This window comes from Triturus cristatus, chromosome 1_2, assembly GCF_964204655.1.
Source record: "Triturus cristatus chromosome 1_2, aTriCri1.1, whole genome shotgun sequence".
NCBI lineage: Eukaryota > Metazoa > Chordata > Amphibia > Caudata > Salamandridae > Triturus > Triturus cristatus.
In genome coordinates this window covers 1,074,028,774-1,074,100,862 of record NC_140580.1, presented here as the reverse complement: position 1 = coordinate 1,074,100,862, position 72,089 = coordinate 1,074,028,774, and the positions used below count along the sequence as shown (strand labels likewise).

The 72,089-nt window shown below is 48.5% G+C and overlaps 1 long non-coding RNA gene and 4 other non-coding genes across 5 annotated transcripts; all 5 read right to left on the bottom strand.

Annotated features, from left to right (window-relative positions):
• Positions 1-35,072: 35,072 nt before the first annotated feature.
• Positions 35,073-71,244, bottom strand: LOC146868678 (uncharacterized). The gene is made up of 12 exons (XR_014963197.1): positions 71,179-71,244; positions 65,235-65,285; positions 63,212-63,260; positions 61,304-61,388; positions 53,999-54,047; positions 51,966-52,114; positions 50,805-50,866; positions 41,773-41,821; positions 39,338-39,384; positions 37,656-37,737; positions 36,944-36,992; positions 35,073-35,194 (listed from the first exon to the last, which is right to left on the bottom strand). It is a non-coding gene; the product is annotated as an uncharacterized LOC146868678 (long non-coding RNA).
• On the bottom strand, positions 36,785-36,916 carry LOC146868682 (small nucleolar RNA SNORA17). Its single transcript, XR_014968932.1, has one exon. It is a non-coding gene; the product is annotated as a small nucleolar RNA SNORA17 (small nucleolar RNA).
• LOC146868681 (small nucleolar RNA SNORA17) lies at positions 41,614-41,745 on the bottom strand. The gene has a single exon (XR_014968930.1). It is a non-coding gene; the product is annotated as a small nucleolar RNA SNORA17 (small nucleolar RNA).
• LOC146868680 (small nucleolar RNA SNORA17) lies at positions 53,841-53,971 on the bottom strand. Its single transcript, XR_014968934.1, has one exon. It is a non-coding gene; the product is annotated as a small nucleolar RNA SNORA17 (small nucleolar RNA).
• LOC146868679 (small nucleolar RNA SNORA17) lies at positions 68,294-68,423 on the bottom strand. The gene has a single exon (XR_014968937.1). It is a non-coding gene; the product is annotated as a small nucleolar RNA SNORA17 (small nucleolar RNA).
• Positions 71,245-72,089: the final 845 nt, after the last annotated feature.

The following is a 72,089-nucleotide window of genomic DNA, read 5'->3' as shown; positions in this document are numbered from 1 at the left end:
TAATTTATCAATTATATGTTGTTCTATCAGGATTATGTTTTCTAATATAAATTACATCGCTCTTTGTGTTATGTCTGCTGCCTTTGTAAGTTTTATGGCATGCAATCCATTACATACATTACTGTTGTATCTAGTAACCGTTTCTGTAAATATGTGTAAAAACATTATTATAACCACTGCAATTTGTTTCTAAAGCGCATTTTAACGTGTTTTAATGTTTGACCTCCATTGCTAATTGGAATATATGCATCCATAAATTGTTTATGTTTTGCGTATTATGAGTATTATCCTTCAACCTTGGAATGCTTTGCTCTTTATAATACTGTCATACGTATGCCATTACGACCTGTTTCGATTTCTATCCTCCCTTGGAAATTTCCTTCACAATTCTACATTGTTTCGCACCGATACCGGGAGAGTCTTTCCTCTCTGGTACCTGACGTGCACCGGCCGCGTCAAGCTGACGCGTTCACCCGGTTTAATACGCCCACGCGCCTCCCGCCTCCCAGTATGCAGTCATACACGGCGGGAGACGGACGCGGGTTTAGAGCGCCATTCAGGTGATTTTTAACTCTTGGAGAATGTCGATGTTATGTTAGATGTCAAGCACGAATTATCTCCCTATTTTCTATATTAATTTAATTTTTTTATCTTTTCAGTTGGTATTGATTTCCAATCCTATGTGGACCTAATCTAACCTTGGAGTACTTTGACTCATAGACGTTACTGGACACTTAAATCAATTACAGCTAAGGTAAAGAGTTTTCACAATTGATCATCACCATTCAGTAAGGTTTATTACGGGGTTGTTTTACTGACTCTTATCTCAATTATAGCTCCCCTGTTTCAAGATTACTGTGTTCAAGCACATTCACCAGCGTCCTTTGCCACATTCACTAATGGGATTACGGACTTTTGCCCCTACTACTGATCAGTAGACTACAGTTAATGTTGGGTGAGCCTTTCTAACATATATATATTTTTAACTACGTTTTAATCTCGAGTGCAACGACCTGACCTCTGGCCCCATACCCTTATAGGTTGCCCCACCCTGTCCTGGTGAAGATCCGCATGGCCGAGGATCTAATCGCCCTCACGGCCACAAGACGGGTCGAAACGTCGACGCCCATTTAATCAAGCCAGGACCCTGAACTTTACCCCCTACGTGCCACTCTAGAATGGATTTCTGGTTTAAACTAAAATTGCAACAATTTTTTGATTGATCTGTGGCCAGGTTACCCAAGGACGGTGATCTATAACCAGTTCCTGTTTTTGTTTTGACATATCAAACTCTTCTATACCATCTTTTGGAATACCCTTTTTTCCTCACCACTTCAAACTTGAGCACTTCTTTTCTTATGCACGTTCCCTCTGGAGCAACCCTCTTTGAATTGATAACGCATTGAATATTAGTTGTTTCTTCACCATTTGACTAAAATAAAATATATGGTGACCCAGATTATGGTTTGTTGCACTTTTATGTTGTAAATATAATTGTACTAAGTCATTTGAGCCAATAGCTCATATAATCATTGGTTGATTTATAAATGACGGTTTAGGACCATTGTTTTTTGTATCGTAGTGCATGCAAACAGCTATATTAAAGGCGCTCGACTTTGATATTTGCAGCTGTGTGCGTGTTATGGCTAGAGCGTGGGCCGATCAACCTGAACTCAAAAACATTCATTGTTTGGTGGCTCAGACTGTTTCTGCACACAATGTTCAGACCAAGGTCGCAGTGCACGTCTAGAGATGTGAACAACAGACAGTTCTCATGTGAAGAAAAGGCAAGCAAGCATTTTTCAATTAATAACATCTATCTGTAGTGTCGTGCGCAAAAGTGGCAAGATGGAGTTAATAACATTTAAGACGCTTATGCTAACATAGCAATGTGTGTCATCTAAAACTCCGCCTCCACTACACCCTCCCTTGATCGGACCACAAACTATTAGGGATACAATCAAAGAACGCAGAGTTCAAGTTCGACAGTGCGGAACCAAGTGCATGTATTGGAAATCCATATAAAGAGGAGTGAATGTTCGAAGAAAAAAAGAATAACATTTTTTAAAAAACGCGTAAAAAACGAAGGAAATGGAGGAAAAAAAAAATGTGTAGTTCAAATAAGGAAAGTTGGATAACATCCAAGTTAATCCATCAACGTGTAAGCACAGTAAGTAGCGACAGCTTCCAAGAGAAAGTCATTAGAATGTTCTGCAAAAGTTTCCACCATCCAGTCCAATAAGGTAAACGAACATACATGTTCCTCGACAACTGGAGCCTCTAGCACGATCAGAGGACAACTGGCGTGTTCTTCAAGATAACTTCTCGCCAAGAAGTCATATGCTGCCGTACCGATGTCCCAATTCCCTAGGACTCCATGTGCCGCTCCACAGGCCATAATCCGGACACCAGAACAGTCCAACTCATGAGCCACTAAGGGACTCATCAGTCGATCATAATCCTGGGCAGGAGACACCGAGTTTGACAAGCACAAATCCAGAGCCCATTCGAAAGGACAATCTAGGCAGTGAAAAACAGGTTGTACGCAAGTAAAGTATGAAAACCGGAAGGACAATCCATAGGCTATGCTTAAGGTGGCCAGCGGCAATGTTCCATAATATTCAAGCATCCGGTTACGAAGATGGAGCAGCCGGGACAGGCTGTCGAGTGACACAAATTGTGCAGCCATTGCGCAGCCAGCAGACCAACAACAGCACACCAGCCATGAGGGCAAGAATCAACGGGAGCCCACCAAAGACGCTGGAAAAAATAGAATGAAAAAATGCCGGTATCACACCAAAGATAGTTTGGAAAGATGTCACGAGGCCGGAGCCCACAATTGAAAAAAAATGCGCTAAGCCAGATGTAGACGAGGCATTAAATATAGTTTGAATCAGGGCAACAAAATGAAGTGGGAGATCCGTATTTAAAAGCGCATGCACCTCGGTGCGGGTGTTTGCTACGTGAAGGACAAATGTTTCACGGGCCGAAGTCAGAGCGACTTCCTTTTGAGACAAAAGAGCCCTTATTCTGCTCATCTTGTTGAACTCTGCTTTCAAGGTTGGAATGGAAGGCCAGATGGCAACATCTAGCCGCCCATGCAGGGGTGGGAAAAGGACATTTTTACAGCAGACTACTCTTTGGGATATAGTCACAATGTAGGGAATTCCCACTAGCATCCCACAGCAAGCTTCGTTATTTAAAAGTAAATAACTACCGTTAGCTAACAATGTGAAAGAGGGCGCAATAGCTGGCACTGGAACCCCTTTCAGGACGCAAACTAAATTTGGTGCCTGAATGTTACATGCACCATGTAATTGGATGTGCCTACAGACTACCGAGTGATCAGGTGTGGCAGTGCATTCCTCACCTTTCAAATAAACTTCCTTTCCTTCTCTCATGCACCTGTATGTAAAAGGGAGTGACCAAACCTCATACAGGAAAGCAGTACCCAACGGTTCACATCTGCCTAGGGCATAATGTTTCATGCACGAACTGAACTTAAACAAGGGAAATGGTAACGTGATTAACCCATGGATAAGCCACACAGCGGAGTTCACTTCGGCCACTGAGTAAGGCAAAGGTTCTAACTTTTCAATATGTAGCAATTAATATGTTGCATCTTTCATGGACATGAATTGTTGTTTCGCAGTCAGATTAAACGGAAGGATTAACGACGATGTATTCATGTAGTCCCAGGGAACTTTCCCTGCTTTCAACATTTGCAAAGTCCATGCGAACTGCATTATAGAACGCAATTGATTTTGACCATGATATAAGACAGACATATCATCCTGCACAATATCAACAACAAATGAAACAATATTATCTAATGTGTAAATTAGAAAAGAAAGGGTGTTAATGCTATTATCGATAACAGCTAGTACTTTTTCCAAATTGGCTTGATCAATGGCCCTCAATCATGAAGCAGCCTCAATTTGGGATAATTTCCAAACTTCGTTATAAACAGCATACACCCATCTTTTGGACCTGCCAACTACAGGACCTTTAACAAAATCATTCAATTCCATTTTGTCATTCAATTTTGATAAATGAATTTTAACATGCCAAGGCGGAATTTTGCAGCCAGTTCTGACATAATTTCCCTACAGAGTAGGTAGTAACAATGTGAAGATTCAAAACGAGGGTCCACTCGATCCTGGGTATATCCAGGGTGTAGACCTAGAAAACGATGTTGACAGGAATCGGAGCTCCTCTGCCATAGTAACCATCCTTCATGATCAAATTCAGAAATGTTGAAGGATGTATTAGTAATGTAGGACTGCAACTCTGCAAGGGACAGATCTGTATGATTATTCCATTTAGGATAAGCACCCAGATCAGGAATAGAGGGGGAATTCAACTTTTTAGAAGTAGCCAATCCAAAGTAGGTGGTTTGAAAAATAGAAGAATTCAAAAACAACATGTGGTTTGGGATGAGGCAGGCACGATGCAAAGCTTCCGTCCCCCGTACCTGCCATGCTTTAGAACCCCAAACAGATTTAAGATCAACAGTAGCTTTCCACAGGTCATAACCCCAGATAGCCAAATCATCCATAAAGGATTTGGAATACAATAATTTAGTGTGTGTCAGCCGAACCTTAGAGGCAGACTCAGCTGCCAATTTAAAATAAAAGGCGGCAGGTTTTGAAACACTAAAATCAGTAAAATATGCAAATTTGTTCACCAATGTTTCGGAGCTGCCCAGTAGGGGCGTCGGACAATGTTCCCATTGTGTATAATTTACAAAATTTCGAAATGTATTGGCTTTATGTAGGAAATGATTGCCATAATGTTGATAGCAAAACAGTTCGCCATAATTAGCAGTGTCTAAATACAAATCTTCAGCATCAAAGGCAGCATAATATTTCAAATCAGAAAACAGTGCCTCTATGGCCTGAACGTCCCAATCATCAGAACGGATGTTTTGTTTCACAACATCGCCCATAGAAACACGAAGAACATTAATAACCTCAGTGGGTCCATGAATTTGAAATTTAACAGCATCCCACACAATCCCATCTAACACAGGCCAGGCAGTAATATTCACAAAAGTCTGGTCCCTCTTCATGATGTGCGACGAGGAGTGGGGGGCCAAAGTTCCATCAATTAGTCTAATTGTAGATCTTTCCTTCAGGTAGTGTCCATTTACAAGACGAAAAAATACTACCACAAAGCCAATGGACATAAATTTTTAAAAAAACACAATATGAGCACCAGCCAAATGTAAGTCCAAAGGGGAATTAAAAACGGTCTTTTAAACCAGACAGCAAAAATAGAAATCTTCGATGGAGCACTGAAAGTCATAGAATTAGTGTCAAAGGAGAAACGTGACTGGGCAACTGCTGTCGATTGTAAAACGGGCAATGACACATCTGTGGGATAAGTGTACTCAGTATTTTCAAGGGGACCACCAGCCGGTGGTGACAACAAAGGATCAGCAACTGTATGCATCTTGATGGCAATATCAGGCATGGTGGTAGATGCCAGAGCCAAAACAGAATTTCTCAGCATCGCAGGGCAAGAGACCGCTGGAGTCATACTAAGAAGAATTGGCCATTCGCTGTAGTTTGACATTGTCAATGGAGATGTACCCGTTATCCTTGCGACCAGGAAGTGGAGGTAAAATGACTGTTCTTGTACCCTGCACGCCAAGCACTGGAACCAGTGCACGATAAGAGGGGCCGAACTCCTCCTTGTTCTCCACCTTCTCACGGACCAGATCAACTCAAGTTAGCCAGCAGACTACCAGAATCTGAAGTGCAGCATCAGATGTGGAGGGCATGTGTTCTTTTGCAAGACTGTCTCTGGTCGTTCGTAGATTCTGTAATACAGCACAGAGACATTGCACTCCTGAGGCGGAAGCCGGGAGTTGCTGAAAAGCGCGATTTTTAAAAACTGCTTTTATTACTTGTGTGTTCACTGTTAAAGCTTACCTCTTCTCCCGAGCACTTCCCACCCTTGTCACCGATCTCCTCAGTCCCGAGCAGCCGATCTGAACGCTGCCACGGGGTGGAGATAGAACGACCGCCATTGCGCCGAAAGCCCGCAGGCCACGCCCCCCTGCACCGCTACATAGCCCCAGCTGACGCCAGACATCATCATTAAGAGACATTGCACTCCTGAGGCGGAAGCCGGGAGTTGCTGAAAAGGGCGATTTTTAAAAACTGCTTTTATTACTTGTGTGTTCACTGTTAAAGCTTACCTCTTCTCCCGAGCACTTCCCACCCTTGTCACCGATCTCCTCAGTCCCGAGCAGCCGAGCTGAACGCTGCCACGGGGTGGAGATAGAACGACCGCCATTGCGCCGAAAGCCCGCAGGCCACGCCCACAAACGTGAGGCCACGCCCCCCTACGCCGCATTAAAATGTGCCTCCCCAGGACGCGCAGCGGACGCGCGCAGTGGGCGCGCCGCCAGCGCGCCGAAGGTGCGCTAAAGGCAAGCCCGTCTGCGCCCATCCGCGACCGACAGGGACCAAGGGCCATCCCCCCTGGTATTTCCACCAGAACCCAATATAGCTTTACTGACCTCCACAAACTCAAACCTCCCAAGGAAGCCCGCTGTCACCACCTTCACCACCCTCTGTCCCTTCCTACCTCCTGCCCTCATTGTAACTCTAGTCTCAATTCGTACCGATACATCCCGGAGCAACAAAGTTTCACCAAACTACTCCTAAACTCCGATCACTGCCAAAACATAGCGCAGAAATCTTTTTACTAATTGACGAGAAATAACCCGACGCTGTCTTACTAACTGAGACCTGGTTAAATCCTGACTGCGACCCAGATGTAATTCAAGCACTCCCTCCCGGCTATCAGATCGCCCGCAGAGACCGCACCCGGCGACAAGGAGGAGGGATTGCGGTCATACACAAATCCGCAATTCAGTGTCACTATACACCAAATCCAATCCCGGATTGTGAAAGTATGTCCTTCTGCCTGAAATTCACTCCTAATGACAGCCTAACAGGTATACTCATATACCGCCCCCCTGGACCTCTAAACAACTTTCACTTGGCACTTCCTTCGCAAGCAGCAATTTCCGCCACGTCCTCCTCCAACTTCACCATACTTGGTGACCTTAATCTGCACTTTGACGACCGGTCTGACAACACTACTAATGAGCTAGTTTCAAGTCTAGCCGCCATCCAGCTGGAGCAACTAATTAAAAACCCCACCCACAACAGAGGTCATTCGCTAGACCCTGTTTTTAGTAACTGTCCTAATCTCTCAGTAGGGTCCATCACTCAGCTCCCGTGGACAGACCACTTTCTCATCCCACTCACCTGGTCCACCCATAAACATACCCCTAAAATCCCCACCTCACGCACAAAGAGGAACTGGTCAAAACTCCCTCTAGAGCAATGGGGCAACCAACTTATGGCCACGAAACCCTCTTTTACTCAGGATCCCCTACAGGATAGTGGGATCTTTAATGAGTGGATCAAGGATTCCCTTGACACCGTTCTTCCCATCAGGAAAACAGTACTAAAAAGAGTCCAGGAAACTGCTCCTTGGTACTCAGAAGAACTAAGGGAACTCAAACGTCAGTGTAGAAGGATGGAAAGGAAATGGCGCCTTGAATACACCACCACTGACAAAGCCAGATACAAGGAAACCATAAATGCATACAAACTTGGGATCACTAAAGCCCAATCCACCTACTACAATGGAAAAATTATTTCCGCTAGATCCAAACCCAAAGAAATCTACCAAATCGTCAAAACCCTCTCCAAAATCTCCCCCCCTTTAGTGTCAGCCGATAACCCTATCGTCTGAGGCAACAATCTAGCCGATTTCTTCCATAAAAAAATCAACAAAATATACTCCTCCTTCACCACCTCCGCATCCGACCCAATCATCAATAAGCCCCAGCTCTCAACAGATACTACCCCTCTGCGTTTAACCATGAGTGACATCCCACCACTAGACCTGGAATCTCTTCAAATAAAATCTGGCTCGCCCTCTGACCCAGCACCCCCCCCCCCTCACGATGACCATGGCTACCCAAACAATTTTCCCTACCCTTTTAGAGCTACTGAACTGCTCCTTAGAAAAGGGAATAGTCCCCCCCCCATATGGAAAAAAGGCCATGGTGAAAGCACTTTAAAAAAGTCCAATCTCAACATGAACGACTCCAACAACTATCGTCCTATTTCTCTGTTACCCTGGGCAAGTAAAATACTGGAAAAGTATTTTAATCACCACCTAACCAAACACCTTGAAGACAATCTCCTATTGGATGTCACCCAAACAGAATTTCGCCCAAAACATGGCACGGAAACAGCTCTCCTAGCCATGGTAGAAGAGTCAAGAAAGATCCTGGACCGAGGGGGATCAGTGGCAGTGGTCCTCCTCAACCTCAGCACCGCATTCGACACTGTATGCCACAAAACCCTATTGCACCAACTTTTCGATCTTGGAGTCTCTGGAAATGCTCTTACATGGTTAAGATCCTTCCTGAGTGGAAGAACCTTCCAGGTCTTCGATGGCGACTCCTGCTCCACCAGCAAACCTCTAAGCTGCGGGGTGCCACAGGGCTCCTCCCTGAGCCCCACGCTGTTTAATGTCTATATGAGACCGCTGGCTGGGATCGTTCGTCAATATGGTATCAAGATCATATCATATGCGGACGATACCCAGCTCGTGGTCTCCCTGGCACAGAAGAACAGCAGGCTCCCTCAAGTCAACATGGCATCTTGCATGGAAGAGATAAAAAGCTGGATGATGGCATCCTCTCTAAAACTAAATGAGGACAAAACCGAGATCCTGTTCCTCGGCCCCCCCTCTCCAACCACCATTACACAGCTATGGCCCCTCAGTCTGGGCCCACCCCCATCCCCAAAGGAGGACATCAAGAGCTTAGGAGTCTGGCTTGATAAATCCCTGACTCTTAATACCCAGGCAACCAAGACCTCAGCAATTTGCTTCGGATTGATCCGGATGCTGAAATAAATCCTCCCTATCCTACCCCTCGAAGCCAAACAAATCGTCATTCAGGGCCTCATTCAATCTCGGCTTGACTTTAACAATGCCCTCTACTTAGGAGCACCAGAATATGTATTAGAAAAACTTCAACAGACCCAGAATTGTGCAGCCAGGACACTACTACAGATACCCCGCAGAGAATCAGTCAAGGCAGGGATTCGATCTCTCCACTGGCTCCCTGTCAGGGAAAGAATAAAATTCAAGGCCCTCTGTATCTCCCACCAAGCCTTCTACAGAGCTGGCCCCCAGATCAACCATCCCCTTCTCACTCCATACCTCCCCGGCAAACAGCTCCGATCCTCTAACGCCTGCCTTGCCACAGTTCCCCGAATCAAAAGATCCAGGGCCGGAGGCAGGTCCTTCGAGCTCAATGCGTCCAGGCTATGGAACTCCCTTCCCCCCTCTTTAAGATCAAATCAGACCCTCTCCTCATTTCGCAAAGAACTAAAAACCTTCCTTTTTAGAGACTAAGCACCTCACCCCCTCCTCAGAGTGCTCTGGTCTCTACTCAGCGCTTGGACGCCCTCGGGCAGCAACCGCGCTATACAAATCTCCTTTTCATTTAAATTTCATCATCTACGTCAAAGGGCGCGGCTGACGCCGCCATGTCTAGACCATCAAGGTCCAGGACAAACATTCTTATGCTAAAGAGCATCATGTACGGGGTCCGCCCACCCAGAGACCTTCTAGGGCGATTATTAAGTGCACGTTGTACAGATGGGCTAACCAGTTCCGTCCAGTGCCTAAAACCCTAGCTGTCAGGGATTGTTTTAAATCACGGTTCATTCGCTCCACTACACGGTTACCCTCAGGCCGGTATGGAGCCGAAAATTTGACTTGGACCCCCAAAGATCTCATGGCTTCTTTGTATGCCTTCGAGGCAAACGCAGGGCCCTGGTCAGAATGAAAGGTACCACATGCAAAAATTCCCACAGAGACACGCAAACCCCTTATGACAGTACAAGCATCAGCACTCCTTTGTGGCCATACCCAAAGAAAACGTGTGCACGAATCCACTGCAACTAAGATATACTTGTACGCAGTATCGGAGGAGAAAGGACCGCAGTGATCTAAATAAACACACCCAAGTGGTTTATTAGATATGTACAACTGAGTTTGTGGTGGGCGCGCAGCAGTTGAAGGTTTAATCTGCTGGCAAATGTCACAATCAATAACATAAGTGCGAGTTTGTTTATACAACCCGCGCCACCAGTAACGCTGTTGTAACAGAGTAACAGCAGCTGAAACTCCGACATGGGCAGAGGCCATACCCTTCGTTAGCCGCTGTTATCAATGAAGGTTTGCAGTCCGCGTTGGGAATCAATCTGTCACCAACGTCGTTAATTCTCACATAGGGGACTTTATCAGGTCTTAAATGATAAGAGTACCAAGAAGGGAAACCTCTCGGGTAATTACTTCCCTTCTCTGTTGCAGCAATAGCTGCCAAGATGTCATCATAGATCTTACTCTTGGATCTTGTAACTGCTGCCCCTAGATATGTTGCCACTGCTGTTTTCGCTGCTTCGTCAACTAAGCTGTTGCCGACAGCGTGGACACCAAATCGTTGGAGACCAAGAGTGTGAATTACATTCACGAGAGGCAGATTGTTTAAGTTCTGCCACTCTAACCCAAAGCATTTTATGCTTAATTGTGCTACCTTTGGAATCACGATATTCATTCGGAGACCACAAAAAGAGATGATCGTTAAAAGACTGAACACAGTAAAACGAGTCACTCACTATAAGAGTAGTACTCTAGGATCAGCAAACTCCAGTGCAAGTACCAGAGCACGAAGCGCTGCAAATTGTGCGGTACAATCACCCAATGACTGCGTATGCACAACATCGGACTTGAATTCTCCATTCATGAAAGTACCCACTAAAATTGCGCAGGCAGCTGAATAGGCATGCTTCAATCCGGTTGCGCCGAACCATCAGTGTAATGACAATGGTAATCTTCAAGCGGGAGCAAAGACAGAGGAGCCGGATGAACGAATTCATACTGCAAGTACTCCTGCGTCTGCAATGAGGCATCAAAGATATAGGTGACATCTGGCGATGTCAAAGAAGTGGCCCATTGTATCCAACGTGGATGCATAGCTTTAGAATTAGGTACACTGGCTTTCGTCACTGCCTCTAGAGCAGGATATGGCGTAACCACCAACATGCGTTTTCCTTGCGACAGCGCTCGTTCTTTAAGAATCGCCATCTGCACCGCAGTTAAAACTTTTTCAACTGTGGAAAAGCGCAGTTCAGCCAAAGTGTACAGGTGCAATTTGTAGGCAATGGGGACTGTATCGCCCTCATTGAACGTTAAGTACGTGAAACCCACTGCGCCTGGCACAATTCTTATTACCAGGTTAGTGTGGTTATCACGTGTCAGTAAGTATTTCGAAGCAAGAAGATCAGCCTGCAGAGATTGCAAGATAGCTGAACACTCTGGCAGCCAGCTCGATTTGGAAAAAGTAGGTTGTACCAAGGCATATAGCGGCTTGATACGCTGGGCATAATAGGGAATGTAAGTAGGCCCGAAATTCAGAAAACCCAGCAAAGACTAATTTTTTCAGTGTTGTTGGAGCACGCAAACATGCACACTTCTCCAGGAAGTGAGGTGCTAAGCCTCGACCTTCATTGTTGAGCTCGTAGCCCAAAAACACTGTACACTCTGCAATGTGGGACTTCGCAAAGTTGCATTTGTAACCGAAGTCCGCAAACATAATGATGCGATCAACGCGACACAAATGTGGCCATAACTCGTCATCTGTGAGATATACATCATCAACATACGAGTATGCATCCGGGTCAATGCTCTCTAATAGAGACAACACGTGCGGCAAAGACGCCAGGGCTGTTTTTATAGCCCATGGCTAATCTCTTAAACTGTTTTTGTTTGCCGCCAGAAGTAAACGCTGTCCACTGACTACTAATAGAGGACAGGTTATGGCTGTAAAAGCCATTGGATATGTCAAGTGTGGTTTTAAACCTTTTTCTCACGAGTCCATCAATGAGGGCAGAACTGTGGGTATTCTGTAAAGCACAGGTCCGACAGTTCAAATGCCGGTAATCCAAAACTAGGCAGTACGACCCATCAGGTTTCGTTACTGTAACTAAAGGATTATTCATTGGTGACACATTTCAATAACACCCCGATATTCCAAATGCTCAAGGATTTCCGCGACATGAGATCTAGCTTCGCGGCGCATGGGATATTGGGGCTGCAGCTGGGGCATAGACCGTAAAGGAATATCATGGCTCGGAGACAATTTATCCCACCCAGAGTACGGTACAACGCCGGAGCAAGCACCTGAGCCCACTCTTCGGCAAACCTTTCAGCGTGTTCCTTCGGCACTGTGTGTGCAAAGGATGGGAGGATCACCTCCTCCCCTCTAGGAGCATGCAAAATGAACGCCGGGGGCCAGTCCACCTCCGTTAAGAGAATATCATAGGAAGAGGTCAATTTATCCCAAAAATTCCCTTGTATTGTACGTTGTATGTCACCTTCAATTAAGAGGACTATATAGTTTGTCAGGGGGAGCCACTCTAGTACCAGCAGTCTCTACAGTAATGAACGTATCAGTTGCTGTCGCCTCCAGATATGGACGCAGTGCTTGCCGCACTACTGTAACCTCCGCTGCGCTGTCGAGCAGCGTTAGTGCCCATGTCAGGTTCCAAAGCTGCATTCTCACTATCTGTGGCATACCTCGATGTTAGCGCAGCAACTTTCTTCTTCTGAAACAGGGGGGAGGGGGGGGCGGAGGGGGATGTTGATGTGCAAACTCGTCCTGCTTGCCCTTACCGTCAGACTGACGGGGTTGCTCAAGTCCTTGTTGGGCACCCCGACCTTTGCCACGTTCTCCGCCACCGGACTGTGAGGCCGATGTTTCCTGTGGAGAATGTTGTTCAGTAACCTAAAATCTATCAGGTGACCCAATACTAGTGCGATCGCGCAAATCATATATGCGTTCACCAGTCGCCTGTACCGGTGACGCAGGACGAGACCCAGGTTTGTTGCTGCTTTCCTTGTTTCTTCGTTCTCCAATTTTGTTTAGGAAAACTTGGACGATAGTCTTTGACAGACGAACTCACCTTAGTTTGCTGCTGTATGTCTGGAATGACAATAGTAGGCTTAATCCCTAAACTACTGCGGCCAATAGTTCTATAAGCCTCCGCAATAATTTTAGGCAACTCTCAGGGCTAAACCATTCGCCACTTGAAAGTGTACCGCATCCCCCTTGAGATTACCAAGGATGAGAGAAGCCACGTCGAACACACCGACAAGCCACATTACCAACTCGACCGCTGCCTCCGCACCGTGTTGACCTTGAAGACGCTTGATGACGGAGGGAAGCACGGCCATAGATGGGGTGCACTGCCATAGATGGGGTGCCGAAGCACTTCGAGTAGACCACTGCAAAAACCTTAACCCAGTTGTCACAGTCGGACACCTCTGGGACTAAGTCCTTCTGCAAACTAATGGTGAGTATCCTGTGTTTCTCCACAGGAGTAGTGTGTGGAAATACTGCCTCCAGCTGGTCAACCTCAGCAAGCCAATAAGGCAAATAGTCCTTATTTTGGGGGCGCTTGCCCATTACCGAATTAACCATGACGGGACTAATGACAATCCCGGCTGGGCCAGCTGGCTGTCCCGCAACAGGTGCCCCCACCTGCACGTTGCGCGAGACGTATTGCACTAAAGCCCGATAGAGTAATCAGGGCTGTATGGAGGACACACAACTCATCCAACGCAACAGTCAAATAACGAGGATGAGGCTTAAACGGCCAAGTGGCCCCTTGAATTAATAAAGGGCCCATTCTAACCGGTGTAACCGCATGGGGAAGGGTGCCGTTCAACCAAATGAGATGCTGCCAAGCCAAAATAGGAATCTCCTGCGTCCTATATGGCGTATAATTTGCTGGGAGCCTCATGGGAGTATAGGTGTGAAACGTATTATCATCCGCATTCACCGCCAGCATAGTCACCCAAGAGTAAAACAACTCGTAGGGGTAGGACGCATCGGCACTCGCCACATAAATAACAGCCATCCCATCGTCCGACACCCTAAACTGCGTCAAATGATGTCGCAGAGGTGCCCGACTATGTGACGCAATATCTACCGCCATATGGACACAGAGAAGATCAACAATGTGTAGTAGGACAAGGGTTCAATAACAAAACCTTTATAATCAACAAGCTTGATTGAACCGATTAGACTAATGGGTAGGTTAAAACCGTCACTCCCGCTATCTGGAAACAAGAGTGAGGGTGTTGGACTAATATAAGCACTACTAAGGCGTCTCAAATCAGAAGACCAAACGTTAGGTGTGCCATGTTGCAGGGATTCTGCTCATGCACAGAACTATGCGCAGGAAACCAGTACCTCATTGAATTGCAGTGAACCAAAAACTCACCTCAGTACCCAGAACCCCTATCAGACCAGCATCAGTGTCTCATTCGCTCTTCATACCATATAGAAGCTACCAATGATGAGACAACCCAGAACATGCGACAGTACTCTCAGGAAAGGTGGGACTCAGAAATACCTGTTAATTATTATTCTCATACAGTCCACAACAAGGGTATTCAGAGACACAGTAAAGTTTAAAATGTTATTTTATAAACTATGTGTCCGAAGATGCAGTACTTTGGCTAGCATAAGCAGACAAATGATTAAAATTAAAACCATCTGCATTGTTACAATACCATAGAAAATAAAGGGAGAAATAATGTTACAAATGACAGTGGAATACAACCACCCTCCCTTCGTTGGTAAGCCAGTATTATTATACTAATAGAAGGTCTCTAGGTTTGAATGGGGAACCCCATACCGTAAAGATCAGCTTAGGTGAATCACAGGATCAGCTTTGCTCTGCGCCTGGAAAAGTTCTTCTCCAGAAAGTGTGTCTAGTGCATGCAAACTGCAATATTAAAGGCGCTCAACGTTCAGATATTTGCAGCTGTGTGCGTGTTATGGCTAGGGCGTGGGCCGATCAACCAGAACTCAAAAACATTGTTTGGTGGCTGACTTTCTGCACACAATGGTCAGACCAAGGTCGCAGTGCACATCTAGAGATGTGAACAGACAGTTCTCATGTGAAGAAAAGGCAAGCAAGCATTTTTCAAATAATATCCATCTGTAGCGTTGTGTGCAAAAGCAGCAAGATGGCGTTCCTAACATCTAAGACGCTTATGCTAACATAGCAATGTGTGTCATCTAAAACTCCGCCTCCACTACACTGTCAATTGAACCCTGTCTAGTCCAGACAGGAAGGAAATTGTGGAGTCTGCTCCAGACTGGAGTGGGATGGTCCAGGGGGAGTGGAGGGAAGTCATTGGGCAGGGGTGGAGACAGAGCAGGAGGTGTTAGTTTTGCCTCTGCCTCTATTGTTGTTACCCCTGTAGCCGCCTCTTTGGTAACCCCTTGTGAAGGTGGATTGTGTAGGGGCTTTATAGGAAGTGGAGGCGCTGTCGGAGGAGTAGCCCTTGGAGGTGCTTCGAAAATAAGAACAGCAAAAGGAGCGCCTGGGAGGGTGCGACTGTAAGGCTCCCGTATCAGTGTCCTTCATTTTTTCAAGGGCACTGTCAAAATTTGGGCCAAACAGATGTTCCTGGTCAAAGGGGTGTTTGAGGATGGAAGCCTGCACATCGGGTTTGAAACCCGAAATTCGTAGCCAGGCATGCCTATGGAGGAGGGCGCTGGTGTTAATTGCCCTAGAGGCAGTGACAGAGGGCGCAGCTAATGGAAGTGTTGGTTTTACCCTCCTGGATTAGCTTGTTGGCTCTATATTTGTCGGGGAGGTGTTGCATGATGGCTTCTAGTTCATCATAATGTGCCCGGTCATTGTGTCAAAAGCACTTGGGTGTTTGCAATGCACCATATGTTGGCAGCCTGGGATGCAGTTCGCTTGCCAGAGGCGTCTAGGAGTTTAGACTCCTTATCAGGTGGTGGTGCCTCACCTGATACCTGGGAGTTTGCACGTTTCCTTGCAGTGGAGACTACTAGGGAGTCTAGTGGTGCAGGCCCTCTGATGTAGGTGGATCTGTAGGGGCAGCCTTATACTTCTGTTCGATGCGAGGATTGAGGAACCTGGCCCTGACCAGGTCTTTAAAGACCTCTGGCGCGTGTTTGATAACCCCTTTAACAAGTAACTTACCTTCGGTAACGATGTATCTGTAAGAAACATTAGTTAGATTCCTCACCTTAGAATATCCCCAGGCATCAGACTGGATCCGGAAGTTTTTCCTCAGCAATACACCTTGCGCGTCGCTAGGCGTCATCTGCGGCTCTGCGTCAGTCGTCGGCGTCGTGCGCCGGAATGACAGAGTACTTAGACGCCGCCCTCGCGCGCTGATGTCAGTTCTTGTACATAGCCTTCCGCGCCAGGAACGCAGAGCCATGCAAGATACCGACACTGGTGCCAAAAAATTCTAGGGCCCTGAAAGGGATATCCTTAACCCTAGATGTCAGTTCGCAGAACGGGGAGGATGGGTGGGCCGGTGAGGAATCTAACTAACTAATGTTTCTTACAGATACATCGTTACCAAAGGTAACAAACTTGTTCATCTGAAAGAAACACGTTAGTTAGATTCCTCACCTTAGAATAGATACCCAAGCAATACCAACCCCGGTGGTGGGTCTGCGAACCAAGATCACACCAGAAAGTCCTGGAGGACAGAACGGCCAAAGAAGCCATCCCTCCGGACTTGGCTGTCCAGGCAATAATGCCTGGCAAACGTGTGCAGCGAAGCCCACGTTGCCGCCTGACAGATGTCCTGCAAAGGGACCCCCCCGTCCCAAAGCAGTAGTAGCCGCTGTGGCCCGAGTAGAATGGGCGCGCAGCCCAACAGGCGGTTCCTTTTTTGCCAAGGAATAACAGATTTTTATACACAAAACGACCCACCGGGAGATGGTCCGTTTGTGTACAGCTTTAACCTTCTTTGCACCCACGTAGCCAACGAAAAGCTGGTCGTCCACCCGGAACTGTTTAGTGCGGTCCAAATAAAAGGAGAGCGCACGTTTTGGGTCCAGACGGTGGAGCCGCTCTTCCTCTTTGGAAGGATGCGGAAAGAAGGTGGGCAAGGTGACAGATTGCCCAAGATGAAAGGGGGTCACCACTTTCGGTAGAAAGGAAGGACGAGGCCGAAGGACAACCTTGTCCGGATGAACAGATAGAAAAGGAGGCTTGGACGATAGAGCCTGGAGCTCACTCACCCGTCTAGCCGAGGTGATGGCTACCAGGAAAGCAGTCTTAAGAGTCAGAAGACGAAGAGGACAATTGTGAAGAGGCTGAAAGGGAGCGCACATCAGGAATGTCAGGACAAGATTCAAGTCCCACCGAGGCATTACGAAAGGGACAGGAGGGAACGTGTGAGTAATGCCTTTAAGAAAGCGTGACACTACAGGGGACTTGAAAAGAGAGGGCTGATCTGGAAGCCGTAAGAAGGCAGAGAGAGCAGCAAAATAACCTTTCAAGGTGCCCAGGGCAGAGCCCTGCCGGGCCAAAGAAAGAAGAAAGAGGAGAACCTCAGAAATGTTCCACCGGCAGGCGTATACCGTCTTTGTGGAGGGACGCTTGGCTGCCAGAATGATATCACAGACTTCAGGAGGCAAGTCAAATGGCATCAACTGCCGCCGCTCAATCTCCACGCATGGAGGTGGAGGCTGGACAGGTTCGGGTGGAGGACCGTCCCCTGCTGCTGTGACGGAAGATCCTCCCGAAGGGGCAGACGTATCGGAGGATCGGTCAACGTACTGAGTAGCTCGGGATACCAGTACCTTCGTGCCCAATCCGGAGCCACCAAGATGACTTGGGCCCGGTAGCACTTGATCTTCAGCACTCTGGGCAGAAGTGGTATAGGCGGAAAGGCGTACAACAGACCGCAACTCCACTCGCGACGAAAAGCGTCGCCAAGCGAGTGCCGCCTTGGAAATTCTAACGCGCAGAACTGCTGACATTGCGCATTCTCATTGGTGGCGAATAGATCTAACCAAGGCTCTCCCCACTGCTGAAAGATAACTTGCGCCACCTCGGAGTTCAGACACCATTCGTGATCCATCATGCACCGGCGGCTGAGTTAGTCTGCTCTGGCGTTCAGAGAGCCCGCCAGATGTTGAACCACCAGGGTGATGCCCTGGTGTTCCAGCCATGTCCAGAGGCGCAGAGCCTCCTGACAAAGGGTCCACGACCCCACCCCGCCCTGTTTGTTGCAATACCACATGGCGGTGGTGTTGTCTGTGAACACCTGCACGACACTTCCCCGGACAGAGGGAAGGAAGGCTTTCACTGCAAGTCGGATCGCTCTCAGCTCCAACAAGTTGATGTGGAGGCGAGACTCCGCCGGAGACTAGAGGCCTCTGATCTCCACCTCTCCCATATGGCCACCCCATCCCAGGAGGGACGCATCCGTCACTACGACATGCTCCGGTAGGGGTAGGGTGAGGCTCTTGCCCGTGACCCAATCGCAGTCCGTGAGCCACCACTGCAACTGCTGTGCAGTGCCCTCCGAGATCAAGACATGGTCGGACAGGTTGCCGTGATGCTGGGCCCACTGACACTTCAGGTCCCACTGCAGAGCCCGCATGCGCCGCCTGGGGTGATGCACTAGTAGGATGCAGGAGGCCATCAGCCCCAGAAGCCACAACACTGCCTGACCGAAACCCAGGATAGAGGCCGAAAGATGGGAATCTGGGCCTGTATATCCCGGACCCGCTGTTCCGGTGGATGAACCCAGAACTGCGCCGAATCGAGAACCGCTCCGATGAAAAGGAGCTTCTGAGAGGGGCTCAGGTGTGACTTCGGCACGTTGATGGAAATCCCCAGCAAATGCAGGGGATCCGCCGTAGTCTGGAGGTGGGAGACGACTGTCTGGGGCGAGCCCGCCATCAACAACCAGTCGTCGAGATAGGGGAAGACTGGAACCCCTGATCTGCGCAGATGAGCTGCGACCACCGCCATCACTTTCGTGAACACCCGAGGGTCACTGGTAAGGCCGAAGGGGAGCACGGTGAACTGAAAGTGCTCCTGAGCCAACGTGAACTGCAGGTAACGCCGGTGGGCCGGCAGGACGGGGATGTGGAAATATGCGTCCTGCAAGTCCAACGCTACCATCCAGTCTCCAGGGTCGAGGGCAGCTAGAACCTGAGCCAAAGTTAACATCTTGAACCGTTCCTTCAGGAGGAAGGCATTGACATTCCGGAGGTCCAAGATAGGGCGTAGGCCCCCCTTTGCCCTTCTTGGGAACCAGAAAGTAGTGGGAACAACCACCACGACCTACTTCTGGGCTCGGAACGCGCTCGACGGTCCCCTTTGCCAAGAGGGCCGAAACTTCGTGGAGAAGATTCAAATGATCCCCCGAGATAGTGGTGCTGCGGTGGCATGGCTGGAGGGGTCGTCTCGAAGGGGAGGGAGTAGCCCCTTCGGACGATTTGCAGCACCCACCTGTCCGATGTGATGGACCGCCAGTGGAGCAGGTGATGGCGAACTCTGCCGCCCACTGGCGTGGAATGGGCCTGAAAGCTCGGACTAGTAAGGCTTTGAGGCGGATGCTGCCGGGGTGGATGTGGACTGACCGCGTCGTCCTCCATTACCGCCTCGGCGGAAACCACGTCCGCGACCAGGTTGGTTCTGCGGCCGGTGGCTAGGCGGACGTGAGGCGGAGCCCCTTCCTTGGCCACGAAAGGAGCGAAAAGCAGAAGTTTGTGGCCGCGGGGGCCGAAAGGCCCAAGGACGTGGCCGTAGCCCGGGAGTCCTTGAAGCGAGCCAGCGCACGGTCCGCTTTGTCACCAAAAAGGCGAGCGCCATCAAAAGGCATGTCCATGAGGGTGCTCTGGACATTCCCTGAAAAGGACGCGGACCGCAGCCAGGCATGTCGAAGCGCCACCGTGGTAGAAATTGCCCTACCCAGCGAGTCTGTAGTGTCAAGCCCACATCGGATTCCATGGTGCGCTGCATCTCTCCCATCGGCCAGGGCCGAGGAAAGCCGCGCCCGGGCCTCCTCCGGGCACAGTGGCAGCACGTCCTCCACCGCATCCCACAGAGAGTGGGAATAACGGTCCAAGAGACAGGCGGTGTTCAAAGACCGCAGGCCCAAACTGAGCGAAGAACAGCTTCTTACCAAACTGTTCCAGTCTCTTGGAATCCCGGTCCGGAGGAGCGGACGGGAAGGAGGATTGGGAGGTAGAGGCCTGGATAACCAGACTCTCGGGGGTGGGGTGTTGGGACAGAAAACTGGGGTCGCCCGGAGCAGGGCGGTGGCGCCTGGCAACATTCCTATCCACAGGGACTGTGGAGGGCTTGGACCAGGTGCCCTGCAGAACGTCAGTGAGGGCCTCATTGAATGGCAGCAGAGGCTCAGTGGAGCATGCGGCAGACTGAAGCACCTCAGTGAGGATGTTAGTCCTCACAGCCATGGCAGGCAGCTCGAGCCCAAGGGCTTCGGCCACCTTGCGCAGCACCACAGAAAAGGCTGCACCCTCCTCCGAAGCCACAGTCGGAGGAGAGATGAATCCAGTGTCTGGTGAGGTATCCAACCCACTGGCCTCCCCCAGTTAATCTGCCCAGTCCTGTGCAAGTTGGCTCTGAAGGGCCATAGGGTCATCAGACCCCTCCCAGTCGCCCCCGTCATCCGATTCCTGGTAAACAGGAGGAATGATCGGAGCCGGTCGATAGACAATATGTGTCTCTAGCGGCGTCGGAACCGGACAGGGGCTGAACCGGGGATAGACGTCCACCGGAGCCGGCGTCGGGGGTGGTATCGGTACCGGCGGAGGATGCATAACGAGGTCGACCGGCGTCGACAGGGGCCCAGGCTTGGGGACCTGCGGCGTCTGGGCCAGAGCCTCCAACAGTGCCGGGGCCGGAGCCGCCGGCATGAGAGGTCGCCCAGTCGAGTCCGCGGGGCCCGAAGGCGCGCCAGCGGGCGTCGACGGCGGGGCCAGGTTCCTCATGGCCGAGAGGATGGCACTGACCTCCGCCGGCGTCGCGTCAGTCCCAGGGACCGTCGGTTATGGGGACTTGCGTGGCTCCTGTGGAGCCGCGGGGGTGGAACCACCCGGACCCTCGGCCGAGTCACGCGACCGGCGAGGGGAGTCCGAAGAGCGGTGTCGCTTCTTGGGCTTCTTAGAGTGCCTCGACTTACCCGAAGACTTCGAGCCAGACGAGTGGAGCCAGACGAGTGACTATGTAGAGTGCGGCTCCGCGACCGATCCTTGGACCTCCTCCTGGACAGGGATCGAGAGCGACGCGGAGCCGAGTGGCAAAGCTCGAGAAGCTTGCGGGACCGCTCCCGCCTAGCTTTCGAGGTCAGGGCCATACAGTCTGAGCACGACGCCGCGTCGTGGTCGAGGCCCAAGCAGTAGAGGCACCGGCGGTGATGATCGGTCACCGACAGTCGGTGACCGTCGTCGCAGGCCTTGAAACCAGGCATCCTACCGGCACCAGAGTCGAGAATTGACCAAAAAGAGTCAAAAAAAGTTAGTCAAAAATTGACGAAAGGGGTAGCTCTCCCGGATCTGCGCTTACTGGCGCAGAAAAAAGAACTGACGTCAGCGCGCGAGGGCGGCGTCTAAGTACTCCGACGACGTCATTCCGGTGCACGATGCCGGACGCGGAGCCGCAGACGACGCCTAGCGACGCGCAAGGGGTATTGCTGACGAAAAATCTTCCGGATCCAGTCCGACGCCTGGTGATATTCTAAGGTGAGGAATCTAACTAACGCGTTTCTTTCAGATTGTAGTGTCAAAGGTATCTAGGAGGAAGTCCTCCTCCACGGGGTCTGTATGGAGATAAACTCCGTGGTAATGTGCAGCCCTATGGAGCAGTTGGTTAAACCCCATAGTGTCTTCAGGGGAGGGGGGGGGGGGGCAGTCTTGAAGGGTAAAGGTAGTCCTGTAGGACGTTAGGGACGTCTGGGATGTTGTAGTCGTCCCATGGGTCTGGGGAGCCTGTAGGAGTGGGGTCCCCTGTGGGTTGGTCATGGGGTCTGTCCCCTGTGTCGTAAAAATCGTCATCATCCTCATCCAGAAAGGGTGTGGGGTAAATGAGGAGGTGGGGAAGAGGGAGGTGGAGGAGAAGGTAGTCTCAAAGGGGAGGTAGCAAAGTCTCTTCGGAGGTGGAGCAGGCTTGTCCAGCGGCCTCTTTGATGCCGAGCATCAAATGTCCAGTTTTAGGGTCTTTGACTAGTGTTTTTTGTAGTGGATCAGGCCGAAATAGTTCCTCTGAGGGGCCGATCAGTCGGTGCCAAAGGTGTCGGTGCCGTTGGTTTTTTAGTCTTGGAGACTGCATCGGTTCGTTGTTTTGAACCGTGTGGCTTAGAAATGGGCAGTTGTTTCCTCGGTTCCAAAATGACTTTCGGCTTCGAGGTGTGGGTGTCGAGGGCTTTTTGCTAGGTTCCAGGGATGGTGTCGGTACAGAGGAGCTAGTGCTGGTCTTCGGCGCAGAGTGCTTCGGTGTGGAGCTTGGCACAGAGGAGTGTTTCTCGGCACCGACAGCAGGCTGGCTTGAGCCCAAGCTGCCAGAAGGCTTGATGGGCTTCTTAACCAGGCCTGAAAGCGAGGTATGTGAAGCAGTGTCTGGTCGTGCCTAGGCCAGAGGGCGAAGGCATGACCGAAGCCTTTCGATGCAGTAGAGGGTGGGGAAATAGATGTTAGTACTCACGCCCCCTCTGTGCCAGAGTGATGTCCTTGACATCTGAGTCATCGGCTTCGGAGGCGCTCTTCGGGAAGATAGACACCTTCTCCAAAGATGTCATCGGAGATTGCAGTAGACGAGTGTGCCATGGTTCTCCTCGCCCTTCGGTCCCAAATGGTCTTTTGACCGGAAGGATTTGCAAGCCGGACAGTCTTGTGCCTCATGTTCTGGAGAGAGGCAGAGGTTGCACAACTCATGGAGATCGGTGTGGGGAAACTTTGACCCACAGAGGGCACTTCTTAAATGGAGTCCTTTCCATGAGCAAGGACCAGAGCTCAGGTAGGCTCGAAGGTCTGCGTCGACAACCAGAATCAAATACTTCAAATGATGAGTCGCGTAGAGTGTGGAGATTGCGATAGAAACAATACTGCGGAAAGGGAAGGATTGCGCACCGATCAGAAGAACTGAAAACGGCTCAGAACCGGAGCGCAAAGAACACATCCGAGCCCAATGGCGAGAAAAAAAAAAAAAAAAAACACAATCTGATGGAGCCGAAGCCCATGCACAATACAATCCAAAGGAGGAGTCACATACCTTGTGACTTCCACAGACTTTCCAAGGGGAAAAACTGCCAACATCCGGACCCAACACCAGATGGCGATCTATGCATGGTGTGTAATCTGCAGCTCATATGCCTCGAACACATCTTTACTACCTGGGAAGTAAAGAAACCTTTCCATTTCTACCCTTGTGTAAGCCACTATTGCCGCTAAGTGCACTTAGTGATGTGTCGCTTAATTTACTTCTTAGTAGATGTGTCAAGTACTTCAGTACTGCAGATTCCTTTGTAATCCTGCTCTGTAGCTTCTCCTTAAAGCACCATTCAGAGAATCTTCACCACTTTGCTTCATAGCACTTCCTTGTGGTAGGCCTCCTTGCCTCTTAGAACCGCCACTGTGCTTGCTTGTAGTTTGAGGTGTGCAAGCTCTTAAGTCTTCAAGAGCTATGCTGCTAGGCTGAGGAGCTCTGGCTGTAGCACCCTTCCGTTTTGCATTGTTAAAAGGTACTTTCTGAAGCCGACCATGGAGTAGGACGCGAGCTGTCGGGGCTCCGGGCTGCCGCCGGCTAAAACAAGCTTCGTAAAGCACCTTTGACTGCCGGTACACGGCTTCCCCTGGTGCGAGAGGCCATCGGAGCTGGAGGGGGCTGCCGCTGCCTGGTGTGCCGGGCCCGGGGAGCACGACTGGCGACATCGGAGGCCGGACACTGGGGGCTCCCGGGCACAGAAGAGACGGCCGCCATCTTGCGCGCCCTGCGCCGGTGAACGCTGCTGGGTCCCGCGGACCACCCGATAGCTGGAGCCCGCTGCGAGGCCGTCCGAGAGGCCGTCTGGCCGGCCTGAGGCGATTGGAGGCGGCGGAGAGCGGGGGCCGAGACCCCCTGGTGCCGGTCGAGGACAGCGGAGCTGGGGTGTCTGCCCCGGCGGGCGAGGCCGCCATTTTGGGACCCTGCACCGCTGAAGCTGCGGCCGCTGCCTGCGAGCGCCGGATCCTGCTGCGCTGGACTGCGCCCGAGGTGAGGAGGTCGGCGGGAGGCATCGGCCCGCGGGGCGGTTCACCCTGGTTGGGTAAAGCCTGTAGCCGCGGAGGGTGCCCTGACAGCGGTGGTCCCGGACGCTGGGGGGCTCCTGAGAGCGCTGTTAGTGTGGTGGCGACGGCTGCGGTGGGGGCGCTTGAAGGCCTAGAGCGGAGGAGGTCGCTGCGGCCCTGGATCTGAGCTTTGGACTGGAGGCGGCTGGGCTGGCTGGACCTTGCGGGCGGCGGCTGTGGGCCTGGAGGCTGGACCGAGCCCTGGATATTAGCTCGCCCCTCCTGCTGGACCCGACGGAGGAGCGGGGCTGAGGGGTGCGGTGGCAGCGGGACCCGGGACGGTGGGACTGCTTGGCTACCGGCCCCCCCCAGGTGGTTGCTGAGCTGCGAGGACAGCGCGCTTTCCTGGAGCGCCGGACGCTGTGCTGCTTGCTCCCTGTGTGAGTGGGGAGGGCCCTGGGTCGGACTCTGGTGGGCCCGGCGACCTGGTGGCCTCCGTACCCTGAAGACGACGCGTTTCGGCGTGGGCCGCGAGGCCTTGGTTACCTACTGCACCTGAGGCGCGTCCGCGGCGGCGCTGCGACAGGCCCGCGACCTGGGGAGTGGAGCAGCCCTACGCTGGACGTGACTCGACCTGGCCTGTACACCCTTCGGCGCGGGCTGGCCCCCCAGGGGCGCTGAGTGGACGAGCCGTCCTGTGGCTGGGGTCTCCCTGTAGAGGCGGCGTATACCGGCACGATGACGCGCACCAAGTCAGGAAAGGACCCATCGGCGCCCGCGAAAGATGCCACAGTAAAGGACCTTTGGAGTAAGCCTGGAGGGGCGCCGACGGGCTCGCAGGCGGTTGAAGCCGGTGGATCGGCGGAGCCAGTGACACAGTCCTTCATGGCGGTCTTCATGCAGGACCTCAAGTCCGAAATCGGCTCGCTGCGCACGGAGGTCCAGGCTTGCGTCAAGGAGCTCCGGAAAGATGTGGGGGAGCTGGGGGACAGGGTCGACGACATGGAGAAAACCCTGGACGCCCGCTCGGAGGATCAGGAGCGCCTGTGGCAGAGGATAGCGGCCCTGGAGGAGCAGAATGTGGAGCTGCAGATTAGGCAGGAGGACTTGGAAAATAGGGGGCGCCGCAATAACATCCGCATTAGGGGCGTCCCGATTGGCGCGGAGGGGACGGATATCATGACCTTCGTGGCGGACCTCCTGCATGAACTCCGGGGGGACGACGATGCTTCTCCACCGGCTTTGGACAGGGCTCATAGAGTGTCGGGCCCACCCGGAAGGCCAGGTTTGATTCCCGATATCCTGACGAGGGTCCACTTCTTTGTCGAAAAAGAGGCCATTATCAAGGCGACAAGAGACAGGACGGACATCAAATTCAACGGGGCCCCGATACAGCTATTCCAGGACCTGGCTCCCACGACCCTCCGGCGCAGGCGGGCCTTCCGACCGGTTACGGACAAGTTGCGAGACCTCAACATTCGATATCAATGGGGACACCCCTTCGCCCTCATCTTCAACTGGGAGTCCAGACGACGGGTGCTGCGGTCCTACAGGGAAGCCGCGCAGCTACTCCAGATCCCAGACTCCCCTCCGGCCAGCCCGGTGCGCGGTGCCGCGGGGCCTCGAGCCTCGCTTAAGCCTAGCTGGTCCAGGGTGCGCCGGGCGGGGCGCTCTCCTTCCCCTGCCGCTAGTCGCTCCTCGAAGGACAAGCAAGACATCATACGCCACATTCGGTCGCTGGAGGCCGGAACCTCGCCGGCGGGGTCACAGGAGCCTGCTCCCTAGTAGCCTTCCGGGCATGCGATTTGGGCTCCTTCTCCCTTGGGTAACTGAGATGGCCCGCTTTGTGGCTCCCGGCTGCTGGTGCGGGAGGAGACGGCGGCCCTCTCGCTGTTGTCGCTGCTGCAGCTCCTGATGCCGGGCGGCGGCCCGGGGCTCCTTCGAACTTGGAGAATGGCGGTAGTGCCGACGGACCCCCACCACTATTCCTGGGAGAGTGACTTCTCTGGGATAACCTGTGCCGAAGTGCCTGGCCACTCCCTAGACTGGAATAGTCCTTGTTGGCCATGTTGGCCGTTTTGTGCCTCTAACTCTTTCGTTTATCTTTGTTTCTTTGCTTTCTTCCTCGTTCTTTCCTTACCCTCTGGCGGGGGGGCTCTGTGGGGGGGCTGGGGGTGGCCGGGGGGGATATCTGCACATGCTGACCCATGTCTGTGACTACTGTACCCTCCTGGAAGGTCGTCTCTTTGAACGTGCATGGGCTTAACTCGCCTAGCAAACGCCATCAGATCTGGAGGTACCTGCTCCAACAGGGGGCAGACGTGGTATTCCTGCAGGAGACGCACCTTCTGCGGGTTGATGTGGGCCGTATGGCCCATCCGCGCTTCCCTCACAGATTTTGGGCCTCCGCGGCCACCAAGACAGCGGGGGTTGCTATTTTCTGCCGGGCGGGATTCTGTCACGGGGACACACAGGTGCGTAGAGACACTGCGGGCCGGGTCCTGAGGGTGGAGCTCACGAGGGGGCACCGTAGGCTCACGCTTTGCAATCTTTACGCCCCTAATCAGGGGCAGGATACCTTTTTGCGCGGGGTCATCCGGGAGTATCTCGACCCGGTGGATTCGGACCTCATAGTGGGGGGGGGGACTTCAACCTGGTATGGGACGCGGAGTTAGACCGCTGTGGGGGAGGCTTCCGAGGCGTGGGGGCCCTGTCGGCTACTGTGAAAAAATCCCTTACTGCTCTGACCTTGGTGGATGTGTGGCGTTACCACTCCCCGGGGCTGAAAGACTTCACTTTTTACTCGCACGTCCACCGCTCCTACTCCCGCATCGACATGCTCTTTGTCTCCCACTCTTTGCTCTCTGACACTATATCGGTTTCGCACTCGAGCATCTCGGTCTCCGACCATGCCCATGTGGAGCTGCTACTCCACGAGCGCTCCACTCGCGCCCCCGGTCAGCGCCGCTGGCGGTTCCCAGATCACGCCCTACGGGACCCGAGAGACAGGGAGGAAATAAAGACGGCCATCTTAGACTACTTCGAGCACAACGAGTTGCCGGAGACCCCCCTCCCCCTCCTATGGGACGCTTTCAAGGCCACGATACGGGGTACCCTCACGGCTATCTCTGCCGCGCGGACACGGGAGGCCCAACTGTATGAAACCAGACTCACCCGCGAACTCCAGACGCTGGAGAAGATGGACCAGACCCGCCCTTCGGCGGCCCATAAGCGGCGCCTGGCGGTCCTTAGAGGTCAGCTACGGGCACACCGGACGAATAAGGCGGAACGGGCACTTCTTGCGCTCCGGCAGCGCTTTTACATCGGTGGGGATAAGGTGGGAAAGGTGCTGGCAAGGCGGCTGCGCGCTAGGACGGCAAAGGCCCACATTGCGAAGTTACAGGGAGGGGGAGGTACATGGGTGACCACCGAGGCGGCTAAACTTCGGGCGTTCCATGGATATTATTCCTCCCTGTACGAGAGAGAGCCGCCAGATCCTGCGCTGATCACAGAGACACTGGATAGTTGTGAATGGGAACCACTGAGTAAACACCACTCTGAGCTCCTAGAGGAGCCCATCACGCTGGAAGAAATAGCGGGAGCCCTGGGAGATCTTCCGCTTGGCAAGACACCTGGACCAGACGGGCTACCGGTGGCATTCTTCCGTGCCTTTCTGCCGCAGCTGCAACCCTACCTACACCGTCTCTTTAACTCCTTCGCGGATTCGGGGGGGCCGTCCCCGGACATGGCGATGGCCGAGATTGCCCTCATCCCAAAGCCAGGGAAAGACCACACCCTCTGCTCCTCATACCGGCCCATAGCCCTGTTGAACTCGGATCTTAAACTTTATACTAAAATCCTTGCCAAACGGCTTAGTGCTCATCTCCCACACCTCGTGGACCCGGATCAGGTGGGGTTCATCCACCAACGCCAGGGGGCAGATAATGTTCGCCGCATTGCCCACATAGTGGGAAAGGCCAGGCATTGGGATATCCCGGCTTGCTTGTTGTCCCTAGACGCTGAAAAAGCGTTCGACCGGGTGGATTGGGAGTTCCTTCGAGCAGTTCTGCGGAAAGTAGGGATTGGACCCAAAATGGAGGCACGCATCATGGCCCCATACGCTGCCCCGGCAGCCCGGGTGCACGTGAATGGCCAACTCACACAGCCTTTCCCCATCTGCAGGGGCACGCGGCAGGGTTGCCCCCTATCGCCTCTGCTTTTCGCCCTGGTGGTAGAACCCTTAGCTATTCTCATTCGCCAGTCGCCGGACATCAAGGGTATCTCCCTTCGGGGACGTGACCATAAAGTTGCGCTCTTCGCTGACGACCTCCTCCTCACGCTGTCTTCGCCCTCAGCCTCGCTCCCAGCTGCGCACTCGTTGCTGCATACCTATGAGCGGGCCTCCGGGCTTAAAATTAACCACGCCAAGTCTTGGGTGCTCAATCTCACGATCCCGGAGACGGAGGCAGCGACGTTGCTGACGAGCACCCCATATCAATGGGCGAGCGACTCCGTGAGATACCTTGGTCTCAACCCGACGCCGGACCTAGCCACCTGGACGCAGGCCAATTGGCAGGAGTGCAGGCGCTCTGTCCTAGACGACTTGCGCGCCTGGAAGGCACTGCCGCTTTCCTGGCTTGGTCGCCTCAACGCGATTAAGATGTCCGTGCTGCCAAAGATTCTCTACTTGTTTCAGACCCTGCTGACCCCCATCCCGGAACATTACATCCAGGGGCTACAACGGGATTTGATCTCCTTTATTTGGGGAGGTAAGAAGCCGCGATTCTCTAACAAAATATTAAAGCTTCCTCGGGATAGAGGCGGCCTTGCTTGTCCCAATCTACTTGAGTACTACTGGGCGTCACACCTCCGTTATGTCCTGGAGTGGGGGGCGTGGGAAAGCGAGAAAATCTGGTTCCACATGGACAGGGCAGTTACCTGTCGCCCGATTTGGGATCACGCTTGGCTGCCCCGGGCGGCGCGTCACCGTAGTGCGTACATGGCGATCCCCACTAGGACGGTCTTAGAGATTTGGGATAAAGTGGCGGTCCGCAGGGGCCTCACCACCTTTCCCTCACCGCACACCCCTCTAGCTCGCAATCCCCAGTTCCCGCCGGCCTGCTGCGCGCCATACTTCGAGAACTGGACGGAGAGTGGCTGCCGGACGATCCGAGACCTCTTCGAGGGAGGGACCTTCAAATCCTTCCAGCAATGTCAAAGGGACTTTGGGCTGGCAGACGGGGACAAGTTCCAATACGCTCAGCTTCGGCATTGGGTGCAGGGCTCTTCGCTGATGCAGGCGGCCACGAGACCTCTCACCCAGTTTGAACACTTGGCGCGTACGTTTGGCTCATACAAGGGCCTAGTCTCTCGAGTCTATAAAGTGCTTCAACATTCTCAGCGGCCAGGCCTACACCCATACCAAGAGCACTGGCAGAATCTTTCGGGCTCCGAGATTAATCCCGCCCAATGGACGAGGCTCTGGAGCGATATCCCCAAAACCTTCCGCAGCATTCCCCAACAGGAATCGGCCTACAAGGTGATGACCCAGTGGTACTACACCCCTGTCCGATTGCAGAAGATGTTCCCCAAGGTGTCCCCGCTGTGCTGGCGCTGTGCTCAAGCACCAGGAGACTTTATCCACATTTGGTGGACGTGCCCGAGTCTGACTACCTATTGGAAGGAAGTCCTCAGCCACATCAAGAAGGTGCTTGGCTACCCCCTGCCAGAGGACCCCCTCACGATTATTTTGGGCCTTCGGCCGACGTCGCGAAGGGCAATGACAGGCCGCGATTGGCACCTGAGCCTTCATATGTTAGGCGCTGCAAAGCAAACGGTGGCGGTGTACTGGAAGAAGGCGGAGTCACCGTCCGTCAACGTGTGGTTCACTCGTCTTTGGCAGGTACTGGCGATGGAACTGCTTACAGCCCGCCTTCAGTTTAGAGACACCAGGTTTACGACCCTCTGGTCTCCCTTGGTGGCCCATTTGGGCAGGATAGAACACGCGCGAATGAAACCGCCGAGACTGCGGGCCTTGAAACTGTTCGAGGACGAGATATCTCAGACGCACTCTGAGGTTCTCACACGGCCGGGGGCATTGACACCCTCGACGTTGGGGGGTTCCTAGCTGCGGGTGGGCTCGCCGGGGCCGGACCCTACCACGATACAGACATGCTTCCCCACATGCTGCGTCCCTTAGACCTGGGCCTCCCCCTCCACACCGCTGCGAGGACTGCCGTTTTGCTTCCCCCTCCCCCGCCGCCCTCCCCCGTCCCCCCCGCCACTTCCCCCCCCCCGCTTTCTGTTTACTTAAGTTTGTCCTGCTTTCAGGACGTGTAGAGGTTAAGTGCGTTAATAGGGCCTTGATAACCCAACGCGGTGGCGCGACGCGCCTCTATCCAACCCCTTCCGACCCTGCGCGCTTACATCGGGGCGCTACACCGCCACACACGAGCTCCCTCACACATTGTGTACCCGCGCAGCACGCTGCAGCCCCGGCTTAGCGACAGGGTTGCCCTCAGCTGCGGGATTCGTGTCGGAGACTACCGGGCACCACCAGGTACACCTGCCTTATCCGCCCCCGCTTCGGGCATACACGCGGCTTTGGGTGGGATGTGGGGTGGTGGGCCTCCGGAGTATGACACGCTGAAGGCAGTGAATTGGAAGGGGAAAATATGCGATATGTTAGGCTGTAAGGCCTTTATAAAATGGAATTTGATATTGTTCGCTGCCGGCCAAGATGGTTGTAGGCACACAGCTGTGTACTTTGAGCCCACCTCTTTTTCTAAATAAAAACAAAGTTGGATATAAAAGGTACTTTCTTTTGGGGAACCTGTGTGCAGGTGCTGGTGCCATCTCTATGATCTGTGAGAACCAGGTTAGTCTGTCCCACTGAGGTGAAATTAGTATTAGCGTCATGTTGCCGATTCTGCATTTGTTTAGTACCCTGTGTAGCAGTGGTATTGGGGGAAAGTGTAGGCAAATGGCCCTGACCAGTTTATCCATAGTGCATTCCCTAGGGGCAGTTATCTGGATGCAAAGTTTTGGCATTTGTGTTTTGCAAATAGGCCCATTTGCGGAGTTCCCCATTTGTCGAATATCTTCTGGGTTTCTTGTTAACGGATTCCCCATTTGTGGGATGCTGACGTGAGTCTGCCGAGTCGGTTTGCTTCCACATTGTCCTTTCTGGATATTGCAAGCAAGTCCATTTGCCTTGGAATTGCCCATCTCCATATTGCCTGTGCTAGCACCGATAGTGTCACAGATAGTGTTCCTCCTGGTTTGATGTAGAACATGGTGGTTGTATTGTCGGTTTGGATTAGAACTCTGTTTCCATACAGTTGTTTCTGAAAGGCTTGGAACACTGTTTTCAGCTCTAGGTAGTTGATGTGTTTTATCACATCCGGTTGGGACCACAATCCCCTTACCCTGAGGTTGTGCACGCGCTCCCCACCCCAGCTGGTAGGCATGTGGGGATGGTCACTGTAGGAGTTGGTGTGAATGGTTTCCCTTGTGTTCATGGTTCTCTTGTCCCACAACGCTATTTCTTGATGTACTGCTTGCATGACAACCACTAGATCTTCCCAGTCCCTGTGGCCATCCTTGGATCCATTCTTGGAATGGTCTCATGGAGGTGAATATTTGGGACCCAATGTATGCATGACACCATCAGTTTACCACAAGGGGCAAGCTCTGACCATGGGCAAAGGCGTGTCTCCTTCAATACTGCCAATGTTCTTTACGTGCTCGGAAACACCTTGCCCTGCATGTTGATCTCCGCCCCCAAGAATATCTTAACCTGTTATGGTTCTATTGATTTTCTCCAATGAATTGAAAACCCTAGTTGGACTAGTGTCTGTATGACCTCTTGCATGTGCCACTTGCATAGGTTGTACAAGCTTGCTTCTACCAGCCAGTTGCGGTATGGGGATACATGTATTCCTTGCCTCCTTGAGTGTGCTGCCAGGCATTTTGTGAAAACAGTTAGTGTGGACTGGAGTCCAAATGCCAGCACGGAACTGTAATTAGTTTTGTTGCACAAATCTTAGATGTTGGAGATTGTTAATGTGGGATGTGCAAGTAGGCGTCTTTTAAGTCACTAGTTGCCATGTAATCCACTTCCTGTATCTGGTGTATTACTTGGAAGATGTCATTTTGAATCTGAGTTTATGAACTGGTTAAAGAACTTTAGATCCAAAATTGGTTGCAAGGTTGTCGTTTCGTTCTGGTCTTATCCTTTGTTGCACCACTAGAGATGTTGACTAGGTGTGAATTGGTCTTACAGTGAAGTCACTTGGATGTGGGTTGTTGACCCCCTCTGCATTTCCTAGTCTGCACCCTCGAAATGATTCACCTATGGGTTGGTACTGCCAGTTTTGCTGCTGTCCCTGCGGTTGGCCCCGATTACCACCTTGATAACCCCGTTGGAAGGTTTGGTGCTGTGCCACAGGTTGGTGCCTCCACCAACTTGCTGGTTTTGAAGGTATTCCTCCTCATTTCTCTCAACTGCAGTGCGCTCCCCACCCCCCTCAGACCTAGCAGTCTCATTTTTCTTGAGGCAAGTGAGGTTGTCAACTGGAGCACCAAAAAGCTGTTCCCCATTGAAGGGAATGTTAAGGATGTTTTGCACCAAAGTTAAACCGGAAATTCAAAGCCAGGCATACCTCCTCTGTTAACCAAAGTATCATTTAACCTGCTGGATGGATCAGCTGCATCCAGGGTCAACTTCAAACATGTGTTAGCCATGTTCTTTCTTCAACCAGGTGGCTTGCCCTTCTTTGGTATTGCTCTGGCAGATGTTTTAGGCGTTCGCCAACTTCCTCCCATTGCTGGTACGGGTGCCTGTTTTATGAGTGCATTAGAATTGGTGATGCGCCATTGGAACGCCGCACTCCTTTACACTTTCTTCCCCATTAGGTCCATTCTCCTGCTTGTCTTGAGGTTTCTGTATTGCGGGTAGTTTTTCCTAGCCATGGATGATGGAATCCGCTGGTACTAATCCCTTAATAGCCATAGGGTCCTTAGCAGAGTGCTTGCTTTTCTTTTCAGTCCTTGGAATTACTGCTTTGCACATAGCAGGTTCCTTGAAGGCCCCCTTCTCATGGTCCAACACACTTGGGAGCATGGGTAGGAACTGGCTTCTGTCTCCAACAGGAAGCAAGACTGAGATTTCTCCTCTAGCTGCACTCCATACGAGTCTGCAGCCTTCTTTATGACTTGGTTATAGATTCCTATGTCAACCACCAGCAAAGGCCTTGGATAGGATTCTACTCCCTCATCTGGGGATTTAGCATAGAGATCCTACCAATGAAAGTCTTGCACCTCTGAGGATGTCAAGCCCTCGTAATTTTAGTCTTCCTCACCTTAGGCATTGCCACAATACAGGTCTTCCTCCTCCTGTTTGACTGATTCTGGTGTAGTCAGGGAGCTGAAGGTCCGACGCACGTTCAGACTTCAGTGGAATAGTAAACTGCCTCATCTCCTCATTGAAGTCACTCTTGCGTTGCCAGATGCTTGCCATTTCGGCCTAAAGCCTTTTCTCCATCTCAGACACTTGGTCAGCGTCTAGAGTTTCAGCCTCTGAGGTTGGACGTTGAAGTTGTAGCCGCTTTAAAGCCTTCCTTTTGACCAAGTCCCTTTCGTGACTTCTGATGCCTTTGCCTTATCTTGGGTTTTTCACCGTCTGGGAGTCCTTGTCAAAGAACAGTTTGTCCATGGATGCAGTTGGTGTTCCACGGCAATGCTCCTTTGGAGGACTTTTGGACTCACTCTTTCAAGCATCAGTGGAGTGCCTTGTGTGCGACAACTTCCCTCCTTCAATGTTTTCTTCGACCTAAACCAGCGTCATCTGGTCCTTCGGCAAGGTCTTAACTGTAGAGGCCCAACTCAAAGCGATGGAACTGTCCCCTGCCTGCTGTATTTGCCCTTCTTTGACTCTTACTCAGAGTCTTCAGTGTGAATGCCGTGCAGGCGTTGCAGTCCTCACTGCGATGGTCAAGCAACAGGCAGAGATTGCAAACTGGGTGTTGGTCCCTGCGCATACGTGGTGGCAGTTGTAGAAGAATTTAAAGGGTGCCCAGGAAACCCCCTGTGCGCATTCTCCGTAGAACGTCAAAGTTCCTGGTGTTTCTCCTTTTTCATTGTCCCAGTTCCTTGACTTGTAGTACAGTATGTTGAGATTTGTCGTTTTCCTGCTGTTTTCTGTGGATTCTTCTCTATAGTACTGGAGCTCCTTCACTGTCGATCCAGACCAAACGGCAGGAAAAAAAAGAATCTGAAGATGGCGACCAAAGGTGAGAGCAAGTCATCATGAAGAGGCACCAAATGGTGGTATGTCGACACCCACCTGGGCCACAAAAAAAACTACCATTCCAGACCCAAGCACTAGATGGCGGAATAATGCACAGCATAGTGAATCCAGAAGATTGAAGCTGCAAACACATGTAACCCCTTTCAAGCGCTGAGTTAAGGGGGGGGGGGGGGCGCAGTGACTTGCACTGCCTTGTTTTACTACAAATTTGCCAAGTCACACAAAGAGACTTTGGTCTGAAGGATTGCACTGCCCTTGCGTGATGAAAGGCCAATGCAATCCCATGATAAATCTGGGCCCAACTCCTTGCACTCCTACTGCATACTAAAGAACTACGCGCTGCCCAACATCACTTCGCTTAAAAGCAGAAGAAGTTTGTGAAACCAGTCAATCCTAAAGCTTGACAAAGCAGCAGAAACCACACGAGTTACACGTGCCAATTGTGGCTGGATAATGACAATACAGAAGCCCGTTTTGAGAATTTGCATAGTGCAACATTACATAATACTAGAAACCAAAACTACAGTTCAGTGGGGCACTGTACATTCAGAAACACAAAAATGCCACATCACTAAAATGTTTTATTAGCAGTTTTTGCAAGTTAATGCCAGTTAACAAAATGTAGCAATGGCCACAAAATGTAGATCTTCACAGTTCTGGATTATACTGCAGCAGAACTCCAACTGAAAGAAAAATAAATAGAGTTAGTGTTTCTGAAGCATATGCAAGTAGTATTACACAGTTTCGTAACGATTGTCAAGACACGAAGAGAACCCCAAGAAGTTGCTAAATAGGACTGCTCTACAACCATTTTCCAACATACATGCCACAAAACTAAAAAAACAAAAAACACATTTCAAATTACTGGGCCAACCTCACCCCTGGTATGTTTTACATATTCATCAAAACAGTACCCACCACCTTGCCGCAGTCTTCCAGAAGCATACAGACCCAGCAAGCGTATGACCCTGGAGCCAATGAGACAGCAATGTCAGATGTCAAGTTTGGGAAACCAGGACATTGCATACCAGAATGTTTCCTTGTTCAACACCCCCACCCCCAATATCTAATATTTGGCAGAAAACCTGCCAACCTTATGGACCGAGGCTTATGGCATGTAACCTTGAGGAACTAACCCATGGCTCTGTAGAAACCCCTCTGATCAAAGCTACTCTGTGGAGACAAGCATGACTGGTACATGATCCCTCAGATACAAGCGGTTTAAACCGTCAAAACTCCCACAAGAGGTCTGAAATGGAGAGAAGGGTGACAGCACTTGGTACCAAAAAGGTTGAAAAAGCGCAGAACAGTCTTACTCTCGCCAAAAATTGCACTCAGGCCAAAATAGGTGGTCATGCCCTGAAATATGAATCCCAGACCCCATTACCCAGACAAAAAGCCATCTATAATTAGAATCTCTCCCAATGTTACTGTTCGGAATGTCCAACTAAGCCTTGTTCAGTTAGTGTCTGGTAGAGGCAGAGCAAGAGTTCAGTTAGGGCTGGGCAGGGAGTTGACAGACTCTTGGCATCCTTCCATCGCCAAGGGAGACTTTCGAACACAGGAAGACAAAGCTTCAAGGGCATGGACAAACGATCTAGAGACCACTACATGGGTACAGGGACAACTTGTGACGCATGTATGCAGGCACTCAAATGAATGCATGCAGCATTTACTAGTCCACCTGTTGCATGCATACGTCTGAGATTACTGGCACAAGGCCCAGTTTTTGGGCTTGGACAACTTTCCGGTATGGAAGAGTTGGCAGACTACCCACAAGGGTTCTAAAGTCATTTTTCCCTGGACATTACCACCAACAGCCTAGGCTCAGCGGCTGTAACTACTGGCACTCCAAGGTGGGACACGCTGGGTGCCCCAATCACAGCTCAAGTCAATGAGAAAGGAAACAAGTCTCCACCTCCAGAGGGTGTGCATGATTTGCTGAACTCACTGGAGGAAACCATAGGCCAGAAAATGCACATGACCGTGCAGCACTGTCAAGCCATGAGGAGACCGGCTAGAAAGGAATATAAAGATGGCGACTAGCAGACTACTTAGGGGCGAGAGAATTCCCACATTCAACCAACACAGGTTGTAATGGAGGACCAGGAACCAGAGGCTTTAGCATCACTGGGAGTCAAATTCAGATCTAAACAAAAACAGGACTTCTGAGCAGACCTTACAGCTGTAAATTATAGGCACTGGCTCACTGTTACAAATGCATAAAACGAAGCTTGTGTCACTGTACAAGAGAACCATTGCTCTAGAAAACGAGTGTTTGGCTGCTAATCATTCTGAGTGCTCATGGTTTGGAGCACCGAGCGTAGACACAGCCAGTCTCTCTGCGCCACCTACTGACACATACACAGCACTGCAGCTGCGTCTGCAACGCCTTTAGGAGCGGGACACTGCCAGAACCACAGTCTACTCACCATGAAGGTCCCTTCAGGTATCCAAGGCCAGCAGGGCTTCAGGTCGCATCTGCACAAACAAAGGAACGTGTAAGAGACACAGCAAAGCGCCATTCAGCGGAAGAGCATTTCAATCGCAATCAAATCACGCGGAACAAGTAAAAGCCCATTTAAAAATGGTCCCACAAAGTACAAGTTGAACGAGAAGCAACACCCAGCGCGATGGGATCTGCGCTGAAATTCTATCGTGGAAGGAAAAGAAAAAGATGCATCATTCAACCTCTGCAGTGAGATGGGCTTTAAAGTGCACTCACGCTATGGGAGGTGACAACACCCCGGAATTCATTAAAAGTCATAGAATATACAGCTTGGAACACCAGGGTCATGGAGTGAAAATTGACGGGTTGGAGACTCATTCCGCGGCCTATGAAATACTATGAAGTGTTAATCAGCACAGTAATGCCAGCAGCTGTTTAAAGCCTAGTTTGTAAATGCCCAGCCATGATTCTCAAGTTACTCGTGCCTACCACCAGCATGGCTTTTAAAAGGTGCATGAAACATGTAGCAGCAGCGCGTATGTACTGAATGAGCACAAAACCCAAGCGGTGTTAGTCCGGGCATCAGCACTCTAAAATTAGAGCACGAAATATTCTGCACAGAATAAACTCACGTTTTCGGAATTACTGACTCTAAACGCTTCTACAGGTGCTTCTTGTAATCCACTGGGACTTACCTTTATCTCCACAGTTGATCATGAATCCCACTGGGAGCCAAAGTGAGATTCAAAAATGTTGCACCCAATGAACCACCATGTCCTGAAGAAAAGAAAAAAGCTTGGTCACAGCGGCTATTTTACATTAAAATGACTGCTAGCCCCATGCAAGACCGACAGCACAACTGCCTTCAGACTTCAGAATAAAACATGCATGCCATCACCCCCACTCTTGCAAGGCTTGGGCGCAATGAAATGTCACGCAGCGGATTGAGGTGAACCGCACACAGCCGCCACCTCACCCAACGCCACGTTGTTGCTTTGCCCTTCAACGACAACTCACTGAGCCACAAGAGGCCCAGCAAGTGCTTTTAAGAAGGGGCATTCAGCATACATATCAATTGTGTATTATCTGGTCATCAACACACCCCGTTCTATAGGGAACAACATCACTAACCAGTTACAGTAAAGGATTAAGATCGGATTGAACACTGCCTTGGTGCCCTTCGCGCTCAGAAGTAAGAAAAGTGTAGAGGTTAATGTATGGGGTGCCACAATGGGCTGAACTCTACAGGACAGTAACGGCTGCTCAGAAACACTGACCTGCAATGAATGCATGGTCACAGGCCAAAGGGGGTTTAAACAGTGATTGGGGAGGGATCGGAGCAAGTATAGCCGGGAGGGAGGAGGGGGGAATCTTGACAGCGCACACGATATTTTCCCCATTTTCTGACGTAATTATTTAAATAAAGGAAAAGCACAATGACTGAGCTGCCACTTAAGACAGGAAACCCTGCTCAAATGCTACATAAGCATCAGGAACCAAACAAAACTTAAGCTTGTGCAAACACAAGCAGGGAAGAAAAGATAGTCCAAGACAAACAATAAGCCACACAGTGGAAAGATAGCAGTAGATCGGTGTTGCTCTGTGGGAGGGAACAAAGCACAAAAAGGAGGGACATAACGTTTAACCACCAAGTTTCTTAAAGGACAACCGAAGAAATATATAAAGGCAAAGGGCGGGATGTAAACCCACAAAGTGTATACAATATGCCTTGAAGAGAAAGCACAAGCCGCTTAGGCTCAACCTAAACAAGCATTGGAATAGCCAATAGGTCTCGCCTTTGGGACCTTATAAGTGTTTAGTCATGCAACAGTTGCATAACTAAATACTTATAAGGTCCCAAAAGCAAGACCTATTGGCTATGCCAAGCGGGCGTTCGGCTGCGAAAGTGAGTAATCGTGCTAAAGCGCGGCGCGCGTGCCCGTGCACATGCACTGTAGCTCTAGGCTGGCCTGCTAGCACTTTTTGGAGCCCTCTCAATAAGTTTACCAGCGCATGCGCTGGGTCAGGCGAGACAGAATAACTGACTTCATGGCACACTGTCAAGGACGACATTTTCACCAATAAACGAGTCCACATCTAAAAAGACTCGGCAGCATTGTATTTCAATTGGGTCCAGGTAAGAGGTCACATTCTATTCAAGTTAATTACTCACTGAAGTTGCAACTGTATGGGACCCACCTGTTATGTGATACACATTCAGCTCCAAGTATAACAAATGGCATGTTTTTGCCTGTTCAATCGGAGCGGTCGTGGTAGATCAGTGTAGACATTAGTGTCCACCCCCTACTGTCCCACAGCACTTCAGCCGGGTCTACAGCACCTCTGGGAGCAGAGTTAATTTGAGAATGACGCTCACCTTCATGCCAGTCAGCCTCGCCAAACTTTAGTCTTCATTGCCACAGGCTGGAAAGGAAAAAAAAAACACATCTAAAAGCTGCATAGAAAATGTAGCTGTCTGTACTCTGGTTTAAAGGATAAAAACTGAGCTATGATAAATGAGATCTGACCTATTTATCAGGGAGAATAAAGTGAAATAGGGACCGTGTGACACTCTTGCCAAACAGTACGCTGCTCTTAGAAGTTTAATTCTGGGATAAACAATGAGCCAGGATACATTTCACAAGTAACTGCCCCCTCCGGGCTCTCCAGAGGCCTCATGGGTGGGACAAAGTCAGAATTGAGCGTATCACGACCAGTGGTGGAGGGGCGCGTGCAGAGCTCCCAGGGCCAGCACGTGCTGCTGCCTAACAAATACGACTGCTCCACCACTGCCAGACACTTGGATACAGACTGGATGCGGAGCGCTGCTGCCCCCCCCCCCCGCTCCAGCAGATGCAGCGGTCAGACCAACCCACGACAGGACCTCAGAGTGACTGGACGAGCAGGCTCGGCGCAGGATGCGAGGGCATCAAACACGTGCAGATCAGGAACCCCAACTGTTGGGTGCCCGGAGCGTGGCCATCGCGAGCGTGATCTTCCATCACGGCTCGTGACTGCTTCGCTCGGGGTTGCGTGTGGCATCTTTCAAAGGGACGGGGAGTCGGGTGAGTTATGTTTTGGCCGTTAGAGGCATTCGACGTTTGTACTGAACTAGTGAGGATGCAATAAAGAGCGTCTACTGAGCAACTATCATTGTCCACTTGTCATCCCTCTGAGCCACGATTTCCTACCGCAACACCATGCAGTCAGCGCTTCAAGAGAATGGACAGAGTGCTAAAGAGCTCCAGCGCTAGATTTCACAAAGGCCCTCTGATCAAAGCTACTCTGGAGACAGGCATGACGGGTACACGATCGCTTAGCTACAAGGGGTTTAAACCGCCAACCCCCCCACAAGAGGTCTGAAATGGAGGGAAGGGACACAGCAGTGCAGAACCAAGTCTTGCGCTCGTCAAACATGAACACGGGCCAAAATAAATGGTCATGCCCTGAAATATAAATCCGACCCCATCACCCAGACAAAGCCATCAATATTTAGCATCTCTCCCAATGTTCCCGTTGGGGAAAGTCCAACTAAGCCTTGTTCAGTTGGAGTCTGGTGGGGCAGAGCAAGAGTCCGGGCTGGGCGTTGACCTACACTCTTGGCATCCTCCGATCACCAAGGGAGACTTCCGCACACAGGAAGACAAAGCTTCAAGGGCATGGATAAAAGATCTAGCGACAACTACATGGGTACAGGGACAACCTTTGTGACGCATGTATGCAGGAGCTCAAACGAATGCATGCAGCATTAACTAGTCCACCTGTTGCACATGCGATGCACACGTCCGAGATGCCCGGCCCGAGGCCCCAGTTTTCGGGTTGGACAGATTCCTGGCATTGAAGAGTTGGCAGACTACCCACAAGGGTTCTATTAAGTCATTTTTCCCCTGGACATTACCACCAACAGCCTAGGCTCAGGGGCTGTAATTACCGGCACTCAAAGGTGGGACACAGTGGGTGCCCCAATAACCACTCACAGCTCGGGTCAATGAGAAATTAAACAAGCCCCCACCCCTCCATAGGGGTGGCATGATTGGCTTAACTCACTGGAGGCAACAGTGAGCCAGAAAATGCACATGACTGCAGCACTGCAAAGCCATGAGGAGACCGGCTAGTCTGGCATATGAAAGATGGCGACTAGCAGACTATTTAGGGATGGTAAGTGCATCCATTCTGCCAGTTGTCAACTGCCCTGGTGGCTCATATTTCCAGGTGTCCCCAGCACAGATCATGGGTGCCACATTTCCAAATCAGGAAGGACGTGGCCGCGCAGGTGACTCAGTCACAGGCAAGGCCTGCGTTAGTGCCCCACTCCAGCTCACTTAAGTCTTCTAGCTCCAGAAGTTGCCAACAGCAAGCCATCATTGACCACCATAAATGACAAGTCATTCTTGGTTATGTGATCTAGAGCCATCCTCAGACCAGATTCACCTACAGCATGGGGCTCGAGGTACTGTCCAAGCAGAAACTACACCGGGGGTCTCGCCGAATTAGTGGCTTTAGCATCACTGGGAGTCCAATTCAGATCTAAACAAACAGGACTTCAGAGCAGACTTTAAAGCTGTAAATTATAGCTCCTGGCTGGCTCACTGTTACAAGTGCATACAACGAAGCTTCAGTGTAACTACAAGAGAACCATTGCTCTAGAAAACGAGTGTTTGGCTGCTAATCATTCTGAGTGCTCATGGTTTGGAGCACCGAGCGTAGACACAGCCAGTCTCTCTGCGCCACCTACTGACACATACACAGCACTGCAGCTGCGTCTGCAACGCCTTTAGGAGCGGGACACTGCAAGAAACACAATCTACTCACCACGAAGGTCCCTTCAGGTATCCAAGGCCAGCGGGGCTTCTGGTCGCATCTGCACAAACAAAGGAGCATGTAAGAGACACAGCAAAGCACCATTAAGCGGAAGAGCATTTCAATCGCAATCAAGTCACGCGGAACAAGTAGAAACCCATTTACAAATGGTCCCACAAAGTACAAGTTGAACGAGAAGCAACACCCAGCGCGATGGGATCTGCGCTGAAATTCTATCGTGGCAGAAAAAGATGCCTCATTCAACCTCTGCGGTGAGATGGGCTTTAAAGTGCACTCACGCTATGGGAGGTGACAACACCCCGGAATCCATTAAAAGTCAGAATATACAGATTGGAACACGAGGGTCATGGAGTGAACATTGACGGGTTGGAGACTCATTCCGCGGCCTATGCAATACTATGAAGTGTTAATAAGCACAGTAATGCCAGCAGCTGTTTAAAGCCTCGTTCGTAAACGCCCAGCCACGATTCACAGGACATTCTCATGGACTAAACTTCCCTTCCTCATTCGAATAGAAAGAAAGCAGTTCCTTCTGTTTAACCGTAAAACAGCCAATGTGATTTCAAAGGAAGGGCTGCAATAAAACGCACACCAACCCACGACTCCCCTTTCACCGCAAGAAAAGGTTGCTCTTATAGGCGGTGGCAACCATGTCCGACAAGTACTGTCAAAGACCTGTCGAGTGTTATCCAGTTTTGGAGCTATCGGCGTAGTAAGTGACGGTGTCTTTTACCCATGTGTTGTGGAGTAAATGTAGGTTGTGGATTGGAATGGTCAGTTATGGAATTGTGGGGATTTGTGTAGTGGAATTGTGGCATTGTAAGAGGTAGAAAGTGGATAGCAATTACGCTAAGTGGGTCTGTCGTGGAATATAACTGTGGAATGGTATTTTAATATGTAGTGTTTACTTGGGTTGTGCTCTTGAATTTCGTAGTATGTGGAAATCTGGTGTGCATTGGATGTGGCGTTGAATGCTGTTTGTTGAGTTATGTGGAATGGAAGTATGAAGTTAAGTGTGGCGTGAAATTATGCAGATTATCCAGGTATGCTACACAGAATTTGAAGCTCTGGCTTAACTTGTGAAATTACCAAGGATTATAAAAATAAAGATCTGTCTTTTCCCTAAAACAAACTAATGGGCCTCAACCAAAATAATGGCCTGTTCATACAGACAGCGACCTCATCTCACATGTTAAACACTAAGGCGCTGTGCAGACATCAGCACACATCCCAAAAGGAATATGCTACTTACCAGTATGCATCTGTTCTTGGCATGTAGAGCTGCAGAGTCACACACTGAGGATAAGATCGCCATCTGGTGTTGGGCTCGGATGATTGCAGGTTGTTGTCTTCGGAGAAGCCTTTGGTCACGAGGTTGGTGACTCCTCCCCTGGACAACAGTGCGCATGGGCATCCACTCCATCGGCAGATTGTTTTTCGCCATGTTGGGAAAAGATGGAGTATATAGAAAAGAAAGAAAGGATGTCCATGTGTAATGTCTAAGTAAGACGGATGCTGGAACAGATACAGGTCCCGGGGAGGCGGGCGGGCGTGTGTGACTCTGCAGCTCTACATGCCAAGAACAGATGCATACTGGTAAGTAGCATATTCCGTTCGAGGCATATGAGCTGCAGATCACACACTGAGGATAGATTATACAGCAGTGCTCCCCTTAGCGGTGGTCGCCTGTATCCGTTGCAGCAGTTTGAAATAAAGTTTTTAGGACAGCCTGGCCCACGGAGGCCTGTTGTTTGGCCTGCACGTCAACACAATAGTGTTTAGTGAAGGTATGCGTGGTAGACCATGTGGCTGCCTTGCAAATGTCTTCTAAGGGAATATTGCCTAAGAAGGCCATAGAAGCCCCTATTTTACGCGTGGAGTGCGCCCTAGGGGGAACTGTGAGTGTACGTTTAGCCTTGAGGTAGCATATTTGGATGCATTTAACTATCCACCTGGCTATCCCTGATTTGGAGATTGGGTTGCCTTTGTGTGGTGGCGCGAAAGCAACAAAGAGTTGTTTTGTCTTTCGAAAAGGTTTTGTTCTGTCGATGTAATAAAGCAATGCTCTTTTAACATCTAAGGTATGTAGGGCCCTTTCAGCTACCGAGTCTGGATTTGGGAAAAAGACCGGTAATTCTACTGATTGGTTAAGGTGGAAAGGGGAAATCACTTTTGGAAGAAATTTAGGGTTTGTCCTAAGAACCACTTTGTTACGGTGTAGTTGTAAGAAAGGTTCTTCAAGTGTAAGGGCTTGTATTTCACTTACTCTGCGCAGGGAAGTGATTGCGATAAGGAAGGCTACCTTCCATGTTAGGAATTGCAATTCACATTTGTGCATAGGTTCAAATGGGGGGCCCATGAGTCTTGTTAGGACCACATTGAGATTCCACACTGGGGCAGGTGGCAATCTTGGGGGAAGAATCCTTTTGAGACCTTCCATAAACGCTTTGATGGCTGGTACCTTAAAAAGGGACAGGTGTTGCCTATTTTGCAAGTAGGCTGCCAAGGCTGCTAGGTGTAATCGTATAGAGGAATACGCTAGATTGCATCTTTGCAAGTGTAGTAGATAGCAAATGATGTTTTGGATGGAAGCATCCAATGGATGTATGTCATTATTAGCGCAGTAGATGGCAAATCGTTTCCATTTAGCGGCATAACACGCTCTAGTAGTAGGGCGTCTGGCTTCTTTTATGATATTCATACAGTCTGGAGGGAGATTGAGGTAACCGAACTCTAAGACCTCAGGAGCCAGATCGCTAGGTTCAGTGTTTGAGGATCTGGGTGTCTGATTTCTCCATGGTTCTGGGTTAACAGATCCGGGGAGAGGCGTAGCTTTTGATGTGGAACTAAAGATAGTTCCAGAAGTGTGGTGAACCATGGTTGACGTGCCCAAGTGGGAGCCACTAGTATTAGTGTTAGTGACTGTTGTTTCAGTTTGCGTACCACAAATGGAACTAGTGGGAGAGGCGGAAAGGCGTACGCAAATCTGCCTGACCAGTTCATCCATAGGGCATTGCCCTTCGACTGTGGGTGTGGAAACCTGGCGGCGAAGGTTGGGCATTTTGTGTTTTCGGGAGTGGCGAACAGGTCTATGTCTGGTTGTCCCCACTTCTGGAAGAAGGGGAGTAGAACCTTGGGGTGTAGTTCCCATTCGTGGATCTGTTGTGTGTGGCGACTTAGGAGGTCGGCCACTTGGTTGTGGATCCCTGGGAGATGTTCTGCTAACAGGTAGATGTTTTGGGGAATTGCCCATCTCCAGATTTGCTGTGCCAGTTGGGACAGTTGGAGAGAGTGTGTCCCTCCCTGTTTCTGTATATAATACATTGTCGTCATGTTGTCTGTGCGTATGAGGACAGTTTTGTTCTTTAGGTGAATTTGAAAGGATTTTAGTGCTAGGAACACTGCTAAGAGTTCCAGGTGGTTGATGTGGAGCAGTTTCTGTTGACTGGTCCATCTGCCCTGAGTGGTATGGTGAAGGAGGTGGGCTCCCCACCCCGTGAGAGATGCGTCTGTAGTTAGCACAACTTGTGGAAGAGGCTCTAAGAACGGTCTCCCTTTGGACAGGTTGATGGTGTTCCACCATTTCAGTGATCGAAGTGAGCGACTGTCCACCAACACCAGATCGGTAAGTTGTCCGTGAGCTTGGTTCCACTGTTGTGCTAAGCATTCTTGTAAGGGACGCATTTGAAGTCGTGCGTGTGGGACTATGGAGATGCAGGACGCCATCATGCCTAGGAGCTGCATGAACACTCTTGCTGGAAGAGATGGATGAGTTTGAAATTGAGAGATGAGATTTTGTATACTGGCTATCCTGGCTGTGCTGGGATAGGCAATGGCTTTGGATGTATCTATGGTTGCTCCTAGATACTGATGTAAGTGGGAAGGTTGTAGGTGGGATTTGGGGTAGTTGATAGTGAATCCCAAATCGTGGAGAGTTTGAATCGTGCGATGAGTGTGGAGAACGCATTTTTGGTATGTATTGGCTTTTATGAGCCAATCGTCCAGATAGGGGAAGACATGGATCTGTTGTCTTCTGAGATGCGCTGCCACGACTGCTAGGCACTTGGTGAACACTCTGGGTGCTGTTGTTACTCCGAATGGGAGAACTGTAAATTGATAGTGTTGCCCATCTACCACAAATCGTAGATATTTTCTGTGAGCGGGATGCATAGGGATGTGAAAGTATGCGTCCTTGAGGTCCAATGTGGCGAGGAAGTCTCCCTGTTGTAAAAGTGGGAGGACTTGTTGGAGAGTGGTCATGTGAAAATGATCCGAATGTATATACTGGTTTAGTAGTCTGAGATCCAGTATGGGCCTTAGTGTTTTGTCCTTTTTGGGAATGAGGAAGTATAGAGAATATACCCCTTTTCCCTGATGTTGAAGGGGAACTGGTTCTATCGCATGTTTTTGTAACAGGGATTGAACTTCTTGTTTGAGGAGAGAGAGATGATGCGAGGACATTGGACGTTGTTTGGGCGGTATGTTTGGGGGGGATTGTATGAGTTCGAGGCAGTAGCCAGACTGGATAATTTGTCTTACCCACCTGTCTGTGGTGATGGAAGTCCAGACAGGCAGGAATTGTTGGAGTCGTCCCCCGACCGGAGTGGAATGGTCTGGGGGGAGTGGTGGCAAGTCACTGTTTGGTGGCTGGTGAGGTGCGGGTGTTGTTGTTATTGCCGCGTCCTCGACCTTTGTTATTGTTTCCCCTATAACCTCCCCGGAAGTAACCTCTGTTAGGGGATGTTTGTCCAGAATTTTTAAAGGTGGACGTGGTCTCAGTTGATGTGTTTTTGGAGCCTCCTCTATAAAAGGAGCGACGAAAGGAACCCCGGTTCTGTTGAGACTGCAGTGCTCCCATAGACTTGGCAGTTTCATTATCCTTTTTCATTTTTTCTAATGCAGTATCCACTGCAGGGCCAAATAGCTGCTCTTGGTTGAAAGGTTGAGCAAGAATTGCGGTTTGAACCTCCGGTTTAAAACCGGAAATACGGAGCCAGGCATGTCGTCTGAGTAGGACGCCAGTATTGACCGCTCTAGAAGCAGTGTCTGCTGCATCTAAGGCGCATTTAATGGAGGCATTAGATATTAATTTGCCTTCTTGGATGAGGTCAGAGGCCTGGGACTTAAAAGGTTCAGGCAGATGCTGCATAAGGTCCTCAAGTTGGTCATAATGCGCTCTATCATACCTGGCTAACAGGGCCTGGGTATTGGCAATACGCCAATGGTTAGCCGCCTGCGCGGCGACCCGTTTGCCCGAGGCTTCTAAAAGCTTAGACTCCTTGTCTGGGGGAGGCGTTTCTCCAGTTGTCTGAGAGTTAGCGCGCTTCCTGGCATTTGATACGACTAGGGAGTCTAAAGGGAGCTGGGCCTTAATGTATGCAGGGTCTTGCGGGGCTGGTCGGTACTTTTTTTCGATGCGTGGGTTGAGCACCCTAGCTCGAACAGGGTCCTTAAAGACTTCAGTAGCATGCTTTATAACCCCTTTGATCATGGGCAGTATGTGGACAGTCTTTTGTGACTGCTCAAAGGTATCAAGGAGGAAGTCCTCTTCAATGGCGTCTGTGTGCATTGTAACGCCGTGGAATGTTGCTGCCCTATTTATAAGTTGGCCGTACCCTAGGTGGTCATCAGGAGGGGAGGGCTTGGAAGGGTAGGTAGTGGGGTCAGGCATGTCAGGTATAGGATAAGACCAGTCATCCACGGGTGCTGGGTCTGGGAACGTAAAAGGGTCGTTTGGGTCAGCAGGATCATCAAATAAATCAGGGTCCGCCCCTCCCCCTAAGTCATCATTATCATCCTGTGGAGGAGGTGAATGATAGGGAGATGGTAAAGGTAAAGGTAAAGGAGAAGCAGGAGGAGGAGGAGGGGGAGGGGGGGGACGGGTTAGGAGGTAAAACAGGAGAGGAAGGACGAAGTGGTGAAGTAGCACAGTCCTTTTTCCGTATGGGAGCTGGGGGAGGTGTAGTGTCCAGCTTCCGCTTTTTATATGGGATGGCAGTCACATGTCCCGTTTTAGGATTGATGTAGATCCGCTTCTGAGTAGGATCTGGTCGAAAAAGATCATCTGGCTCCGAAGGTGGTGTCTGTGACGTCCGCTTCGGGTCTTTATGAGCTTGTTTCGGCGGGGACGCAGTTTTCGGCTCCGATGATTTTTTCGGTGCCGACTGATTTTTCGGTGCCGACTGATTTTTCGGTGCCGACTGATTTTTCGGTGCCGACTGATTTTTCGGTGCCGACTGATTTTTCGGTGCCGACTGATTTTTCGGTGCCGACTGATTTTTCGGTGCCGACTGATTTTTCGGTGCCGACTGATTTTTCGGTGCCGACTGATTTTTCGGTGCCGACTGATTTTTCGGTGCCGACTGATTTTTCGGTGCCGACTGATTTTTCGGTGCCGACTGATTTTTCGGTGCCGACTGATTTTTCGGTGCCGACTGATTTTTCGGTGCCGACTGATTTTTCGGTGCCGACTGATTTTTCGGTGCCGACTGATTTTTCGGTGCCGACTGATTTTTCGGTGCCGACTGATTTTTCGGTGCCGACTGATTTTTCGGTGCCGACTGATTTTTCGGTGCCGACTGATTTTTCGGTGCCGACTGATTTTTCGGTGCCGACTGATTTTTCGGTGCCGACTGATTTTTCGGTGCCGACTGATTTTTCGGTGCCGACTGATTTTTCGGTGCCGACTGATTTTTCGGTGCCGACTGATTTTTCGGTGCCGACTGATTTTTCGGTGCCGACTGATTTTTCGGTGCCGACTGATTTTTCGGTGCCGACTGATTTTTCGGTGCCGACTGATTTTTCGGTGCCGACTGAGGTTTCGGTGCCGACTGAGGTTTCGGTGCCGACTGAGGTTTCGGTGCCGATTGATGTTTCGGTGCCGAATGAGTTTTCGGTGCCGATGGACTTTTAGGCATCGATGTTGAAGAACGTTTCGGTGCCGGTGGAGACTTCGGTGCCGAGGAACGTTTCTGTGCCGAAGGAGATTTCGGTCTTGGAGCCTGTTTCGGTGCCAACAATGAGTGTTTGGGTGCCGAGGGTGTTAAAGGCACAATTAGGTGAGGTTTGCTCGAGCCCGAGCCACCCACAGGCTTAGATGTCTTCGGAGCCGGGCCCGAGGGCGGGGCTTCTGAAGAGGATTTCCGGTCGCGACTGGGCCCAACTGGCGGAGTCTTGACCACTGCTTTTTTGGATGGGGCAGGGGCAGGGGGGGTGGTACTCACACGCTGCCCTGGAGTGATGAGGTCATCGGAATCGTCGGCTTCGGACACGATCTCGAGATCTTCGGTGTCGTCTTCGGGAACATCTTGAGCAAAGATGTCTTCCGGTTCTGGAGCTGGTTTGGCCATAATATGGCGTCGAGCTCTTCGGTCCCGGAGGGTCTTCTTCGAACGGAAAGCGGAACAAGCTGGACAGGTGGACTCGTTGTGTTCCGGCGACAGGCAGAGGTTGCAAACCTCGTGGTGGTCACTGTGGGGGAACTTCGCTCCACACTGGGGGCATTTTTTGAAGGGTGTCCTGTCCATCAGCCGCTTCCGGAACCGGTCCGAGTTGATGTCGACGTCGATGGAATACAAATCAAAGAGTTAAATCGATTGCTGGAAGTTTTCTGCTGGAGCGGAAAAAAGTTCATCCGAACCCAATGGCGGAAAAAAACAATCTGCCGATGGAGTGGATGCCCATGCGCACTGTTGTCCAGGGGAGGAGTCACCAACCTCGTGACCAAAGGCTTCTCCGAAGACAACAACAACCTGCAATCATCCGAGCCCAACACCAGATGGCGATCTTATCCTCAGTGTGTGATCTGCAGCTCATATGCCTCGAACATACTACTTAACATTCTTCCAATCATGCACGACAGTAACTATTAAATTCTTGATTCTGAAAGCGTGGAGCTTAAAATAGGTAGAAAAGCACATGAAGTGACAATACAGTACTGCCCAAACTCCAATGTTGACCCAGTGTGCCTCAAAGCACTTCTTGCTGTAATCCCTTGGCCACCATCCCTGTGGGACCAGCTGAACACTAAAGTTCATAACATTTAGACAGGTTAAAAATAGATTTGTCATGACGACACATCGAATGCTTTCACCCCTGTTAAACTTCAGAGAGTCACATTTTTAAAGCAGCCATTTATCCATGATGAATATATTTATATTTGAGATTTTCCCTGCAAGTTACTCACTGCAAAAGCCACAAATAACTGAAATGACCATTACCAAGGAAACCAAATGAGATCCAATGACGCAACCCATAGAGGCCAAAACAGTATGGGCCCTTGAATGCTCCACAGATGTGGAAAACATCTTTTACAAAGACGCTGTAGCAAGGAAAGACCTGTACTCCTAACAAGGAAGCCACCAAAAATGGAAACTTTGCCAAACACGAGAAAGAAACAAAAAGTGCTGGAAAACAGATAAGCAAAGAATACCAGTAATTGGTCAGTGCTCCGTGGGAGGAAACAAAATTGACTGAGGAGCAAAGATAAACCGCAAGCAAGCCTTTTTAAAGGGCAATGTAATAAAAACGGCAATGGGCTGTAAGCCCATAAAGTGTATACGAAATTTAACCACCACAAGTGCTGCCTAGGCTCCACCGCTGAAGGAGCCACACAACTATTTTGTACAAGCCCAACTTTGTGATGCTATATACACCTTTGTAGGCACCTCTTTTCATAATCACCTGGAAAAGATAATGTGCCAGACAAGCAGCATTAAACTGAGTATTTCTGCACATGGGTAATTGGAATTTTTTTTTTTGTAATTTTGCACATTAGTGCCCATTGTGCTGAGCTCAAGTTCCTCGTGGCTACCACCAGCATTGCTTTAGAAAGGTGCATGAAACATGTAGCATTAGCTCATTACATGCACTGAATGGAGCACAAAACCCAAGCGTGGAAAGTCGGGGCATGACCACTAAAATTAGACACCAAATATCCTGCACAGAATAAAATCTCACTTTTGGAATTACTCCCTGAATTCAAACGCTTCTACAGGCGCTTCTTGTAATCCACTGGGACTTACCGCTATCTCCACTGTTGGTCACGAGTCCCACAGGGAGCCAAAGTGAGATGCAAAACCATGTCCTGAAGAAAAAGAAAAATTGTGGTCACAGCGGCTATTTTACATTAAAATAACTGCTCTCCCATGTAAGACTGACAGCACAACTGCCTTCAGGCTCACTGGATTTAGAACACATGCATGCAGACACCCCCACTCTCGCAAGGCTTGGGCGCGATGAACTGTCACGCAGCGGATTGAGGTAAACCGCACACAGCCGCCACCTCACCCAACGCCGCGTTGTTGCTTTGCCCTTCAACGACAACTCACTGAGCCACACGAGGCCCAGCAAGTGCTTTTAAGAAGGGGCATTCAGCATACACATCAATGGTGTATTATCTGGTCATCAACACACCCCGTTCTATAGGGAACATCACTAACCAGTTACAGTAAAGGATTAAGATCGGATTGAACAGTGCTTCGGTGCCCTTTGCGCTCAGAAGTAAGAAAAGTGTAGAGGTTAATGTATGGGGTGCCACAATGGGCCGACTCTGCAGGACAGTAAGGGCTGCTCAGTTTGAAACCCTGACCTGCAATGCATGGTCACAGGCCAAAGGGGGTTTAAAGCAGTGATGGGGAGAATCTTTAAAACGTGCACATGCCATCTTGCCTTTTTCTCACGTAAATATTTAAATAAAGGAGAAGCACGAGGTCTTAGCTGCCACAAAAGCATAAGGGGAAACTGCTGTTCAAATGCTACAAAAGCATCAGGAACCAAACAAGACTGAAGCGTTTGCAAACACAAGCAGGGAAGAAAAGCTAGTCCAAGACAAACAAATAAGCCACCAAGGGGGAAGATATCAGTAGTTGGGTACTGCTGTGGGAGGGAACAAAGCATAGAAAGGAGGGACAAAGTAAAGTTTAACCACCAGCCAGCAACCATCTTAAAGGACAGCCGAAGAAATATACAAGGCAAAGGGCGGGATGTAAACCCACAAAGTGTATTTAGCATGCCTTGAAGAGAAGGCACACGCGCCGCTTCGGCTCAACCTAAAAACGGACTTCATGGCACACTGTCAAGGATGACGTTTCTACCAGTAAAGTAAATGTCTAAAAAGACATAGAACTATTGTATTTCAAATTCCATTGGGTCCAGGTAGGTCACATTCTCTTCAAGTTACTCACTGAAGTTGCAGCTGTATGGAACACACACGTTATTTGACACATTCAGCTCGATCTACAGCACCTCCGAGCAGAGTTCATTTGAAGAATTGAAATGACGCTCGCCTTCATGCTGGTCAGGCTCGCAGAGCTTTAGTCTTTATTGCCACAGGCTGGAAAAAAAAAAAAAAAAAAAATCCAAAAGCTGCATAGAAAAGGTCACAAAATGTAAATGTAATCTGGTTTAAAGGATACAAATTAAGCAATGATATGAGCTAATCTCAGACTCTTATCAGGGGAGAATAAAGTGAAATAAGGACCATGTGTTACACTCATGCCAAACAGTACACTGCTCTTAGAAGTCCAATTCTGGGATGAACAGAATACTGAGCCAGGATACATTTCACAAGTAGCCGGGCTCTCCAGGGGTGCCAGCAGCCTGACAGAAAGTCAGAAGATGGCGTGGCACAACCCGTGGTGTCCAGGGATGCGAGCAGAGCTCCCAGGGACAGCACCTGCTGCCCCCAAACTAATATGACTATTCCACCCCTGCCAGACACTGTGCGGAGCGCTGCTGCCCCCCCCCCCCCCCCCCCCCCAACAGATGCAGCGGTCAGACCAACCCACAGCTCGACAGGACTTCACTCAGGGTGACTGGACGAGCAGGCCAGGCTCGGCGCAGGATGCGAGGGCATCAAACACGGGTGCAGCAGAACGGGAACCCCAACACCATGCAGTCAGCGCTTCAACAGAAAGGACAGTTCTAAAGAGTTCCAGCGCTAGATTTCTCAAGACCCTCTGATCAAAGCTACTCGAGACAGACATGACGGGTACACGATCCCTTAGATACAAGGGGTTTAAACCACCAACCCCCACAAGAGGTCTGAAATGGAGGGAAGGGACAGCACTTGGTACCAAAAAGGACGAAAGAAAAGTGCAGAACCCAAGTCTTACTCTCGCCGAACATGGGCCAAAATAAATGGCCGTACCCTGAAATATGAATCCCAGACCCCATCACCCAGACAAAGCCATCAATATTTAGAATCTCACCAGTGTTCCTGTTGGGAATTTCCAACTGAGCCTTATTCAGTTAGTGTCTGGTAGGGGCAGAGCAGAGTCCTCTGTCCAACCAGTTTGGGCTATGCAGGGTGTTGGACCTACACTCTTGGCATCCTTCTATGCCAAGGGAGACTTCCAAACACGAAAAATATTCCTATAGGGCCTGGACAAGGAAGATTATCTGGAGACCACTACCCACTTGGTACATGGGGTTCATTGTGACACATGTATGCCGGTGCTTAATGAACTGCCTGCAGCATTAACTAGTCCACCTGTTGCATATGCAATGCATAGGTCTTCGAGATGACCGGCACGAGGCACCAGTTTTTGGGCTCTGACAGCTTCCTGGCATGGAAGAGTCGGCAGACTACCTACAAGGGTTCTAACAAGTCGGGTTCCCGTGGATATCACCAACAGCTTGTAACTACCGGCACTCAAGGCCCATTAACCAATCAAAGCTCACGTCAATGAGAAAGTACACGAGTCCCCACCTCCAAGGGTTTCCATGATTTGCTGAACTCGCTGGAGGAAACAGTAGGCCAGAAAATGCACATTACCGGGCAGCACTCAAGCCATGCAGGAGACCGGCTAGACAGGCATATTAAAGATGGCGACTAGCAGACTAGTTAGAGGCGAGAAAAATCCCACATTCAACCAACATAGGTTGTAATGGAGGACCAGGAACCAGAGGCTTTATCACTGGGAGTCAAATTCAGATCTAAACCAAAACACGACTTCAGAGCAGACTTTACAGCTGTAAATTATAGATCCTGGCTCACTGTCACAAACGCATAAAACGAAGCTTGTGTCACTGTACAAGAGAACCATTGCTCTAGAAAACGTGTTGGCTGCTAATCATTCTGAGTGCTCATGGTTTGGAGCACCGAGCGTAGACACAGCCAGTCTCTCTGCGCCACCTACTGACACATACACAGCACTGCAGCTGCGTCTGCAACGCCTTTAGGAGCGGGACACTGCAAGAAGCACAATCTACTCACCATGAAGGTCCCTTCAGGTATCCAAGGCCAGCGGGGCTTCTGGTCGCATCTGCACAAACAAAGGAGCATGTAAGAGACACAGCAAAGCACCATTAAGCGGAAGAGCATTTCAATCGCAATCAAGTCACGTGGAACAAGTAGAAACCCATTTACAAATTGTCCCACGAAGTACAAGTTGAACGAGAAACACCCAGCGCGATGGGATCTGCGCTGAAATTCTATCGTGGAAGGAACACAAACAAGCATTAAAAATGCAATAGGTCTATTTGCTTTGCTATACAATACCATTAGTAAAGCAAATGGCTTAACTCAATAAAAGGCGAGACCTATTGCCTTTTCAATGCTAGTTATTTCATAGTTGCAATCGCCACACATTTAAATTGTTCCATTTCGCAATGATTACTAAACGTAAGAGATCAGCTTTTCAGCAGCTGCTTCAACTTGACTGCTCACATCTGGATTCAGAGTCAAGCCTGCTCTCCCTTAATGCAATTTCAGACCCAGACCTTGAATTGTGTGCGATTGCGCTTTGGCGCGCCAGCTTCATAGTTTGTATGTTTGTGGTTGTTAGTCCCCAATGAGATCTCATTGTATTGTGTTATCAAAGCATTTTTTCCAGATACTAAGAGCATACATATGCTTATATCAGAATGTGATCAACCAATTCCATGACTTGGAGGTAATAATGCACTTTCCTCCTGTCCACCAGTCTGGCACTTTGTCTTCTCTCCCAGGTTCTTACACCAACCGGAGAAAACATTTCACTAACTTACGTTCAAATATTAAGAGCTTTAATCATCTCCTTAGAATATGGTTTAGTCTTTTGGCTACGACCCAAGTAGAAATTCGGATTCCAAAGAATTGATCTGCAGAGGGTTCATGCAAGGCATTGCTGGCAGCTATGATATTGCTAAGCAGGCGGTCCCTGGCGCGGCTAAGTCTGCTGCATCCAAGCCAGCCTTTACATCTTGGATCATAAATTCCATAAGTGGAATGGAGGAATGCAGCAGCTGGGGCTTGTATACATCTTCACAAAGCATCATGGATTGTACAGCTAGTGCACTTTTAAAGCCTAGCATGGCATTCATGCAGCGATTCTCTGTTTCTAATGAACCTTAGAGTCTGCTATTAGGGAATGGTAATACTTTGGAAAATATTCTAGATGGTGAGGGCTTGGAAATATGACATTTTATTTAGCAATTGATATTGGTGTCGATTTAACACGTTAGTCTCAAATCCGATCTTTTTTGCTTTGGGTAATAAGGTTTGTCAAACCTCAGCTAATGGACAATAATAGACTGGGCAGGTGCACAGGGTTCTGTGCATAGGTAAGTGTATCTGGCTCTTTACACTCCTTGGCAAGCCTGTAGTAGGAGGAAGATCTTCACGCCTTTATGCTATTTCCTGAAACCAACGTTGAGACAAAGTGAGGACATTAAAGGATGCGGGTAGTTAATCTGCGAGTGGGGCTTTGAGGAATAGTGTGACGTGATAAGTTAAGGAAATTGAGAATTACACTTGCATGCCGAAGATGCAGACTAAGTGATAGCTCAAGAATAAAGGCAAGGGCAATATTGCAGACTGGACCAGCTAGCGCTGGAGATTGGAAGAGAGGGACAACGATAAAGGGAGGCTTTCAAATGGAAGGGCAAGCCTCAAGTTGACCAACGTGACCTCTGTTAGATATCCATCCGTTTCAAGACCCACCTGCATTTCCAGTGTCAACCCCTTCATACTGGTCTTCTGGTTGAAGATATCAATACATCGGAGTATGATCAGCATACATATGGACAACTGATAGTGTGACAGATGCAGACTGTTGCAAATGGAGCTGTATAGGCATTAAATAAGGTATGAAACAACCTGGACCCTTGTTTTCCTCAGGCGAGGCTAGTAATCAAGTAGCACCAGATGTGAGCAATATGCACCGAAAGATCTGACCCACTGGAGTGTGTTGCTCCAGTTCCACAGTATGATGCTAGTTGGGGTGTACGCAAGCATGGCCCTATTCCTTGTATAGTGGAGCGATTCGTTTATATTCTGGTCATGTTCTGAATATACATCTAGTTATAGCACAGTTGGTTTGCAAATAGACCCAAATCACTTACCGCATGCTTGTAAAATAAGCTAAGTATGAGATAAATCCTAATGAATTTAACATTTGATCTTATTTTTGTAGCTTTGTGTGTTTGCAACAGTAACATCCAGGGACAGCATATAAATTGCCCTTTACTTATGTTATCAATACTGTATTTTGATGTACCATTGCTGTGCCTCTCATGAAAATGTTCAATGTGGGGAGACCGCTTTTCACACCTTCGAACTGGGCCCAATGAACTAACCTAAACTGCATCTCAGATGCAGTTTGTGCAACATCCGCTAAGCAATCCAAGATGGTTTGTGCTAAACCTTTGCAGAAGAAAAATGGCATTAGGTAGGGCTCTGAATTCTTGCCCATTAGTCGTCAAGAGACAGGTATTGGGTCTTTACCACTCTGTATATTTGTGAATGCAGGGATGGAGAGGTTTCAAACCACAAAAACAGACGGAACAGAAAGTCAGAAGCGCATCAAGTGGGCGGATGTGCTGCCCACCCCGCATCTCGAGTGTGAGCTTGGCAACAGCCAGTTCCGGTTTCCCTCCATCTCAGTCATCCCCATTTTGTGCTCTGTCCAAGCAGCAGAAAATGGCCGCTGCTTCAGGGCAAGATGAGACTATAAATAAAGCACGTAGTTTATCTATACATGCATCTTGCGGTTTTGTTGTGCACTTAAAATTCAAGCTTACGAGTGAACTACGTGAAGAAAGTACATGATGCACCCCCAACTGGAAAACCAAGTTAGGGGAGGGGCAAGCTCAACAGGTCAGTTGCCCGTGTGATTAGACCCGCCGTGAATGTACTAAAGGTTACCACCAGGGCTGATTATTTGTTTGCAATAGCTAGTTTACCAGGCACCTTCACTAAATTCACTGATGGGGTAGGAACGTGAAGGCAGACTTTGCTTTTACAAGGCTATCTTTTTGGAGTAAATGTAGGGATACGAGCTGCTGCTTCAGCACTCACAGGGGCAGACAACTGGGGCATTGTGCAATGGCCGCCGCCTCTCCAGCCGAAGTCAAAGCCAGAACTCAATAGTGGCTTGGCAATAATGTTTGGACTGGAATGCTAGCAATATAAAAGGTGACATTTCATTGGTTTGGTGCCACATATCATGGTGTTTGTTTTGTTAATTAGCAGTTTGTTCTGCTACAAACTTGCTAAATTTATCCATGAGTCGTAGGCCAACAGGGGTCCTAGAAAGGAGCACCGCATCATCTGCGTATAATAGAGTAGGTATGGCATTGCCAGATATTAGCGGGTGTTCAAATGTGAATATTCCACAGTGGTGAATTAGTAGAAAGATTTATTCAATTACAACTCTAGCATGAGCAGCACCAACGTTACACAGGGCATCAGCAAGTCTTATACGCTCCAGATTACAACAGCGGGGAGTCTACAATTTATCAATCTTGTTAATGAATAGCAAAAAAAGTAGGGCAAGGACAACCTTGGCGAATGTCATGTTTCAAATACATTGGAGTGCACTTACCCACCTGTCCATATCTCACTTTGCAGGATAACATTTCATAAAGCCTTGCAAGGAAATGAAGCCTTTGGGTGCACCGAGATAAAGTAAAGCAGGCCACAAAATTGTATGATCAACTAGATCAAAGGCACTACTAAGATCTGAAAAGCATAGGTATAGACTCCCTTCTTTAGCACATGTGTATTTACCAATTACCTTCAAATAAAGAAAAACCTTCAAATGTTACCAGCTCTAAATAATTTGTTCTGTAGTCCAATCCTCTCCTAAAACCATGTTGCGCTGGGGAATTTATATCATGGTTTACTCATCACTGTGATGGCGGAGTCTAAAAGTGATACGGGGTGCTAATTCTTGGCTTCTGACCTATTGCTTTCAAGGTCTCACCTGACCCAGCGCATGCACTGGTCTGGCGAGACTTATTGAGAGGGCTCCAAAAAGTGCTACCAGGCCAGTCTAGAGCTACAGTGCATGGGCGCAGGTGCGCGTGCCGCATTTAACATGATTACTTTCACGGCCGCTTTGATGCTTGATCGCGATAGCGGCCGCACAGCATAGCCAATAGGTCTCGCTTTTGGGACCTTATAAGCATTTAGTTATGCAACTGTTGCATGGCTAAACACTTATATGGTCCCAAAGGCGAGACCTATTGGCTATGCCAATGCTTGTTTATAATAGGAACAATAACAGACTGACCCCACGAAGGGGGTATGCACTCAGTCAATGCTAGATTAAAAATTCCTGTAAGGATTGGCCCCCTAGATCAACCACAGCTTTGTATACAGCTACTGGAACTCTATCTAGGCCCGGGGCTTTAGAGTTAAGACTCATCTGCGGAGGCCCACTGTTGTGTAGTTACAGGGCTAGTTACCTAGTTGGTTCTACTCAACATAATTAGAGATCCTGGTTATGAGAAGTTTCAGCCAGTCAGGCTGCATTTATCCATATGCAGTTATTCTGTTAAAAAAAATGCAGCTGATATTTCCCAAATGCATGTACCAGTTACACTTGCCCGATATTTTTAATGCTAGCAAAAGCCATACAAAGCATCACACCTATGAAATACTTAGGTGTTAATTAGCACTGTAATGCTAACAGCGGTGTAAAGCCTCGTTCATAAACGCCTAGCCATGAGTCAAAGGACATTCATTGACTACATTTCCCTTCTCCATTCAAAAATACAAAGAAAAGTTATTCCGTTTAACAGTAAAAGCCAATGTGAGCCTTGGATATTTAATTTTGTAACAAAGGGCTGCAATAAGACTGAACATACGACACCCCTTTCATGCAAAAATGCAACAAACAGCATATTTGCTGATGAAGTTGTTAATTGAGCACACCCTGCCATGTGCATCTGCTCAATAATTATACAACTTGAAGAATGCGTTAGGCTAATAAACAAACTAGGCCGGAGCATAAACTTTTTGGGTAATAAATGAAATTTCACATGTTTGGTAAACAAGCCACGTCTGTTCAATACGCCATACTCCAAATAAACATGGCAGGGTGACTGCACACAGCCTATAAAAAGTGCCTTTCACTATCAGGAGCACGAATGGAAGTAAGATCATAGGGTGAAAGCTATGGTGGGTGGGCTTCGATCCAACATTGGGCCAAACTCAGGTCCCAAGACAAGTTCCCAGCAGGCTCTGGTAGAGGGTCTGGCTGCTATTCATGCAGTGGGCCGAGGATGGTGCGAGGAACGCAGGGTCCGATCCCCCTGGGATGGGGCAGGTGCTGCTTCTAGACAGTGCATCCTGGTGAAGTTTGCCCTGGGTGAGTAGAGGCGCGAGAAGTTTCTAAACTGATCAGCGGGTGTGCCCAGTACTACTTTGGCTTGGGAAGGGGGGGGGGGGGGGGGGAACGCATTCTGCATGCAGGGATGCCTGGAGGGGGCTCCTTGAACTTGGAAATGATTAGCCCTATGAAGGAGCATTTCCTGAACTTAAGTGCAGGACGCAGGTGAGTGTCTGTACAACTGGGTTAGGCCAAGGAGCCCACCCAACAGGGAAGAAGTCAAACTAAATCAAGGGGGCTTTCTGTAAGGGACCTTCTGAGCCTAGGGTGGGACCAGCAGATGGGTAGGAGAGTGTAAGGAGGACACAGGGGTAATGTGAAAACAAGCAGAGACTGGCTTCTCTAGATAACAGGACCACTTCTCCTACCGATTACCTGCACTCACTTCTGCGCGGGAAGCTGGCTCCCCTGGCAATCACATGCAGCAGCATGCAGGGCCCAGATAGCAGCACCACAGCAGTCACTGGCGATGCGCCGTAACAGAAGGATGTGGGCCCGGTGATAAGGAATCGAGCCTGCGGCAGCCATCTTAAAATTTAAACGTCTCAATCATAGCGGGCAGTGTTCGTGTAGTGATGTGGGAGCGGTGAATGCAGCTTCCATTGGTCAGTGACTATGGAATTTGGGGGCGCTGCTTTCACCTGACCAGTAAAAGGGCTCTACATTAGCAGACTGACTTGCTGTCTCTTCAGGGGGGCTCCCCTATGCTGCTAGCACCACTTAGTCGGGACTGACTCCGCTTCAGATTCACTTGCCCAGATTTCTGGTCAAAAACATGAATAAGTGGGTTGAAGATATTGCAGCGCTTCAGAAGCAGTCTCTTCTCCCATTTGGTTCAGTGGCCGGGGGAAAAAGCGGGAGGGACGGTTTAAACAGACATTCACAGCGCACCTCTGGCCAGCAAGCCAATGTAGAGAAAAAAAAAAAAAAAAAAAAAAAAAAAAAAAAAAAAAACAAACCCTGCACCTCCAGCCAGCGAGCCACATGCACTGCAGCCTGCCACAGATGGGGCTGCTGAGCAGCCTGCCACAGATGGGGCTGCTGAGCAGCCTGCCACAGATGGGGCTGCTGAGCAGCCTGCCACAGATGGGGCTGCTGAGCAGCCTGCCACAGATGGGGCTGCTGAGCAGCCTGCCACAGATGGGGCTGCTGAGCAGCTGAAAGAAAATAGTGCTCACCGAGTATACAATGCTGAATGCGTCACTCAGCCAGTAAAACATCCTGGGTGGGCGGTGCAAAAAGAGGACATGGTGGTAACCAGGAGGGACTAAAAAGCCTCCTTTACAATCAGAACACTGTTTAGCATAATGAAGGACGTAAAATGATGCACGCCAATGGAAATTATGGGCAGAGACTAAACTACTTCCGAAAGTATACTGATTTCAAGAAGCCCTCAGAGCGTGCAGTGCATGCGTGCTGCAATGCCAGGCAAGACCTAAACAAGCATTGGCATAGCCAATAGGTCTCTCCTTTGGGACCTTATAAGTGTTTAACCATGCAACAGTTGCATAACTAAACACTTATAAGGTCCCAAAAGCATGACCTATTGGCTATGCCAATGCTGCAATCTATTGAAGCCTCACGGAGATCATCAAAGCGGCCGTGAAAGTAATCGCGGTAAACCACAACGCGCGCGCCCCCCGTGCACATGCACTCTACCTAGGCTGGCCTGGTAGCACTTTTTGGAGCCCTCACAAAATGTCTTGCCAGACCAGTGCATGCGCTGGGTCAGGCGAGACCTAAAAAAGGGGCATGTAGCAGTAGCTTATTACATGTACTGAATGAGCACAAAACCCAAGCGCTGTTCGTGCATCACCACTCTAAAATTAGGCACCAAATATCACCCTGCACAGAATTCTCGCCTTGAGTTACTCACTGAATCTAAAGTCTTCTACAGTTGCTTCTTATAATCCACTGGGGCTTACCTTAATCTCCACAGCAGTGGATCACGAATCACACAGGGAGCCCAAGTGAGATTGCAAAACTTTGCATACAATGAACCACCATGTCCTGAAGAAAAAAAGAAAACTTGGTGTCACAGTGGCTATTTTACACAAATATTACTGCTATCCCCAGGCAAGATTTACAGCACAACTGTTTTCAGAATGAAACATTTATGGAATTACCCCCCACTCTTGCAAGGCTTGGGTGCAATGAACTGTCACGCAACGAATTGAAGTAAACTGCACACAGCAGCCACCTCACCCAAACGCAGCGTTGTTGCTTTGCCCTTCAACGACAACTCACTGAGCCACAAGAGGCCCAGCAAGTGCTTTTTAGAAGGGGCATTCAGCATACATATCAATTGTGTTCTTATCTGGTCATCTCCATCCCGTTCTATAGGGAACATCACTAACCAGTCACAGTAAAGAATTAAGCCCATAGATCAGCTAGAAAACTGCTTTGGTGCGTTTTGCACTCCGAAATAAGAAAACTGTAATGTTAAATATATAATGTTAATGTATGGGGTGCCACAATTGGTCGAACTCTACAAGACAGTAAGGATAGTGTCATGCTTTTGCACTTTAGATGCAGCATGTTTAACTGCAAAGCCTTTCATGCACATTTCTGGTGCCAATATGGGAGAATAAAGCATGTACTAACGTGTGACAGTTACCAGGGCAAGTGCGGAGTGGCCAGGTATTGCTGCTACATAGTGGAGTAGAAGTTACTAATTTAAAGTATTCAGGTTGTAGCCTTGGCTTGCAAACTAATCTGTGTGACATAACCTTGTAACAATTTGGGAAACGACCAAAAGCTAGTTCAGACATTGCTAAAAACATATGCAAAAAAGGGAACACATTTTGCTTAAACCCAGGATACATGCAATAGACTTTCAAATGCACACGAACATAACTTCTGGTACGGTACAAATAGTATGCAACATGTACAGGGGAATATAATAAAGCAGCATTTCTTTAGGCTGAAAAACAAATCACCTGAATGAACGTGACTGCAGAGACTCGAAACAGATCCAGGGGGGCCCAATCACTTCGAAACATTGCCGACAATTAATTGCAGGACAAAGGCCAATTGGTTTAAAGCATTGATGGGGAGAAGTGATTGGAGCAAGCATAGACAGGAGGGCAGGGAAAAGTCTTTTAAACTTGCATGCCATCATGTCCTTTTCTGTTGTAAATATTTAAATAAAGGAGATGCACAAGGTCTTTTAGCTGCCACAAAAGCTTAAGGGAAAACACTGCTAATCAAATGCTACAAAAGCACCAGGAACCAAATAAAACGGAAGCTTGCGAAAATAGGAAAGAAAAGAAACCGTCCCAAAGACAAACAAATAAGCCACAAAGTGGAAAGATAACAGTAGTTACGTGCTGCTCGGTGGGAGGGAACAAAGCAGAAAAAAAAGAGGGACAAAGAGCAAAGTTCAACCACAAAGCTTATTAAAAGATGAACTGATGTAATAAATAAAAAGGCAAAGGCCGGGATGTAAACCCACAAAGTGTATACAACATGCCTTGGAGAAAGCAATGCATGCTGCTTATACTCATCCTAAAAATTCTACCAGCAAGAGTCCAAGTCTAAAAAGACTTGGAAGTATTGTATTTCAAGATCCATTGGGTCCAGGTAGGAGGTCACATTCTATTTAAGTTAATCACTGAAGCTGCAACTGTATTGGACCCACCTGATGTGATACACATTCAACTCTATCTAAACAGAACAAATGGTATTTGTCTGGCTGTTCAATCATTCAGACTGCTCATGGTAGAGTAGTCTAGACATTAGTGTCTATGCCACCTACTGTCCTACACAGCACTTCAGCTTGTCTACAACACCTCTACGAGCAGAGTTCATTTGAAGAATTGAAATATGCTCACCTTCATGCCTTTCAGGCTCGTCAAACTTTATAGACTTCACAGCTACAGGCTAGGAAAAAAAAAAGATACGCGTCTAAAAGCTGCATAAAGAAAGTCGCAAGTTAATTTAAATATCTGGAATCCAGTTGAAAGTATAAAAATTAAGCAATGATAAATGCGATCAGACTTATCAGATGACAAAGTGAAATAGGGACCAGTGTCACTCTTGCCCAGTGGGATATATAGTTCAGGCACATGTCGAATACAAACTATTTAAAGCAATTTAAGTTCCGGTTGAACAAACGCCAGCATGTGGAATACAGTACAGCCCAGAGACAAGCATACTATGGAAATTCAGGGCTGTTGATTATACCTTGACTATTTAAGCAGTGGATAATTTCAAAAGTTTCCAGGATTGAAAAGGATCTTTGGCATTCTGAAATATGCTTCTGGAGTCCACAAAAAATACGAATGCCTGGATTCTTTCGTGGATTTCGCCCAAAACTGGATAGCGTTTCCCTTTGCTTCTAGACCCAACAGCAGAAAAACTAATCTGAAGATTGCTACCGTTCACAGGAACTTCCGGGGTGCCGCCCAACGTCACAAGAGATGACCCCAGCACTAAATGGCAGTCGACAACCCAAGCAAGAAAAAAACAGACACTAAATGGCAGAAGGCACAGCAAGAGGATTCATGCTGCAAAATGATATCTGAAGCCTCACTTCTACTTTTAGACCAGTAATGTAGATTCTGCCTATTCTTATTTCCAGCACATACAATTCGATAACTTGACAAAGTTGGTTCATGAAAGCTTCTCCTAATGAACCTGAATCTATTCGCCTGCAGCTTCTATCTTCATACAAGGCCTCCTTAGAACTGGAAGTGGTTCCTAAATCATGCAAGGCTACTTGTTAGCAGCTGTCCATCAATTGAACACCCAATGTGCACCCTGCAGTGTCAACTAACTATTGCCGCTCCTTCCATCTCATGCCACAATAAGTGAACCAACAACTTCCTCCCTTCGGCAAATGCAATATTTCTAAAGTGAACTCAAAAAGGCTTCAGACACAATGCGGACGCAGCTTTATGGCAGTAACTGATCAAGGAGGTAGAGTGTGCTATCTTGAGGGTCTCAATCTGCTTCGAGTTACTGTAGTCTATCATAATTTAATATTTATCATGAAGTGGTTCATACTTACCAGTCATGAAACCTTACTGCTTAAAACCAAGGCATTCATCTGTGGATTCCCCAAAGGCTCGTTGTTGAGCCCCACCTTGTTCAATATCAGACTCCACCGGTGGATTTCATTTGCAGCTATGACTTTTCAGTGAGGTCTTAAGAAGACTACATGCTTAATACTGAACGATTGTCTCCCTCCACTTAGAACGCAAATGCACAACTGCTTGAAGTTCACTCTTGGATTAATAAAAACAAAAAGCAGCCCCTGAAGCTCAATGGTGACAAACTGAGGTGTTACTCTTCAGAGCAGAGCCGCCTGTAACCTACTTGGGGGCCATCCTGGGAGTCGTTTTTGGATTAAGGATTCACCTGTATGGCCCTGTACTGTGGTGTGTTCCTCCCTTGCCTAGTGTACTAAAGGCATGGAGTAAGCCTTTTCTGACCTTGTAATAAAGAAAATAAACTCCCTCTTTGCCCAGTCATCTGAAGCTTCGTGATTGAATTAAAGACACGGACTTCCCTGAAGATCATGGACTAACTTAGCACCAGGATTCCCTTGCATGGTTAACTGATTAAGAGGAATTCATTCCATTCCTGGGTGATTCATTCCATTTTATTTAATCAATTAAATTCCTTCTGTTCCAGGTTTAATTACCCTTGTTACTTAAGTACAAGTCAATTTTGCTTTAAATTAAGAACCACCCGATTATGAAGTTGTATGGTAACCACCTATTGCTTCAAATTCAAGTGCTAGGCAATACTAAAAATTAAACTGCACTTAAACTTGTGATACACATAAACGGCACTACAGCTGTGTCTAACGCCTCAAGAGGCAGAGTTCATTTATGACTGAAATAAGCTCACCTTCATGCCACAGTCCGCTTCTGCAGTATTCATGATCTTCACAGCTACTGTCTGAAATGAAAAAGCACATCTTAGAGCTGCATAGAAAAGTTCACAAAAGTTGAATGTTTGGACTGAAGGCCAAAATATATTTAAGCAAGGACTAATGTGTGGATCTCAGGCAGATGGCTGAGGGAGAGTAAACAAATCTGGTTTAAAGACACAGCCTTGCTGAACTCAGGGAAAAGTCAGACTTTGCTCTATATACACAGGGATAAAGCAAGCCAGTATTTGAGGCTGTAAGTGTACCCTACAGGTATATGGGGGACGTTGTGTGAATTCTATTGCACACAACCCTATTCTAGTATTCTGGAGGACTAATCCCAAGGTTTCCACAGCAGACTAGTCTCATTTAGTTTGCTGCAACAAGCAGCCTGGGTGAAGTAATGCCAGGCTCATGCAATCTGGTTTTGAAGGGCAAAGCCCGATAACAATTGCTTACAACTTATTCGGCAAGTATGCTAACTGCCCAGCAGCAGTTAGACAAGGATACCATATGTGGTTGGGTGCACCCCTCTGGCAAAGTATGTACAGGCTTCAGCCAGTCTGAAATCTATTGTAGAAAGAGGTGTTGAACCTAGCCTATGCAGTGTAATGTGGTGTTTAAACCAGAGTTGTGGTCAGATAAATACCCAAAGGGGCATATTTTTACTTCAATACAGGCTAGATGTTTTCTAATGCGTGATATTGGTAACTGAGAAACTGCCATTTAGTAATAATGAATCGGTCAGCACTTTAATGCACTGTTGGACTTGGACCTCTGCAGGGTCATCACCAAACCTTCTGCCTTCACCATCCTGTTCGAACCGGATTATGTTGGCTTTCAGGACTGCACATTAGTACAGCTAACCAGTGCTTGTGTTCACTTCCTCAAATACAGCAAAACTGGCAGACACCCGATGGGCATCGTACATTTACTTGGAAGTCCCTTGTTAATTGATACTACCTATTCCCAGGGCTTGTATAATTGAATGCTACTATTGGGCCGGCAACACCCCTTATGCAACACATTTATGTAGCCCTTTAACCAGGTCTCTGGCTTGCCATTGCAGGATTTTAGTGCAGTTTTAAATTGCCATTTCGACTTGGCAAGATGAACTTTGCCAGGCCTAAATGTTTTTAATACATGCATATCACCCCTAAGCTAGGCCCTAACCAGGGCATAGGGCAGGGTACAGTGCATTTAAAAAGTGAACATGTACTTTAAAGTTTAACATGTCCTGGTAATGAAAAGCGTAGTTTGACTACTGTGAAGCTTACCTCCCAGTAGGATAATTACTCAAGTTATAACTTTCAATTGGAAGCAGCTGTATTACGACGTGGCCACCACCAGGTCAGGGCTAGCACATGGTAAACAGCTGGTGTTCAAGCCTTCATAATACAGGCAATCATGCGGATATTGGTGCCATGAAGATCCGCAAGTAGCCATTTGGGTCTGAGCTTTGATAAGTCATTCTGTTGCATACACAGCATTCCAGGAGCTACTTTGTGAAGGCTCTTTCTGCTGTCTTAATGCCCACTGCTTAAGGTTATTCATGCTGCGTTACAAATTACTGTATACCTCTCACACGTAATGTTTATGGTAATACATAAGACTTGCTTTAGACCACCACAAGTCTCATAACCTGATACCTCTTCTGCCCTTCCAGTGATCAAAAAGCTGCAAAACACTGTCAGAGACAGCATTTCTTCTCATTACCACCCCACCTGCCTCTATTTCTTACAAGCCTCCCAGAAAACTGGCCTGTCCTAAGAGGCCCTAGCCAGCAGTGAGAGCCTGCCAGTAGGTGAGGCAGAAGGGTGTTAACACATTGATGCAGAGTTTTAAAGTAGTGTAAATTGAGCATGTGTAAAAAATGCGAGGCAGATCTCAAAAGGGGGGGGGGGAAGTTAAGCTTTGAATTGCTTGGGCAGGCCATGAAGGAATTGGAACATGGGTTACAGTCCACCTCCACAGAGCGTGGGATAATCCTGCAGATTCAATGCGGGAAAGCTTCTGATGCTTTAGTAAGATTTGCCCAGGCACATTTCTGAAAACTTGTACTAAAGAACTTAACTGCAGGTCAATGTAATGTCAAATACATATTAAAGGTGCTGTAAAAGCAAGAAAGTCAGGCTTTGATTAGGAGTCCTAACTATTAAAATAAAGCCCTCTACAGTAAAAAAAAAAATAGCTGTGTGCAAGACTTCAAATTCAGGGCCTGATTCACAAAGGTAAACTGAGATGAGTTTTCAGTATTCACAAACAGCATTCAAGTAGTTGTTAGGCTTAAGACCAAATGCAAGTTAAACCAAGACAAAAGTCTAACTTTACTACTTGTGAATACCGAAAGTTGTAAAGTCAAGACTCATCTCGGTTTACCTTTGTGAATCGGGCCCTCAGTGTCCAATTTACTATGATGAAGTAAAAGTCTCCACTGGGCTCAAGAGGATGAACGATGCACAAGACAGCCCAGCATGAGTGAAGTTAAACTTCTCTGGGAAGGGGCAAAGCCCACTAATAAGTATTGGTAAATAGATAATTGCACTGTCAAACCAGACGTAAAACGATGCAATTCAGTTTCGGAAGGTTTATAAACTGAAGCCCAAGGCAAGAACGGCAAAACAAAGTACTAGAATAAAGTGACTATTGTGGTTAAGTGTTCATTACAACCACAGTTGCACTTTGCAAGCATAAGTGCCATTAGTACGCACCACTACACACATTTATGACACAAGTCGGAAACAGACCTTGCCATAACTAAATTATAGCAACCCAACAGATTCGATCAAAATATCCCAACCCCCACATTAAAATACTGAATTTCCTTCTTCAGAAAGGGAGTCCATTTACAGTAAAGACAGGGTAATATGCAATGCCATTTTGCTGAATTGCACTAACAGGGATGAGCTAACATTGCCCACATGTCAATATTAAGATTCTGAATTTTAAGATAATAGCATAAAGTGTCTGAATACTTTATCACAGGGGTTTGTGCGCAACAGGTTTTAAACAATTAAATAAACAAGCAGGGTAAAACTTTGTCTGGCTACCATCTTTCAAGTATTCATGGTACTAAACACCAAATTTAGATATAGCCAGTATACTGTATGCCACCCAATGACACAAACATGACACAACAGACATGCCTGCAACACTAAAGGGGCAAATAAATGATTAAGACGTGGACATCCAAATCTAGTCCAATTAAAAAACTTATTTTACATTGGTGCAGCAACAGTAGCTACCCAAATTAAAATCTGAACCAACATACTTACCATTGGGAACGCCAGAAGGTTTGGCTGTTGACTAAAGCAGTCCTACATGCTTAAGATAGCATTTTGAAGTCAAAGAAAATTGATTTGACAGTCCGATTGTTTCCCAGTGTATATAGATCGCTCCAACAGGCAAACTAAAGCCTGTTATAAAAAATATATACATTGCCGTCTGTATGGCCTGCACTACAGTTAAAAGTATCTAGTATACACAGAGCCCAGGGCTCAGTATCAGCTCAACTGTAGTTTTCCCAGACTATTACACATCTAATCCTCAAACTCAGGTCTACAATTCAGTACCACCATGGAGGGTTTACACATGATTTCATCTAGTCATTCGTAGACCCTTATCACAATAAAATAAAAAACACAAGTACAATGTTGTATCAAGCTGTAGGATGTACAAGTAAAAAATGAACTCATTCCAAATGATTTAAAAAACTAAAATCTTCACAGTGACACATAAAAAAGGATCAGAAAAAGATACCACCAAAAACCCCAATTATCAATATTCAAAGCTGATCTGTTCCATATGGGGGTATCACCACTCAGAACCAGATGAAGTTTTATAGATTTACAACGATTGCCCCATTTTATAATAATCTGAAATGCTGGTATCACTTCTTTGATAATTTGTTAGGGGGTCCCCCCAAGGGATGTCAGATGATTTTGGTTTGGTTGTACCTATGAGAAGCTAACTTAAAATCACAGCATTAGTGACCCCAAGATAGGTTTTTGGGATATTTCCATGAAGGTGGTAGACGAACATCTCCAAGTTGATTAACACACCAAGCCCACTGACAAAAAAACATTACACTATTCTAGTTCCACCCTAAATCCCAGGGGTATAATCTCATTTGGATAATTTCTCCAGGTACGGAGAAACTGTTCCAAAGAGGGGCTACTCGAAACGTTAAATCAACTTTCAAAAGAGCCAGGTTTATGACTGCGAAAGCGTGTTCAACAAACCAGAAAAGAAACTGAGATAATTGTATTGGTCAGTCATGTTTTTAATTTGACTAACCAAATAAAAGTCAAACTGGAACATCCTTAATGACAATCCGGATGTAAAAGTGAGCAAACCCGTTTGCCTTTTAAAAACTATATATACGCGAAAATGAAGGAAGTACGATGCCAGATTACGACTATCTGAGAGCAGGAAGTGAGTTAGTCTGAAAACTCATTGTACTGCAAAGATTTGATATCGCTTACTATTACGTGGAGCCAAGAATCACCTGCCTGGACAGCTAGCAAGCTACACTGCAGGACGTGTGGTTGAAACTTGCCTTGAGCCCATGTGGAAAATTATTCCAGGTCGTGCAGGATGATTACTGAGGTATTTGCGTGATGGACTAAAGTGTGAGAGATGAAAAACTGAGATATGTAAGCTAACAGCCCCTTTATGATATTTCTCATGAGATACTCAACTTAGCAGCTTAACAGGTTGTTCATTGTGAGGCATTTCATTTAAAGTTTAAGACCCTGAGAAGCCTGGTTGAAGTGAGACATTGAGGGGAGGGGGAGGATCTGCTGGGACAGATTTGTGAAATATCACATATCTGGTTAGGAATTCGATTTGTGAAGCAGTCATAGTATATAGCTTGTTGAGACCCTCAGTGGTAGCCTAGATTAGAGTCTTGATTGGTCATCAGCATGTGTTGGATCAACGCAGTTATTCCAGGTCTTAAAAGTTGGCTACTCGGTTATCGACTGGTACAGTACTGAGTAATGGATAAAACAGATCCATCTTAAGCCAGTGAATATGGACCAGGTTCAAGCGAATCATGCATGTATGAATCACAATCTTTAGTGAATGCACCATCAGCAAACACACTTGCATAACCCAGGTCAGAAGTATCTTGGGGGTCCCCCTAAAGCACAAGTACCGTTTACGTTAAAAATTAAATCCACATGCCATTTACCTTTGTAGTAATACTTAGTAACCACTACTAGGTACTCTTACGATAACTTGTAGCACCTAGAAAAGACTGTTAAAATTAACACTTGCCAACATTACCCAGGGTTTCACAATGAACAGTGTTTCATATAGCTACTGTCGCCAGAAAATGCCGAAACGTAAATACAAACTTTTTAAATAGTCCTATGTTACTGAAACTCAAATAAGCAAGTTTCCAAAACGGAGGGACGAGAGATTTAACATGCGGTCGCAGTGTTAAAGTCTGATAGGAGCCAGATAATGCGCCACAGGACGTAAGCGATTCCCCAGGCCAAAGAAACCGCTTCGTGTTAAGATTTTAAATAAGGAAATCACTATGCAATAGTCAGGTTCATTTTATTCGATGGTCAAAATCGGTGAATAGTAAGAGCACTGGATCGCCGGCGCCAACACACGCAATTAATTAGATCACCACCAAGGCGACTCAAGCAAGTCGCTTTGGCCCACGTGCTCATGCTCAATGGTGCCTCTTTACAAAAGGACGCTAGCCTCAAAATCCCAAAACACCAGCGTGGTAGGTTTGCTGCGCGCCACAAGCCTGAGGGTCACAGACAGGCCACAGTAATATAACTACAAAATCCACGGACCTACCCCCAAACCATACAGCGCCGCGCCGCACCAGCTCCTACTGCCACCAAGCTCATAAGCAGTCACACAGAGAACATCACGAGCCGCCGTCAGATATTTATATACCTGGAGAACGGCAACCGGGCAGGGACAAAATTCAACCCATTGCGCCCAGCTTGCTGCTCGCTTTTTTGTCTATCAGTGAAATAGAAACGGGATCAAATACGTCAATACCGAAGGCTCTTCTATACTGTGCGGGATTGCGGTGGCCATGTTGTAGTAGAAAACCTGTCGCCAGTAACCGGAAGAGCAACCTATTACGCTAGATCAGTGGGCTTCACACTTTTTTATGCCGTGCCCCCCTAGTGGGGAAAAAAAAATATCGGCCCCCTCAACATTTTTCACATTCTTTTATTAAATTGGCAATGTTTAAATATGTCTATACATGTTTAAACATTGCAGTTACGGTCTGTTACCGTTTTAAAAATGCAATCAAATACATGATTGCCAAACATACTATCAGTGCTTTAAATGGAGGGGGAAAAGTGCAGGTACTCATTTAAATGTGGCGAGTGGGCGGGGATTGGGGGCGGGGCTTAGGGGAAGGCATGCGTCTTGACTTATATACTACTTGCAGCACATACAAAAACAAATGAGAAATGGCTTTCAATAAACAAAGAACGTTTGTTTACTCATTACACAACGAAAACCAAACGTGGTGATATTTTCACATTTCCTTGTTTTGTAATATTTGCAACATCACTCCTGTTAATTGTTGTTGCTTGGCACAATACCATAATTCTCCAGTGAGACAGAAAGAAACAAGCAGACATGCATACATAAGCATTCCACACATTTCCTCCTTCCAAGAGTGTCTATTCTCTCCCCCTTTCTCGCGTATTTCTCTCACATAAAAATTATCACAGGCTAGCAGAAAACAATAGCAGACACCTGTCAAAGAATCAGGTGGTATTAAAGCCATTTGAATCTAGTTACCTCACACGGCTTTCTGAATAGCTTTGTCACCGGGCTGCCTC